The following is a 70,617-nucleotide window of genomic DNA, read 5'->3' on the forward strand; positions in this document are numbered from 1 at the left end:
CTGCAAAATTCAAACTAACACCCAAAGAAAACACTTTCCCATTTTTCTTTATTCGGTTAAAGGAACAGTATCTCGTTACTGCGCATGTACCAAACTTTGAATTTTGGACAGGATGTCGCGAAATCAAAAGATGCGAGGAGAGTAAGAGAACCTTGAAAAATCCGTTTGCATCGCGCTTGACCGGGTTCAATACCACACTAAAACTTCTCAGGATTACAGATCAATGATATATTGTTCCTGTTAAGTTTCGATCTGGGCAAAATCTGGATTTTTTGGCGTTACTTTTATTGCCGTTGGCCGGAGGACCAAAAGATTGGAAGCACTTTGATGCCGATTGAAGGCTTATTTCTTCTGCTAGCTTCCATACAAGCTCAGATAATTGTGAAAGGAATACGGCAACAATAAAGACTGTAAAAAAAGAAACCATTGAGACATTGATGTGACTGAGGATATCTTGTGGAGGGGAGCTTAGTGAAGCAGAATGTTTTGCAACGACGCGTTAGTAAACTTTTTTAAATGAATCTCCCTAACGGCCGACAAAATCAAGCAAACAGGCGCTACACGTTTAGAAAAACTAGTGCCATGAAATCATAATATAATTTTTGACTAACCTTTCTGATGATTCATAGCGTTGAGATTGCATTTTTATTTATGTCTTTCAAACGTTTGAGGCTAGAACGCGAGCAAATCAGGCAGATATTACTAGACTTGGAACAACTGACCTCTGACACGAGTTTCAAATTAGAAAATATGTTTTTAAAGCGAGCGGAACGAGATTTTCGGGTCGCGAGGGGGCCCAGCTAGCGATAAAGTCGCGGTAAGTCTTCGAACCGCGAGCCAAATTTTTGTATAAGACGAAAGACTTCTTTGAAAGTCTAAAATATTACTTGAGAATATAAACAACAAATCTCTGTCGGCGGTGCGGTCCGGAAGGAAATCTTGTCAAGTCAATATGACAGTTCTATTGCCTTTTGAAGAAAAAAACAGATGACGCTCGCGCGTGCGCATAATCGGGACACTGTCCCTTTAATATAGTGATTCAGGTACTGGTCATGGCATGTTGCCCAGTCATTAATATTTTCCTTTGATATTTGCTTTGAGTCAGTCACTGTTTTAAGTGTTCCTCTCTATTGATTTAATTAATCTAGTTTGCACAAAACATCATCTCACATTGCTACTTTCTATGCCTTGTCTAATCTAGAGTTTCATATCTAGAACATGATCAGTAAACTACCAACAAGGAGTAGCACTAAAATAATTTTTCTCAATGAGTGGCCAATGTAACCAGTGAATCTTAAGATTGGACAGGTGAAGACCCATTCTTGACCAGCCATTGTCTGATTGACCCACAGACCCATCCAACAGGCAGCTTGTACTCTGCTGAGTCTGCCCAATATATTTTCACTCACGGCAAAAAATCAAGCTGGCAGCCTCTCAATCTCAACAGTTTTAACAATGAGTATCTTAAAATGATAGTATTGGTACGGTCTATGGTCCTCTTATTCAATCACTCAACTTAAAATGGAATACAGTCCACTCTCTGAGGACTGGCTCAAATAGAGTTCAAAAGTGATGACATCATACAGGGTGCAAAGAAAATCATTTTTAAAAGCTTGCCATTTGGGCGAGCTGAAGCCTGGTGTCATTTCAACTAGCCCTGAAAGCTTTTTGACGAGTAGAATTGATTTCACAGTTCTTCTGTTATTTGAATTCCTCAAAAAACATCACTTGCCCGTCGGGCAAGTTAAGAACAGAATTTACTAGCCCAATAGAAAAATCCACTAGCCCCAGGCTATTGGACACCATTTTCTTTGCACGCTGTCATAGAAATTAAATTTTTGAAATTATGGGATTTGTTGGGATATTTTGAAAGAAAAATATCTGAAAGACCTACTTGCCAAAAGTAGCATTGTGGGGCAAATTGTCTCCGATGACTTTATACATTGCTTATAAATTTGACTTTCTTCCTAATGTTATGAACTGAGCCAAATTTAGAAGGACTTGTATGGAGTCATCAGAGCATAACTGGGCTTATATCTAAAAGACAATTTGCCCTGGAATGCTAATTTTTGGCAAGCAGGCCTTTTGGATTTTGTTATTTCATAATACCCCCCCAAAATCCCATAATTTACAATTAATTTAATTTTTTATAACATCACACTGTATGGTTCCCGGGGTATGGGTACCGAACATTTTGATACAAAAGCATTTTGATGCAAGTTGATTTAGTCAAGGTGTAAATAGTTTCAAGGAATATTCACACCAAATTTTTTTCTTGTGCAAACTGTACTTGAAGTGATCAAAATTCTTGTGCAGTTTCACTGCTTGAGTAATCATACTGAAATGACTTTAAATCAAAACGACCAGCTTCCACTCCAGCTGTCCATCTTAGGGACCAGTGTGTGTCAAAGAGAGTTTATTTAGCGTAACATGCCTGAAAAACAAATCTAGAAATGTGCAAGAAGCGAATAAGGGCCAAACAAATCACTCTAGACTATCAAATGTAATAGAGAATCAGTAAACCTTTGGATAGTTTTCAATTTCCTCTGGAGTATACTCAATCAGTCTCCTTGGAAGAGGAGCAGGAGCTTCCAGCTTGGTAAAAATATTCTCCGCGTAAGGATGTTCATCGTCTTCAAACAAGTATAACCTCTTCATCCAAATAGGCCTGAGATTGTTTTTCGGGAGCATGCCATTAACCGCTCGCCATAAGATTCTAGTCGCGTCTGTTCTATGGAGATTCCTGGCAACAACTTCTTTAAGTCCGCCAGGATAACCTGTGTGATGGCGATAAATCTTCTTGTTCCATTTGTTGCCCGTTAGAGCAATATGTTTAGTGTTGGTTACAACCACAAAGTCTCCCACATCCAAAGAATGGTGGTAAATAGGCTTCGTTTTTCCTTGCAGAATCTGCCCTATGAAACAAGCTAGGCGGCCACAGACCTGGTCTCTTGCATCTACGAGGTACCATAACCGTGCATGGGTTGCAAAACTTTGGTTAGCACGATTTACAAAGGACATTTTCAAACGCAAAAAATTTGCCACGAATGTGCGAATTTTTGACCTCATGCGCACCCACTTTATACTTCAATTATGACTTATTTGAATGTCCTGCGTAGAGAACTCCGCTGACCAATGATTTATAAATAATTTTGTTCAGTGTTCTGGAAAGCAAAATCGCGAGTCAAGCGAGGGAAATTGTGGCAAAATTCATTCAAAGAAACGATCATATTCATCATGGATCACAGTAAGGGGCAGACAGTTAGTTCTTATTATGTTTAGATTTTATTTCCGTGATCCTAAATATCTTCTTTTCCTTATCCAGTGCATGAAAGTCACAGTATGGCCTCACCATCATCCCCTGGTTATTTACCGCAGTATCTTCTTGGCGGCAATTCTCCGGCCGCTTCGGTAAGTTCCAAAAGCGTTGATTTAAGTGTTTCCCTTTGTACGATTTATCTGATTATGATTTGTAAATCGGCTGTAAAGCTTTAGAAATGATCTCATAGGTTTTTTGACGTTTGGCGCCATGATTTGCGTGGACCTGCAGACAAATGTACAAACTTCCGCTCCTTAGACTTAATGTTTTTTCGAGCTACAGGTTAGGTTATGAAGCATTCTGAGTACTAGATATATTATAATGCAGGACATCACGAGGAGGCTGTACTTCTTAAATTCCTTTTTTTTTTTTATCAAAGGGGGTAAATAAAAAATTATCTTATGTTCATCAAGTAACAAGTTTTAGAAGAGGGGGACAATGAAAAAATATTGTTGCAATACTTCGATTTTCAGCCAGTCACTCTAACAATTTGTCTTCGGAAGTCTAATAGATATATTATTAATTTGGTAATTAGATTTTAATAATGGCATTTACCAATGTACAAATGTTAAATCATATTCCCAGGAGAAATTTGAATTGTTTGCATGATTTGTGCACTATGAGAATCCAAACTTCTCCTGATCTTCTTGTTTAACTTTGTTTACGAGTATTAATTATTAATTGATTAATTAATATACATCTTTTCCCTCAGCCCATTCCAAGAGGAAGACCAGTAGGATCTTCCTTAGGGTCTTATAAAGGAAGTCCAGGCCAAACTGGTTCCCTTTCATCACCAAGAAATTACTCCCATCAATTGAGTTCTCCACTCAGGCCGCAAGGATTTGTAACTAAGACTGACAGAACACCTGCAAGGTTAGTCTTATACAAGCTATGAATTATTATTTCTTATAAAATAACTAAGATAGCATGTGCGCTGAGAGGAGTGTTTGCATGAGAGTATGTAAACATGGTTGTGGCGTCAAGATGTTTTGCTTTTCGTGCGCTAAACACGCAAGCACGAATTTGAAAAAGTTTTCGAGTTCAAAACTCGACAAGTTTACTTTATTTACCAATTCCTCCGTCGGCTGAATCGTTACAAAGAAGGTGTGTCAATTTTTTTTCACTTAAGCTGACAGTTTAAGTGAGAAAAATCCGTATTTTGAATAGCATCTTTTTGCAAAACAAGAACTGATTTTCGCGTGCAAGACGTCGTGTACAAGACTTTGCAACTGGTAAGAATATCTCTTTTAATCAGTGCCATAACAAAGAGTTTTGCGTTTTTTTCTCGACAGTTACGTAAACCCTCGACTTCGTCTTGGGTTTGCATAACTGTCTCAAATTCTCCCAACCCCTCTCGTGTTTATATCAGGCTATGCAAACATGGAAAACGTTTTCTATTGCTTAATTGGTTCATACAGGTAGTGCTTGGAGTTTTTTAGAAACGAAGCTAGCCCTTTTTTTGGTTGTTAGATCACTAGACATATTTAAGCTTGTCTGCCATATGGTTTTAAAGTTTGACGTACTGTCACAATGCTTTCCTTTAGATCTTCTATAGGCTGTCCTCCTAAAGATTCCATGAGTGCTCCCCCAGTTGAAGGACTTTATGATGCAAGAGGCTCAGAGTTTGGTAATTCACCCTTCTCCAAAGAACAGGTACGTGGAAAAAGTACTCTTTTTGTAGCAGCTTCGATTTGTTTATAAAACTGGGGTGGGTAATGTCCACACATTTCATCTAAATCAGACTGCTATTCCATGTACAAATTTATGCAAAGTAGAAAGACTTGAAATTGGCACTTTGAGGGCAAGTCTAGCACCCCAACTACATGTACCAAACCATTCCTGCTCTTATTAGTTTATCATTGATTGTAAACTTTCTATAAAGCCGTCCCTGATTGTATACATATTTTGGCAACTAACAATTAACTCTTTTTTTAAAAAAAAAAAAGCCAATGGATGTGACAATGGCTTCTGCTGTTAATACAACAATCCGGAAAAGTGCTGGATACACTACACCAGGAAGTAACATAACCATGGCAGGTGTTGATTCACAGCCATTTAGTCCTCAACGTGGCAGTTCATTTCCCTCTCCCACCCAAATTGATCCATTTTACACCCAGGGGTAAGTGAAACTTGCTTTCAATTGGTAATTCTCATCTTATCAATTCATTTTAAAGCTATAAGTCTTACAAACTCATTTTGGAGAGTTCTATCACTGTTTATTTCTTAATAAATGTAAGAAATTATTATCAACTTCAAACCGATGTTTGCTGTTTGCTATAAGAGGGGGACATGGGGGTTGAATTTGGTAAACTGAGCTTTTTTTCAAGCGGCATTTCAGTTATTTTAATTTTAATGTGTGGTATTGCGGTATCATCTAGCCCTGCGGTATGCAGTTTTTCATCCTTTTAGGTAACAGTATTCAGTAAGAGAAGATCCTTCCCGGTACTGCAGTACCATTTATTTGCACTCTTCTGTCTAATGCGGGTCAATACAATTAAGGCAACAGTAAGCTATACCTAGGTTAATAATAGTTAATATTTTTAAGACTTTAAACTTAATTATGGTAAATGAATACACAATTTCTGACCGTTAATCTATGATGAAATTAGTAGGGCATCTTAAGACCAGGCTTTTGTACCAGTCAATTCAAGGTCTTCCACTCATGTTTTCTTGCAATGTCTGAGTTTAATTCTTTGCGCATATGTTGTAGTAAATTTTTTATCTCAGTTAATTTTTATTTTTCCATAATGTTTTTGGGTATGGTAATGTATGCTAATGAATTTGAAACAAAGGAAAAATAAGGATTAACTGAAATAAAAAATTAACTGCAACACCCTTACATGCTTGAGATAAACAAGCACGCGAGATGGATGTACAACTTTAATAAGCATGGACGATCATAAATGCTGTATAGGTATTTCATTGATTTTCAACACGGTATTTCGGTATTTGCCAATTTTTCTTATACATGTAGTATTACGGTATTGGCAACCCGCAAATGCCCCCCCCCCCCCCCCCCCCTCTATCAGCATGAAACTAAATCTCTCCATTATTAGCCTCAGATAAAGTAATAGAGAGTAGAGTAGTCAGTGTTCTGATATAATAACTCAACTTGTATCACAATTAGTCTAAAACTAATTACCTGTGAAAGGAAAGTTGAGCTAAAGGTTACTTAAATGAAAATTGACAGGTGTATATAAGAACAATTATTGTTCTTATTAATTTTTTTTGTCATGTATTTAATTTTTTTTCCAGTATGGCAATATCTAGTGATGATGTTTTGGATGAATGTTGGGTAACAGTTTTTGGGTAAGAAGGATAAAGCTCTCTATTGACATTAATTTTTCAAACTCATATTGTATTTCCAATGAGCAACTCAAGGCTCCTGCTTTCAGTTATTTGAGAAAACCTAAAAAATATTATTGAGAAGCTTGTCTAAGCTTTGTAAATTTTGTGACTTTTGTTAGCCAAACATAATGCTCAATTTACATTTTTTTTTCCATAGCTACCATATTCATTGTTTATATTTATTGTGTCATGTTGAACTTAAGCTTAATTTATTAATTTTAAATACCGTATTTATTCGAATAAGCGCCCAACCTCGAATTAGCACCCACCTCGAATAAGCACCCATCCTAAAGGCAGAAAAAGTTAATAAGCGCCCACCCTCGAATAAGCGCCCAACCCCTACTCCTCCCAATCAAACTCAAATAAGCGCTCACCCCACCCCACCCACTTGATTGAATAAATTCTAATAAGAGACTTCCCGAGCACGGAGTCTTCTTCAGAGTATTTTACAGAAACCTTACTTTGTTACTTCTTCGTGTTTTGCTATTAGCATTTATTGTTTTGTTACAAAATGAACATACGTCAGTTGCTGAAAATGGTGAAAATTTAATAAGCACCCAGCCTCGAATAAGTGCCCACCTTGAATAAGCGCCCACTCTCAAGGTCCAAAAATTTAATAAGCGCCCAGGGCGGTTAATCGAATAAATACGGTACCAGTAAATGAATAACATGTTTTGATCAGCACTGCTATGTAGAGCTTCAGCATCAAAGAGCTTTTTCTGTTCCGGAGATAAACCCCACAGCTTATAAGTCCTCCTAAGATATCATGCGAAGATATAGAGGATATTACACGGTGGCGTGAAGATATGAATTTTATTTTCGAGTGGCAAAACAATATTTTACGAACGAGCGCAGCCAGTGAGTAAAATATTGTTTTTGCCACGAGAAAACAAAATTCATATCTTCAAGCCTCTGTATAATGTTCTTTTTATTATATAGACAAAATGACATCAACAAAATAATAGAGCAAAATTACGTCATTGATAAACTCACGTGTGAGATTATCGAAAATAAACCACTCGGGTCCCGGATGTAGTTTTTATGAATTTTACGAGTGGTATATTTTCCAGTAAAACACTCATGTCTATAATAGTAAAATTGCATATAACTAAGTGTCAGTTAAAGTAAGGATCTGCATGACCAAAGTCTGGTTCTAGCATTATTTTCAGTTTGCTACATCAGTACCTTGTAGTTCATATTATGTTAAACTTTCTCTAAAATATTTTAAATGCTCTTAGATTTCCTCCAGCTGCATCATCCTTTATTCTACAACAGTTTTCTCAATATGGCAACATAATAAAAAGTGTGGTGAGTTCGCCTAATTATCTGATATAACACTCACTCACTAAAGAGTAGGGAGTTTTAATAAGCAACTACGACAATGACAGCAACGAAAACGGCTAAAAGCAATAGTTTTAGATACCGGTAAGCATTACAACAACTTTGTGTGTGCATCACGCTATTTTGCTCTTTTTCTGCTGTCACTGCACGACTATGACGTGAACAATGATTTTTTGAATTAATGATCATGTTTGTTGCATATATGAAGTTATGTATTGTTCCAAAAATGCTTTATATAGTTTCTTTGTTTTGTTGTGTTATTTTGTTTTTACTGCAGACGTCTAAAGGCAATTGGATGCACCTTCAATATCAATCCAAATTGCAAGCCAAAAAGGTAAGTAAGAAAATACAGAGTTGAAAATTTCACAAAAGTCATTTGCACTTAACGTCATCATATCAGCGTGCAAAGATAGTAGTGTCCGATAGCCTAGGCTAGTGGATTTTACTATCGGGCAAGTGAATTCTGTTTTTACTTGCCCGATGGGCAAGTGATGTTTTTTGAGGAATTTGAATAAAGGAAGAACTGTGAAATCAATTCTGCTCATCATATAGCTTTTGGGGCTAGTTGAAATTTATGACATCTCACTGGGCTGGTAAGTGCTAGCTTCAGCTTGCCCGAATGGCAAGCTGTAAAAATGATTTTCTTTGCATCCTGCATATTTTCTTCCCCTCATTTGGCATATCTTAGTAACTCGGGTGGTTCGAGAGGGTCTGGTTTACATCCCAAGAGTGACAAACACCAATTTTCTCCTTAATAATAACAATACACAATCCAGAGAAAAGGTTGTGAGAGTTAGTAAAATGATCACCTAAGGGAAAATGCATCGGTATTTTATCAAATTTTCTCAACTTATTCTCTATGGAAATGTATAGAGACCAGTTTGGAGAATTTGTACATGGATATTGGGACTTAAAGGGGTTAATGAAGCTGCCCTCATATCCACTTTTCAGTTGTCTTGTTGTTTGTTCTCATCAGGCTCTTAGCAAGAATGGAAAGGTGTATGGTACTGATATCATGGTGGGGGTTGTACTTTGTATTGAAAAGGTAGGTATCAGTCATGTTTACTTTGCCGGAATTTTGTTGAACTTGCATTAAAATGATGGAAATATCAAGGCTGTGCTCTACAATAAACTTAAGGAAGCACAGTGCTCTCAACCTTTGAAATCTAGGGTACTCAACATAGGATTTCTATGAAAGTCTTACCAAGATAGTTTCCCTAGAGCATAAGTAAGGTGGAAGGGGCCAGCGGACACTGCTAGAACACAGACCTGAACATAATTTTTGAAGTGGCACCTTTGGTGTCACTTGCTCCATGGTCATTTACTGGTTGTAATGTCACAAACTTTGATGAAATGAGTAGTCTCTGTACTCATAGCCACTTTGTTAAGGACAAAATAGTTTTCCAAATTCTTCAGTATTTTTTGTCAAGGACTTTCTTTGTATTAAGTGTAATAAAATGCGGGCAGCAAAACCTGAAAAAGGAAGGGGTTTAAAGAGAATGCTGGAAAATAAAAGCCAAGCTTCCACTCCATTGTTTTTGTGTTCAGAGGCTCAAAATGTTTTATTGTCAGTGGATTATTATTCTTCTTTTGGTGAGTCAAGGTAGTTATAGTTGTTAATATGAGTAAAATAAATGTCTTTGAGTGTTTTTTATTGTCTCTTTTTCATAAGATGACTTTAATAATTGCTTTGCTTATTATCAAGGTTAATTTTTGCCACATACAAACATTTTTCGAAAAGCGTAAACTTCATTCTCCTTGTTGGTAACATGTGAACTCCATTCTTTAGAGTGTTATGGACGTTTACGGAAAAGAAAACATACTAAGCACACCTGACAGGACTGAAACCAGCATGCCATCCTCAGCATCTAATAAACCAGCTCCAATGCGGCCACTGACAGCAGCTTACCAAGCAGCACGCAGTGACCATCAGGTACTTGTATCACATAAAATTCATAGTGACTTCCTAAAATGTAATCTCAACCCTAGAGTGACCAACATCAATTTTCTCCAAATACTATCTGAACATCATCAAGAGAAAAAGCTTATGACAATTAATAAAATGATCACCAAAGGAAAAATACTTTGATCTTTTGTCAAATTCATTGAACTAATTTTTTAAGGAAATGTATGGAGAGCAGTCTGGAGAATATCTATATAGATAATGGAGCTTGAAGGGTTAAGAGTTTTTCATACCTGTGTATAATGTGTTGTCTAATATTTTGGCCCAATTAAGGCCAATTGGCCAATGAACCAATGGACCAATATTAAGATGGTCCAATAACATGGACCACTTTCAATGTGAGAATCCCCAGATCACCACTTTGCGATGATTATGAAGAAAACCCATTCTAGTCTGCATGGCTTGTGTTAAAAAGGAAAAGGAATGGGGAACCCAGGTGTGTGAGAGGAGGCACGCGAGGAGGCGTGCGCGTCCCATGTGCTCTCGCATGTTCGAATTTCCCCACCCCTCCCCCTTTTATTATCTGCTATGTAGGCCAGTGTTGCCCTGACTGATCCTGACATTTCTGTTGTCTCTGAAGGAGAAAAGCTTTAAAATTCCCACACCACCGTTTTTCTACCTGGTCAGTCTTCTAAACGTCTGTCTGAAAAATATTTGCAATTAAATTTATCTGCAAGAAAATATATACTTTACTGTATCCGCATTGAATATTTATCCCAGTGTTTGGTGGTCCATTCATGTCATTAATAAGAGAACAACGAATTTCTCTTCTTAGAAATTCCTTTGGGTGATATGTTAACAATGTAGGATTAAGCCCACAATATGTTTTTTGTTGTTGTTGTTTAAACAGGTTGTTCCTGATGGAAGTAGGACCCCGCAGAAAGATTCCAACTTTGTTTCCAAAGCCATGGAATATATGTTTGGCTGGTGAAGAAACTTTCAAGTTTCAATAATTAATTGTAGTAATGGTACAACAGGAAAACGAATTTTGCTAGGTTTCTTTATCGATGTAATTTGAAAGTGTAAGTAATTACATGTACCTTTTCCCAACAAGTTTTTTTTTGGCCTCCGAGATTTTTCTCAAAGAATTAGCGAATTTGTTTATTAGCTAGAGCAGAACTGTGAGTATGCTTTATACATGTAGCATACGTTTGTCGTCCAACAAAACGTACCCCCTCTCAATATGATCAATCTCATCTTTTTCTTTTAAGTTAGTGAGATGACACTTGTTACACGCGAGGCGTGACGGGCAAACCGCGAGATACGAAGGCGTCTTGGGGGCTTTGTAAGGGAACTTTTTTAAAGATATGAGGTATTTTGGTCGAATTGAATCTTCTATTTCAGTTAACATTAGCAAGAGAATGTCCTTTCGCTTCGGTAGAAATAAAATAAAATAAAATGAAGGACGTGCACGTCCTTCTATCAATAAACTTTAAAATTTTTATTACTTGTAGTTAGCTTTACTCTCTGAACCTCGATATCGACATGCATTTTCTCTCCTCAATGTTCTCCACACATTTCCTGAAGCACTGTTGAGGATAATTTGTTAAAACAATCAAGCCATTCTTTACTTGTGGATCATTTTCTTCATTCTCATGACCGTAATATTAATTAAGCAGTGATGTTTCATTGAGAAATGAGATGCTGATCAGCTACTTTCCTGTCAGAGTATTAACCCCGCAACCCATCGTTGCCGTCCAGGTGAAAAAATGGAGTGTGAAGCAACTAAATAATGTTTTTTTTACTTAAAGTGGCATTTCCTTTTCATTTCATTCGCTTATTTTGTTTGAGTAGTTCTTTTGCACTGCTTTTTTGTTTCCGCATTTTTTGGTGCTACGTGTGATCGGTGAATAATCGTGTGGATTATAATAGACACATAGACGAGCCTTAAATATTCGTTTATGCATACTCTTAGTAACCTAACTGTTTGGTCTAAACAAAATTATTGAAGCACACGATGACTCACTAATAGACTTTTGGTCGAGCTCAAATTTTTTCTTGCTTGGGCCTACTGCCGGAATCGGATACGAGAAGCGAAGGACTTTGAGAAAGTCTAGCTCACTGAATACATACCATATTGTGATGTGTCCAATGCGTCATGTCGCGACCATGGGACAAACCCCTTAATCAGAATGGCTAGTGATGCGTCATCAGTATGGAATCTCTGCTCCGTTACTCAGACGTCATTTCGCGGGGAAACCTGTGGTGGTGTCTCGAAACTTTGGCTGTTTCCTCGGCAACGTACACTCTGTCAAAGCGTAGTTAGTAGTCCCCTCTACTATGGTCAAACTGTACCCACAGTCTTGGACAAATTAAACATTGTTAAATGGAAAAGCAAACCCCCTTCCCTGCCTGGCTTGAGAAACAGCCGACATTTCGCGACACCACAACTGTTTCACTATCTTTCCCCCAAAATCATAGCCCTTTCCAGGCTCCGAGATAGTCGGGTCCGCTGAATTAAGAAACACGAACACGAAAATAAAACGGGAGCAAATCCCCTCCCTTTTTCCTTTTTCCCGCCCCGCCAACTTTTCGCGTGTACTTCACTTTCGCGCGTCTTCCCCACTATCTGAGAGCCTGGAACATGCTACCAAAATCAGGGACTGGGTGAAGCAGCGCGAAGACTAAAATGCGCCAGTTTTGGTCCATTTTTGTCCAAGATTGTAGTTTGCTCAAATCACTGGGCGGTCCATGGTGAAATGTCCGGGGACTTTTCTCTTGCTTTTTTCAGTAGGATTTCTTTTATGTGCCGATTAAAATTGAATTTATAAGAAATTGCGTCGACGTCTTGCCAAACCGAAAAATTGAGCAAGTAAATGACCCATCCAAGTTCGATAAAGCCATATGAAATCAGGCATTGTTGTGAAATTTAACTAATCTTAACTGGCTTACGATTCGAGCACTCAGCTCTCTCCGCTCGCTAAGAAACTAGTGAGGTCGACTTGTAGCAAGTCTAGCGCTTGTCAGGTTGTCCGAATTTGTTTCTGAATTGCGCGCTAGGGACGAGTGACAGGAACTGACTGTGGCAAAAAACGGGGAGAAAGCGAATCGAGCTTTCTCCTCCCCAGACTACTTTTCGCCTTTTCGTCCCAGTAACCTAACTGCGGAGTCTGGTCCCAGGCTTCGTGTTCTCGCGTTCAGGAGCATGCGTGTTGCAGAAGCCAGCCTGCGTAGCAGGCGCCGGTATTTTTTAGGGGGAAAAGAGAAAATTCGACGACGCGCGGCCTTTAACTACAGAAGCAACTAACCAGTCTACAGAAGCCTACAGAAGCCTACAGAAGCAACTGACCAGAGTTTAATTTCGTCTGTGGCGCAGCTAACTTCCTCTTTTGCATTAAGGGCTTCGTCAGGTGTCACACGGAAGCTACTCCTCTCTCGGCTACCTTACCTGGGCTCACAAAGCCTCCCCTTTTCCCCTATACCTTTCGACGCATGCCACGCATCCCACTTCTCACTTTCGAAAAGGCCGGTCATTCTGCAGGCTAACACATGTACTTTAACCACTCGGGCGATAGAACGAGAATTTTGTCTTTCACTCGATTGCACAGTTTCTATGAAATTTACCGCTTTGAGTGATTCAGGGACAGCAGAATATTTTTCCGGGAGTGAGAGGCTAGCGGGAAGACTGTAAGTCTTACTTTTTTTCGGAAAAAGTTGTCCACTCCTCCCCCGTGAGGCCACCTTAGAATACAAAAAGAAACTCCCAGAAGATTGGGAACTAAAAGTTAACAATAGGAATGTGACGACATTTGCGGCTTTTTTGTAAATCCAGTTTGATTGGCTAGCATTTCAATGACCAGTTGACATATCGGCGTGAAAGTTCTCCGATATCGGGGGCAGCTGTCAACGAAGCGTGAAACAATAAGGCGTCGTGTATACGAAATATTTCCTTCTCGAAATCGGAGAAATACTTTTCTTTGCCTGAATCTAACGGGGAAAAGTTTTGGTAGAGAAATGGGATGGTTTAGTTCGGGTGACAAACTTGATTCGGAGATAGCCACCAGCGGTTTGAGAGACCTTGGACGTGGGTAAAATAGGAAAATGTTTCTTCGCATGCGCAGGAGATAAGGGGGTATTGTGTCAGCCACAAAAAGACGCATATTCTTTCGCTGGCGTTCTACATCAAGAAAGAGTTTAGCGCCTTAAAATATGGTGATATTCTTCAAGGAACGTCCCAAGAGATCGAACATCGAAAAACGAATTTCAGAAGGTAAGATTTGCGGGATTTTTTTCATGTTGAAAACATTTAATTTATGAGCCAGAGTGGGTTGATTGTTTGCTATTTCGAACCAGCCGGCATTCATAATTAAGCAATCACGCATGGTTGAAATTCAATATGCGACAACAAACATGACCTAGCGTTCATTCGACAATTTTAAAATTTTACCCATGTCGATCGCTAGTTTATGTCATCTATTTTTGTTAATCTTGAAGGTGTTAATTCATATTTGTGCTATAATTTTTTTCTTCATTTGCAGGATTCAGTCGGTCATGAGTTGGCAATTTGATATGCAACTCTTAATGCATTAGCCGCTGAACTTAGCGCTTTGTTGTATCACGATAGGAAATGCTTGTTTGTCTTGATAAAAAACAGAGTCGACTTCTTGGAGACCATCGGCTGGTATGTTTATATATTTTTAATATTTATTTCTGTTTTGTAATCAAACCTTGAAGTAATAATTGAAGTTTAGTGTAGCTGATTATTTCGCTTCGCATTATAAATGAAAGCACACACGAAAGTGCTACAAATATTTCTGGGCCATTCATGAAGATAAATTGAAGGGTATTTATTTTCCGAGTGTTTTGGTCGTCACGTGTTGTTATTGACCTGCTACGAGATGTCGCGATTGACCAATCCAAACACGCCATTCCCGACAGTTCATTGTGACGTATGGCCATGCACGCGCGCTCAGAGTTGTGGGAAACCCTTGGGACGAAGAGATGTGTAGTTCGACAACTACTGCGATCGGTGCTGGAGATACGAATTTTGTAGAGTGTTTCGAAGCTGCAGAGTCTTTTGGGTTTTACAATTTTGAAGCTTTTTTATGGTCCAGTCACAGAAAATGACCTCGGGAACCATGAAAGGTAACAAATTTTCTTTTACCTCGGTTCGTTTCCAAGCATGCAGTGAGATTACGTTGGGAAGGGAAGACCCAACATTGCTCCATGTAAAACCCGAAACTTTACGTTGCATGCTCGCAAGACTGTTTCTTTCACAGCTGGTTTGTTAATTATACGATTCACATTCTTCTTAACAGTTTCTAGGAAGCTTTCCCCTCCGGAACAAGACGGGAAAACGGTAAGTACCTTTGCCTTTCTTCTTTCGAACGCTTCGATTAATGGCTGAGCTGGCTATTGTTGTTCACTTCGGTTAGAAGCCCTGTTTGGCTTCTTGTTTTCAAGTTTGCCTCTTATATGTGCCTAAGTTTGCGTCCACTATAAGCTCACATGTATTTACCTCTTTTGTTTTCTAGATCGCCCCACAAACCAAGAAACGGAGAACCCTGGAAGACTTTAACACGTTTTGTAGCCTCATTCTTGCGTACGAAGCCAGACAAGGGGTGAGATATGTTTTTACTGAATGAGGCAGTATTTTGTGTTCGAGTAGTTTAAAAGTATCAAAACCTGCTTCTTCAGTGGGTTCGATGACTCTTCCACACTGAGTAATCTTTCTTGAGCTACTGAGATGAAACTCTTATTGACGCATTCGTCGATCGTTCAACGTGATGTCTTGTTATATGTTCCTGCTTGAATTAAATATCAGTGCCTCACTAACCTTCTTCTTGTGTTTGTAGGATGTTCGGCAGCGTAACAGAAGTCCAAATTCAATGGAAAGTATTTCGTCGAGTACAGATTCTGCTTACAGCGAGGCAGCATCGTCGCCAGCAAGTTCAAGTGGCGACGAAAGATTGCTTGACGATGTTGACGAAGAATACAGTTCGGGTGAGTATGGTGCGCGTCTTAAGGTTTTCCCTGTGTTCCTCTCATTAGAAATTTCTTTATTTCATAATTCCTCTTCTGTGTTTTAGCACTTATGGTTAAGGTTTTTGTCTGTGAGAGCTTTGCGCGTGCGGTAGTTCAGTTTAACACCGAAATAACCTGTCTGTTTTTTCCCCATAGATGATGAATCATGGAATAAAATAACTTGCTACTGCCAAAAACCATTTGCTGGTAAGAAGCGACTTCTTTATTTCTTATATCCAGTGTTTCTTTGAGTATATCTTTCACCTTGCGACCGGCGTTATAATACGTGACACATCCACGACGGAACTTGTGCTTATCCAGTGTCGAATAGAAAATCGTTCCTAGTAAATCCATTCGCTCAGCTTCTTCAAATTTGAAACTTTCTCTCCCACTCTTTCGATAATTGAAGCTCAGTTCTTTTCACATTCTATCTCAACAAAAAATATGTGTAGCGTTATTTTAAAAACTCAAGGTATCTTGAAATAGCGGGAAAGGTGAATGCAATTTTAGTTGTTTATAAGAAGTGAAAACAGCGAGTTCTGTAGTCGTGTGTGAAGCTTGGTGATTACCTGTCATTAAATTCAGGTCGAAGATTTGGGATTTTGTATGACTTGCTTTATTTAGAATCTTTAGTATCTTTGAAAGGTTTTTTGTGCCTCTCGATGTTGCCTGAAATTAGTTCAAAGTAAAATACGACACGTCGCCATTGCCAATTCGTTGTGTGATAAATGGTCTTGTACAATGTGATCATGGCCTCGGTAACTGCGTATTGATTCGCTTATCCACGCCATTTTAATTGGCCGATATTTTTTCTGTTTTCTTGTTACTAATGCAGGACCAGACTTAAGAAAATCCCTTGTTTGTCGGTCGTTACCATACGAAGTAAAACCCCAGACGATTCGGATGCATGCACTCGAGAGTAAATTTCTCGTATGTTGGTCTGACACACGATATCCCGTTTACTTGCCTTTCTTCGGTCGTTTTGTCCATAAAGTTCGAGAGTGTTTGTCTTTCATTCACGGCAGACCTTCGAAGACGAATATTTCATTCAATCCCTTTTGCTATGATTTTAATAATGGTGTTTGTGAACTTATCATTGAATACAAAGGCACCGAATCGGCCCTTTTAATGCAAATTGCTGTTGCTGTTGCTTTTTGCACGGTTTGTTGTTGACTTTCTCTATGTTTTTATTTTGTAGGGAGACCAATGATCGAATGCTCCGAGTGTCTAACGTGGATACATTTATCCTGTGCAAAGATTAGAAAATCGAACGTCCCCGATGTTTTCATTTGTCAGAAATGTCGCGACGCGAAACACACGATGCGACGTTCGAATCGAGTGCGAACTCAACCCAAGACGAAAGCGATTAATTTAAAACCTTAGTAGTTTTCAGTAGTTAAATGGATGGTGTGGTTTGTAACCTTTTTCAATTCTAGCTCAGTCGTCGCCTTCACCACATATAAATTTGTAATTAATATGATGAAGTACTAATAAGTGGTGGGCGACGAATGAGCTCGAGAAATGGAACAGAAAACAGTTGTTTTCACGGCTTTCTTGTAATGAGAAAACTTATATTGTTCATCACTGGCAGTGGTTGAATTTCACTTGTAAATTTGTTCAGATTTTCAACCAAGCTTAGTTTTTCATGATACCTGTTGTACATAGCGCAGATATGTGGACAAGAGTATATATTTTATGAAATACAAACGACATGTAAATTGTATGCACGCGAGCGTTATATTAACTTTTAAAAACTCTCTCCACCGTGAGGGAAAAGTATCCATTTCTTTCACTAGTGGGAAAGCAATACTCGTTTTGTAGCGCTCTGTAGCTTGTACGTATAATGTTTACAAGTCCGTGTTTGGACCGCGTCGTTATGGTTTGTATAAAAGAATAAAGTATGAACGTTACATTTACAAATTGCTTGATTTCTTATTCTACTGTTTCAGAAGTTAAGGATGATGTAAAAAACAAAAAGGCAAACTCGGGCCTGATTTATCGGTCTGTGTTTACTTGCATAGCAATATTTTGTTATTCTTGAATAGTTTGGTATTAAATCAAGGAACGGACGTACACATTATGGTATTTTAGGGGTTTCTGTTATTTTTGGAAATCGGAAGGCCGAGAGCAGTTTACTTCAATTCATTCACTCTTGCAGTCAAGAAAACTGACTACATAGAGAATAAACTGACGGAAACTACTTTATGATTGCCCCTTTCTTCAAAAGAGAAGATTCCCTCTGAGGGGACAGTGATGACGTCATAAATAGCATACAAACCGGAACAGAATGAGAAACAACGCATGACTTCTGTATGCCATTTCAATTTAGGCCACATATCGTTTCCTGGATGTCTTATTCTAATCTGTTTACTCAAGAGAATCCAAGATTATTCTGTCCGTACTTTGCATTATACGTTATGGCTTGCACATAATGAGGAAGAGAGAATCAAGTGACCTGTTTGCGTTTCCGGTTCGTAAAGAGTACGTGCATTCCGGGGACGCAAAATTAGTGACGTTTTATATAATTGACAATAGAAAATAGAATAGACGAAGATAGGTCACTGCTTGCATGTGAACGTAGGCGTACTTCTGGTTGTCGCTTTTGCAAAACCTGGAAAGGGTGTCCGAGTCGGCGTTCGGTAGCCTGCGTGGCAGGCGTTTGAAAGGGAAGGGACAGGGAGTTTTAGGCGCTAGAGAAACGCGAGGGGCGCGCGAGGAGGGAGGGAAGGAAAAAAAATGAGAAATACAATGGTCTCCTTGCAGGCGTTTCCTTCCCTCTCTCCTCGCGCGCCCCTCGCGTTTCTCTAGCGCCTAAAACTCCCTGTCCCTTCCCTTTCAAACGCCTGCCACGCAGGCTAGCGTTAGGTTACTGCGAATATCTGATTTCATGTTTGTGAGCGTCGTTCCCGGGATCCTAATCTTTAAGGTGGGGAAAACCAGGAAAGAGGAACTTAAGGGAACCATCAACGATAATTTGCACTCAGCACTGACCTGAACGGAGATATAGCCCTTTCTAAATTGCGCATGATTATGCGCTGTTTCAATCTCGTACCCAGATCTCACACTGTCTTACCCTGAGAGAATAACATATCTACGGTATGTACATACTCATGCCCAAGTCCTTGGCCAGGAATGCATGGCCTAGGAGTTGAAGAGCCAAAAGAATGAAGCGAAAAGATTCTGCAATATTTACGAGTAGACTCTCTCCTGCATGGTGCAGTGTCTGCCTCGTCTTTCTACCCCATAATTAGGAAGTTAAAAGTTTCGAGTCTTTTATACGCTTTGAGAGATTGTGCTCGACAGTGGCATAACTACTAGCAGTGCTCGTATATTTAATTTACCAATAATTATTCTAGTTTTTGTAAATTATGCTCAATTTAGGAAAACATGCAGAAATTATTCTTCTACTTTCTACTTCAAATTTGGTAAAAATACCTCAATAACTGTGCAACAAACAATTAAATGGCAAAACATTTACCCTATTTATGTGTAGGAACCTTAAGCTTAAGAGTGCATAATTCACTTACTGAAAACTATGAAAGTTCAAACAAAAAACCAGCACTCGGACGCCATGTTAGATAACCGAGCTAGTCAGTTATGCGCATGCGCTGAGTCCAGTGAAAAGCTCCAAAGTTTCTTCCTTCGGGACCCTGGTCCCATGAATGCCACACCAATCTGATTTGCTAGTAACACTTATTAATTGGTTGCATGATCAATAAATGACAATTCTTTGCAGCAAAACTAGCCGAAAGTGCAAATTATGCTAGCAGTGCTTTTTTCGGGAAATACATTAAAATGCTCGTAATGACGGATTATGCCAAAAATTATGCCAGCACAATCTATCAAAGCATAGTCTCCCTAATTACTTATCCATCTCTTTAAGATAGACACCAGCTGCATCGCCATCGTTTGTGCTCTAAATATTATCTGGTTATGTCTCTCTCTCTCTCTCTGTCTCTCTCTCGAGCAAGTCCTTTTCTCGTTATCACAACAACAGAGAGTGACGTGGGCCTCGAGAAACATTAAACAAACGATATTTTCCGGAAATATTGATGAATGAATGAAGAGTCATGGATGAGAGGACAACAGACGTACCCTTTTACAATACATATTTTAAACATGTGAACAGTAAGCTCTGACGTCAGCTTACAAAGGCGCCACTGGCAGCCGCCTTCAGTCCATTTATGAGCTTACTGTACCCACCCAACCCATAATGTGAATGATGTGATGTGTGAAGGTTGGCCACAACACCGGGGTCTACGTCCCCTACTCTTTTCGAACAGTGGTGTGGGTTCTTTTACGTCCCACAAGAACCAGATAAGTGTAAGTGCTGTGCGACGGGATCTACGGCTTTTCGTCCTTATCCGAGAAGAGCAGAAAGTCTAACCGTTCGCAGATGTTATTCCAGAGGCAGCACTTTCTTCTCAGTTATTTAAAGACCCTGAGTGTTGGACCGGCCGGGGTTCGAACCCGTGACATCCCGCTCAGGAGACCGGCGCTTTCCCAACTGAGCCAACCAGGCGGCGGTTGATCCGTTTATTCTGGCAAACTAAATGAAAATCGACAAGTTGTCTCTTCTCATGATGGAGAATTTGTTGTTAACCTATTATTAACCTGTCTCTTGCCTGCGAGGCATTTGTCGCCTCGCTACTTTTTCAACTGTCCATTTCCTTCCGCATTCCTCAATCTCCATTGAGGCTTTCATGGGAACGAGGGGGCTATTATATTAGTAAACCCGCGCCACATAAAGTGGAGAGAGAGAAAGTAGCATCTTTCCAAAATGACCTCATCTTCCTGGCACCTGTCACGAAACATCATTGAAGCTTAACAAACTTCCACGCCCTTTGAGCATGCATTGTGTCATCTCCAAAATAACCTGTTACCGCTCACTTCAGAATCTCTAGGCCGGTAGAAATGTTGCCTAAAATCAGCTAAGAGCTAGACATTTTGATCGACGCGGTTGCATAACCGAAATTTGTCATTTATCACTCGTTCCGTTTAATTTGTTAGTCTACTGAAACTGAAGTCTTCCGGTATATAGAGGCCTGGCTCAGGATTCGAGAACTCCCCGTGATTGGAAAGCGGATAAACAGTTTATATGGTGGGGTGTGAAATAAAAACGCTTTAAAGGTGGAGGAGATTCAGGTAAGAGGGTGCATTGAATGTCTGCCTCAGCTCTGAAGGTTGCTCTTTATTGTCCGGATTCCATCGATTGCGACTTTCAAACCTTACATATTCAGTGACTTGTATCGTAGCTTATCGTGCTTCCGTAAGGTGTAGGAAATTGTCTTTGGATATTATCAACGTCAGTATTGTAGTCAGTAAAATTTATTTTGATGGCGCCTTAGTAGAACCAGCATGTAATTCCGGAAAATTTAGAATTATGTCGTTTTCTCCTTCGGTGGCCTCTTTTATCTTTGTTTGCTTTTTTAAAGGAACCCACCTGCTTGTATGTGTTAAATAGACAAACTGACCTCACGGGTGTCTTGCACTATGGCAGTGTACAAGTACCCGGTAGAGCAAGTTTGGGAATTTTGAAGTGAGTAAATCCTCAGAAGTTAGTCTAGGAGCAAGGTCTCTCTTCTTGAGGGTGGACTGTTAGGCTCGACTGGACGGAGAAAGCTTTCCCGCAGGTCTTTTAGGCACCTCATTACATAAGTGTTTCTCCGTACAAGGACTTACAACCTGACGTTTACATGTGGACGTTCTAGACTACGGATGAACGTTAAAACCGCGTGCAGTTACCTTGCAGTTAAATGTAAAGTGAATGGAGAGGAGAAGTTCAGTTAGGCACCGGTCATTATTTATTGCCGCGGGGGGAGACGGAGGATTTGGGGCTAAACAAGGTGAAATTTAGCTGCTCCCCCCTCTGAATATTACTTCACTGAAGTGATCCCCCTTAATAACTTTTGGTGACTTTCGCAACCCCCCCTTCGCGTGTCTTCATTTTCCAAGCCAATTTGAGTGATCCCCCTCTGAACCCTTCAAAAAGTTTTCAGCGATCCCCTATTTTGGGTTTCTTAGTTACGACTGATGATCCCTCTTTTGTTCTCGTAAAATCAAAGTGATATCCCCCCTAAAATCCTTCGCTCTCCTCAGGTGATAAATAATGACCGGTCCCTTACGTCACCGTGGTCCTGAAAATATGGCAGAAAAAAAAAAACGAAAAAAAATGACATATATGACTTTCTTCTGTATGATTTCTTTCATGAACAAAACGGTAGCCCATATTCTCCTTTAATCGTTCGACAATGCAAATAGCAGTCTCTGTCTAGAAAGATTTTTGAGATCCAGAAATTTTGTTACCATGGTAACGTGACGTCAGATTTCTCTCTACTACTAATATGGACTGAATTTAAACCCTTCTTTGTAGATTGCACGTCTGGCCCTGACATGGGGTTATGCTCTGATTATAACAATAGCCATCCTAACAACGTGCGATGCAGTTATCACAGAAAAAGGAGTTCTTGGATGTAAGCCGTGTTCAATAGACAACTGCAAAAATGAAACAAAGTGCCTTCTTGGCTCTACAATGGACCTGTGTAACTGCTGTACCAAGTGTTTCAGAATCAACGGTAAAAAGATCTCTGATCGAAAATCTATAATAATTTTGAGTCAAGTAAGACCTTGGCAGTCACAACGGAGTTAAATTTTAAACATTTAAATTAAACTTTTGGTCGGTAAAGATGGAGAGGGGAGGGGCATTGTAGTCATGCTGGATAGGATAAAAGGTGGGTCCATACTGCAATAGCAAAGCTGAATACTAGTAGAGTAGATTCGTTGTAATCTGTATGAAGCACGCCAGAGACTGATCGTAGGTTGAAATAGATTCCTCAGTAGATTGTAAGAACATGATTCCCATTATCATTCTCGACTTTTGTAAAGACCCCTAGAGCCTTTTAGTAATGTTAGAAAACTCAGTGTAACTTTAGTTCTAGTTTGCTCCTGCACGGACATAATTGTTCAGATCCATCGCATAACAAATTCAATACTTGGTTTATTTCCGACGTTTGATTTAACAAACTGTTTGTCCATCCAATTGGAATAGTGATCTAATACGCCAATAACTTCGTCAACGCAAGTATATTAAGGCATGGCTCAATTTTTGGTCTCGACCCCCCGCGAAGATAAAACTGTTTTTCCTTCTACGGTCGTGGATTTTAATTCTAAAAGTTGCTAAAAAAAACTTTCGGGAATTTTCTTTTGAGGCATTGAATTGATTAGGGTTGAACTGATGTGGTCACGAGAAACGTGATGTCATAGTGATATACAAAAGAAAACGCTAAATGGGGTAGGGATGGTTCATTACAACTAACTCTGAACCATGTGTAAGTGTTTGGCTTTTGGTACAAAGTTTTTCCGTGGCCGGAACGGAGAGAATTTTTGATTTCTTCAAAAGATATTAACAGATAAAAAGCGTCACGTGACCTATTTTGCTTAATTGTTGATTAAATAAAAATGGGAGTCAACCATTCCGGCCAGAATGATGCAAGGAATCATGATAGAATAACAAAAATAATGTATTTAATATCTACTGTGTGGCATCTCGCCACCCCATTTTTAGTTAATTTTCTCTTCTTTCCTGGACTTGACCTTAACTGGTCACGTGACACACAAATATGGTTTCTTGCGTAACAGGAAAATTAAGTTTACTGATATCTTTGAGGTTACCAAATTTTGATAGGTTCTGGTCAATTTTCACAAGGTTATGATCATTATGAGATTTTATGCAAATTAGGCTCAGGCTTTGTAGTTAATTTCATCAATTATTATACAGCTTATTGCTGTGAAAATGGTCATGATTCGTACATCTTTGAAGATGTTTATAGTGGCCTGGAATAACTAACAATCATAACATTATCTACGCCATTGACCATGATTCACCTAAGTGCCCCTATCTGCCCACTTTTTTAGATTATTAACTCTAGTACACTGTATATTTTTCTTGCTCCATGCAGGTCAAAAGTGTGGTGGCATTGGCTACATCGTAGGTCGTTGTGGCAAAGGACTAAAATGTAATTTGGCTTATGCTACTTACACGAACCCCGTGGGTTATTGTGTTCCGGTGTTGAATCCTACAACGACTCCGGTTCAAAAACTTTCAACACGGAGACCGTTTTTTGCTACAACCTTACACGACTGGGTGACTTTAGATCAACAGTCGGCGGTTCCAAGGCATGATATTCCCGGTTTTCCAATCAACAGCGTGGCTGAAAATAATCCTAGGATAGAACAAAAGTCGCCTGAAAACAATGACAAATACTTCGTTCATTCAGCTGGCTCGTGGAATATGGAGATTGTTAATGATCATGATACGCCACGAGCACCTTTACGTCCAAAGAATGCGACACAAAACACAACGCAGACTAGCAACCAGAAGCGACAGAGGACAGTCAATAAAGGTAGTAGTGAATATATATTAGCTTTAGTTATAGAACTGATCTAGATGTGGTTTGAATCAAGTTCGAAAGAAGACAAGCGAGTTGTTTGACCTATTCAGGCTTCTTTGGGAATTGCGGGATTTTAGCCAAGTTCTTTCATGCGTTTCTTTTTATACATTCACCGAGTGAAAATTGACGTGCGAGGAGCATAAAGACATAAAAGAAAAGAAAAAAAGAAAGAAAGAAAGAAAGAAAGAAAAAAAAGGCCAATATCTAGCCATCTAGATCAAACGTTCTTGGTCTGTCAATAAGTTTAAGCTTATTACATTATATTTAAACTTGTTATATTGCCAAAGCCGGAAAACGGCTGCGAGAACAAAGAGGGGAATAGCCAGTGGCGACTACAGGATCTACTCCATCTTGGTCGCGCGCAAGGCCAGCCATGTCATAAAGTGGTTGCATGAATAAACTACCAAAAAGACCACTCACAAATCGACTTGGTGATAGAATTCTACCACTCCATCCTCGTTGTACTAGCGCCTTTTAGTTATATCATTTAAGTCCACATATGTTGGACTAAAGATCTTTAAGTTGAAACAGAGGATGTTTGCATGTCATATGGTGCTGATCAGGATGATTCTTATTTTTTTTTCTGCTTTACAGCTTCCGCCGATGACTTTATTTCCGATATATCTCCAGCAGTGATCTTTGTGGCTGTCACAGGAGGAGTATTTTTATGTTTAGTTGGTTTGCTGTTTCTTCCGACGTCTCAAAGAAGCTTACAGAACTAAACATGAACTATCACAGTGTCAGTTACGCCTTCTTTATATACGCCTACAAAGCTGCTACAATCGGAGACAAAACTAGTTGAGACACTTCTCCCTAAAGTGTCTCTCTAACGTTTTGCTAACTTAAAAAGGGAAAATAAAGCTTTTTCTCCCCCATTCCCCTCCATGCAATGTTGTTCCGCTGTTCGAGCCGTAGAAAACAACAAACACACCAACTTTGAATAGAGGGGAGGAGGGAGGGGCGTAGATTGTTTTTTTCTTCGAAGTTACCTCTTTTAAGGAAAATGTTTCAACAATTTTGTCGCCGATTGTGGCCTGCGATCATGCTTCCCTATATTTGATTTTTTTTTTACCAACCCACCGACTCTCGCGCTGTATTAAAACGCGTGATTGCAGGTTAATTATTTAATAAGGCGTGCCTCCCAGCAATATGAACCTGCCATCAGGCGTTCTGGCCGTGAGCGCGAAAGTCTGCGGACATACAAAAGAAAAAGGGAAGAAGGACCTCCTGATCACAGGTCAGCCTCTCATTGAAATGCCTCACTAGGGTTTTGTACCTGACATCGTCTCCCTCTATGAAAATTTCCGCGCAAAGGAAGGCGGGAAGGGGAAAATTGGCGAGACAACGCTTCCCCTCCATTTTTCTCCTTCCCAAAGTTCCTTGCGCTTCGTCACTAGTCATTCCGGCGTGTCACTCGTGTTTCGCACTTGCCTCTGAGCGAAAAAAGAAGCGCCGGAGGAGGAGACAGCACCTGGTGCTATGTCTGACACTCAGGACGTGCACTAGTCCTGAAGAATCGTATATAGATCTGCTTCCCCGAAACTCTCGTGAAAGACACTGAGTTCATGTTAGAAATAAATTATTATAGCACTGAGTCGGGCTATGTTTGCTGCGTTTCATGTCTTTTGATATTTCTTGCCTTAGCAATCGCAACCTTTTACTTTAGCAATTGGATTCTTTCTAATTCCGTTGTTTTTTAATGTTATGGTGTAAACTGTTTTATTCCGGTGTACTCATGCGTTATCTGCATTTGTTTCGACTACTGCGCAGTTGCTGTTCTTCGTTTTAGTTGAAATCAAGTAGGAAAAAAGTTTTAATCTTTATCAGTTTTCATTTGCAAATTATCCATAGTTAAAAAGACTCACACTGTCCGTATGTAAAAATGTATTTGTAATTTGTTGGGACGAAAGTTATAAAGAATACCTGGGAGGATATGTGTTCTGCAAGTAAAATTCTAGTTCTGTTATAATAAACAAAGAATTAGTGTTTCTGTGCTCTACTAATTTGCATGGTTTCTGAGATGCGCTAAGAAGAATCGAAAAGAAGGACGAGAAGACCAAATATAGCCTTTAAACGGGAGGTTTTGAATCGATTTAATTGTTGAAGGGGGTAGTCAAATGACTGAGTAGTTAGCCTGTTCCAGGCTCCGAGATAGCCCCTCGCAGCTCCTTCTCACGCGCGAAACAAACTCCACGCCTCCCACGCGATTCACAACCCCTGTTCGCAGAAGCCTATTCCCCCTGATGTTGAATTGTTGTTCAGTGATGGTTATTAAACCAAAGAATAAGAAGGCCTTCAATGTAACCTTTCCGGATAATCTCTCAGTGATCATTCAGTCATTTCAAGTTACGAGTCCTTCAACGAGTTCAAGTTGATCATTCAGGACCTTTACATAATATATGTTAGGCTTTTGGTGTTACCGCATTCGCATCGCAGACTCAAGTTTGACCCTCCTTTCCTGTCAACTCGGCTGGTCACTGTAACATTCTTGTAGTTTCGTTGAAAAACTACTTACCTTATGGCGGTATCTAGTTAAGTGTATTCTTCAAAGATAAGTAGGAAGTAAATAATCTACATATAGTACAATATGGATCGTGGAGTGTCGATTACGGAGCAAAGATTGGCGGAGAAACTGACCATCTTGAATGAGAGAGGGCTTGGAATGCTCACCAGAATTTACAACATCAAAAAAGTAAGGAAGCTACTGTATTGGAAGTGGAAAACGCGGCCTTATTCTTAACTTAGTCTTAGATGCTTAAATGAACAGTCATTTTCTGTGGTCAGGTGTTCTCAAAACCTACAGTATCGCTTGTGCAAGGCTCTGCTGTGAGGAGTGGCGAATAATGTAGGTCTCTGGAAATTATCGTCCCATCTAAAATATCGAAACAAATTTGATCAGCTTTTACTCTGAGCTGGCGAATAAAGTAAAGGTTGATGCTAGTCTTATATGAGAACAGTTACAGAATCAGGGGTGCTTTGGATGATATTGCACATGGTAAGACAAATTGTCATTCCATAGCTTTGCCCTTGGCAAAGTTGTGTTGTTGTTTTTTTTACAGAGATTTTGCTCTCTGTCACAGCTATTAATCCACCAATGGTAGAGTTGTATTGGCAGCTATAATTTTCTAATGGTGAAGAGATTTTGTAATGTGTGAGTATAGATGGAGCATGATCGTCCAGATGGGTGTAGGCCTGGATAGGACAGGGGCACCCAACGACCGTTTCCTCCTGAATGCATTGAAAACACTTTTTAGGCTATACAGGGTATTTTCAGATCTCTAGAGATGAATTCTAAGCGGCACTATGAAATTTGTATCTGTTCGGTCATCCTAGGGGAACTTGAGTCTTTTCGAAATTACCATGGCCTCAGCTTTGTTTTCTTGAACATTTTAGATGCAGTTTTAAGTTTTACGCAGTTTTGAATCCAAAAATTTTAGGTTTCTTTTTTTCTACGAAAATAGCCTAACCAGGGGAGTGAAATGTGAAGATTTGAAGTTTAGAAAATTGTAAGGAATTTATTAGATTTGCTTTGAAAATTAAACATGAAATTTAAAAAAGATGAAACTTAATTCCGTATGGATAGCAAATACAAGTTGGTGTATGGTGGCCTGTACTAATAGCCACTGGCAATAGTTTATTGGTCATAATAATTGTGACCAATAAACTATTATTGAAAGAATAAGAGAGAGATTTGTTGAAGAGCTTAGAGGGGTCTGTAACTCATCCAACTAGTACATTTGCATGGCACTCTATTCAGTTTCATTGTAAGATGTCATGTGACCTCAATGAAATGTGAGATGTTGACCTCAATGAAGTTTTTCTACTTAATGACAGTTTTTCACTGTTGCAGAAGAAATTCTCATGATGTAACAATTTTTCAGTTTATATTATTTCTATCTTCCTAGGCATGTTCAGATTCCAAGTCAAGACCAGGATTTCTAACTGACAAAGCACTGGATCCTGCCATCAAAGCTATCGTGAAGAAGTTCCCTGTGACAGATACTAAAGTATGTTGTAGAACTGCATGCATTTTAGTCACTCTGTTGACAAAACAATAATTGTTTTTATTATACATTATTTATGGGATATTCTAAGGAATAACATAATGACTAAAAATAACCAAAGGTAAGGGGTTGCGGCCAAGATCAGTTGAGGGTCAAGACTCTAACAAAACACTCTTTCTCTAACGCTGTGCTTTGTAAAGAAAAAAAATGAAAATTAAAAATAAATTAAAAGAGTAGATTCACCTAGCAACCTTTGTGGCATTACAGGTGTTAGTGTGGAATCCCTACCAAAAGGTTGACCCAAGTCTACACTAAAATAGTGTTTAAGGTGAAAGGAGGGAGGGTGTGTGTTAATGGGAGTGTTGTAGGCATACAAAAAAAATGAAAAATTTTAATGGTTACAGTTAATTGTTAGAAAAAGCACTGATATTGAGTGACCAACAAACTGCAATGCAGCCACATCAAGTTCACTAACATACAGTGCAAAATAAAATGTTAAAAGTTAAAAACACTGATATTGAGCAACCAAAAAACTGAAATGCAGCCATGTCCAGCAGAATATACATTACAACATAAAATAAAAGGAACTGAGGGGTTAGTATATCATGTTATCTGGTTATAACTTAGTTCTTACTTTGAAGGAAAACAATGCGTGACAAAGTATAGCAGGCAAGATCGATTGAGTGTCAAGACTCTCACAAAACATTTTTTCTCTAACACTGTGCGTTGCATAAATGTAAGTTTCACGTGATGGAGGGTCAAAACACGTGTGATCAGATTATAATTGATAGAAGGTCCAAATGGGCGTGATCAGATTGTGTCCCCTTTATTTCATTCATTCTTAGTGGAAGTCCAAATAAATGCTGGCTACATAATGTGCTGCGCATACTTAATAGCAACCTGGAGATAAGACGTACTGCAGTCTCCTCTATTTGCCCACAAGTATTGTATAATTTTATTTCCAGTGCTTTGAACCCTTTGCTTTGATTTTCAGAGCGTTCAGCTTCAGCCAGTTCATAGCATCCAAAATGAAGTTATCAAAGGACTATCTAACTATTATTACACATTTGTGGATGTCATGGAATTCAGGGTAAGCAGTAAGCAATAAATAATCGTATTTTTAGCAAATGAATTTGTTTTCTCTGTCCATATTTGTCAATAATCACTTATTCTTTTCTTGTAAACTGTCTTATCACAGGATAATACAAGTGAGCTTCTGACCTTAATCGATGCCAGTTTTGTTCATTTTGACATTGTGAGTAGATGAAAACAATTTTAAAAATAAATTTGACTGTGTGTTCAGGGTTGGTTTGACAAAGTTGTGTCAACTAAAAAGGTTCTTGCAAGCTTTCTTTCTTGAAGAAAATGACCACAACCATTGCATCTTATTAATGTACCATGTGTTAAAATGTTTAAACTTTTATTGCATAGTCACTAAATTGAAGCATTCACTAAAGGTTTTCAGAGTTGAGCCTTCCTATGGGTACCCTCACACAAATTTTTCATTGCGCCTTCTTCATCAAATTATTTGTTTTTTGTCGAAATTGTTACATATCAAGAATTTTTGTGTGTGATAACACCACTAGTAAGCTTGAGCAACCTTAATAATGACGAAGAAATGAGAAATGAAAGAAAGCAACAGGCTTAACAAGCGGAAAAAAAAACCTGAATGCTGAATGTGAAGAACTCTTTTTGACAGACTGTTTTACCATCATTGCATGCCTACCAGTAGCATTGTTGAGCTTTGATCAATTATGGCAATATGTTGTTTCATTGTGATTGTTTGAAATGCCCATAGAGAGGCTCAGAATTTAGTATGCAGGGACCAATTAAATAAATCCTGGTGTTACTCAATTTAATTGCTTAATGGCTGGTTTTGAACTTAGGACCGTTTGACTGTGGGGAGCATTAGAGCTGCCTGTTAGCTAAATCCCGGCCTCCAAATGTTTAAAATTGTTTTGGGGTTAACTTTATAATCGCTGTGCAGAGAAGTACATTTTACAAGTTAGTTGTAAATCTTTTTACTTCAGACGCTAAACTATGACTTGACCAAGGCATATTTAGATCTCATTGTGACCTATGCCTCTCTCATGATGCTTGTATCACGAGTGGATGATCGAAAAGCTGTACTGGGCCTGTACAATCATGCATTTGAGATGAAGAATGGAAGAGGGTAAGTCCGGCACCGCATGGAGATCATTTCAGTGTTTCTTAATAATAAATTTTTATTAGGCACAGTTCAGATGCCGAACTTTTCATGAGCTGAACCTAATAAATTATGTTGAGTTACGTCTGCATCAATTAGGAACACCTATTTCAATTTGGAATGGCTCAACCATTCTTCCTGCCTAACCTGGGTGGGAATTTCGACTTTGGAATAAATTTGATTCAGATGCCAAATTTTTCATGTGCTGAACCTAATGCATAAAATAATATTAGAAAAGTTATTAACTGAAGCCAATAAGGCTCCATATTTATTAAGAAATCACCGACACTTTGCACTTCCAAAGTGGAAGACGGACTGTTTTAAGAACACTTTTATTGTTTCATCATGCCTAAAGTACAATTAAATGATTCTGTTTTTTATATGTTTTTTATGTTATATGTATGAATGTTTAATATTTTGAATATTGATGTATTGTAAATTATTCTATTTTTAGCTTAGTTTTATTTGTAAATACGCAATTCAGCCTCTGGCTGCCCATGTATTTATTTGAACTAATCTGATCATAAAATATTAATGTTATCTGTACCTTAATCTGTATTTTTTAGTGAAGACTCTTTTCCAAGACTTGGATCTATGATTGTTGAGTATGAAACTCCTCTAAAGAAAGTAGCTGAACAATTTGTGCCACATCAACAGGTAAACCTTTTTTTGTTATGATTAGATCAAAATGCTTGTAGTCTTTAGTGCATGCCTGAGTTATAAAAATTGTCTACAGTTAAGTGTATACTGTGCAGTGTACCTACATGTACATGCAAGGTACTGCACATGCTCTCTCAGTACACTAATGATACGTTTTTTATAGCGGTAACTGATTTTGTTACTTGTAGTTATGAAAGCAATAAATCATAACTCAATAGTTCACATTATTTATGTTACAGGTCAAAATTAAATTCAGGTAAAAATATTTTTAACCTAGTAGGTTGATTCTCAGTTTTCATGTCTGCTAGCCCTAAAATTTTATATTTATTCAGGGTTAGCAGGCAAAGGAAAGGTTGAGAACTTTCAATACATGTAGTTTTTGTAAACTCAAAGTTTTTTTACCTTATTAAACCTTTCTTATTATTTGTGAATTCAGAGAGTCTCAACTGCACTGCACTCAGTTCATGAAGTTTACATCAGAAGAAATTCAACAGGGGAGCAGGTAATAAGCTTATTACATGCCTGTTTATAAGCAATAAATGTCTGCCAGGTGTTATCTATACTGGCAGTTTTAAACAATTAACTACAGAAAGAGCAGGGATTTCTTATTAGTGAGATCACTTTGCTCTAGATTCTCTGGTTTCCCCTCTTAACAAAATCCAACATTTCCAAATTCCATTCCGTCTAGAAAGTGTCTTAAATCAGTCAGGGACACTTAAGAGGGACACAGGTGCAGTCATGTCACCACTTACACAAGACTTTTTTTTGTCAGGGGTTGGGGCTTGATATTTAATTGTTAGTTCGTCAGACTTGGAGCTATATATTAGACAGTGGAGGCCAAGTTAAAGAAATGGATATTTTCCCAGTTGGAATGGCGGGGACAGTATTTTACATTATATCTACCATTTTCCGTCCTCAGTGGCGTCAGTCTCAGATTGTCAGCATAATCAGTGCACCATTGCAAATGCTGAACCCAGCTACCAGTGATGTGGTAAGGGAATTGTCTGATTATTATTTTTGTTAAGTTGTGGACAATGATTCCATGAGTGAGTGATCCAGTAATGTCTAGCCTGCAAGCAAGCTATGCATTTGGGATGTCGCGAGAAGTCATGTGACAGCAGCATGTGAAAGGAGATGCGGGTTCGTGGGGCAGGGAAGGAAAGGGAGATTTTTCAGCCAATGGTACATCTGTATTTCTCTTCATCTGGGCGAAGTAGAAATGAAAATTATGACAGATCGTTGCAAGCTCTCCTTTCCTCTGCCCCTGTCACTCGTGCATTCTCTGGTGACTTGCTTCACTCACCATGAATGGAGAGCTTGCTAGTGGGCTAAGTAATGTCTGACTGCCCAAAATTGAAAAAAAGGTTGTTTTGTGAAACGGGTCAATGAGTCATGAATCATGTTTTTAGTCAGGTCACCATTGAACACTGAAAAAAATAATGATCAAGGCTAAGCCTGACTATAGTTATTACGGGTAAAGTCTGATTTGAAATGTTTAGCATTTATTCACTTTAATATTATTATACTTGACTTTATGACTCATTGACTCATGACTCGAGAATTGACTTGTTGACTCATTGACTCATTTACATATAATTCTCCCCAAAACTGCAACCTACAAGTAACAATACAGTTATACAGATCATTTTTACTGTATACAAGCCAGTGACACATTTCTTTCATCTGTATGTTTTACCCTATCACAGCTTGTTTTGTTGAACAACGTGTTTAAGAAAATAACTCTTTAGAGAGCAGGTGTTTACAATTTTTGTTATGTCTATTGTGCAGTTATGATTTTATTGCTTACTATGTCATATAAGCATGAAACGTAGCCTGTTTTTGTTTTAAGAAAATAAGCATAAATTGTGGCACGGAAGAAAAAATTGTGACTCACAAGGTGACGCTTATTAATCTGACACATTAAGTTACACTTCAACTTTATGTCATATAGCATGCCGATGACAAGCGTCGAAGAGAAAATGAAGCATGACTTCTTACATCAAGAAAAATAATTTTTTTTGACGCAACAAGTCTCACTTATTTTTTTTGACACAACAGGTCACATTATTTCACCTTCATGTTATGTAGCATGCTAATTACCACTATTACCATTACTATTACTATTACCATTTTTGGCAAAAATTTCTTTTTGACTAGAAAAAAGTTAAATTGGTAAAATGACAAGCAATGACTAGAGCGTAATAGACTCTCGCTGTTTGCAAACTGAATCATACAGTATTTTGTATCTGGCCTGTAGAATATTATTGCTTTTCTTACAAACCAACATTACGGACATTATTGACATGACATGGCTGCATAGTGTAACAGTTTGTTTGGAAACTGTAAGCACAAAAAGCAGCCTTCTGTACTTTTTAACTTCTTATACATGAATTAAGCCACTTGACAACTTGCTAGTGCTGTGCTTTTCTCTTTTCAGCCCCCAGTGGAATATTTATCAATGGAAACTATGCAGAAATGGATATTGTGTAAGTTTTCAAAGTGCTGCTCATAAAATACACTGTAGTTAATAAAAATTAATATTAATTTTATTGTACGTAACGTATAATATCATCTAATTGAAAATAAATTGTTGCTTATTAATAATAGTAATGTTTGTTATAAATAATAAAAAAGTCTTTATGCAATACTAATAAAAAAGACCTATGTACAGTGCTTCACTTAAAAAAAATTAAAACGAAATTTGTGCCTTAGTTAACATCTTTTAGAAAGAAAAGAAAAGATCATAATGTCTCAATATCTCTTGAAATATAATCCACGACAATGTTTCTCTACTAAAATAATATTATTACTGTTACTATTAGCAATCACTACCAATATTTACGATCTTTTCACTAATTCCTTTTTAAAATCTGATGATTTCAAGATGAACCAACAACGATAAGAGTATTAAATAGTAGTAATAATTGAATATGCGATATTCAATATTATATTTTGTTTATTATACGTATCAATATTATTGTTTATTATACATATCAATATTATTGCTTTTTATACATGTTTGAGTTGTTTTAGTTTGAATTTATCCCTTTCCTTTACCTTAAAATGTATATTACCTATATGTAGATTGAATACTCCTTAAAATAAAATTCCCTACTGGAAAGTGCTATTTTGATCTGTAATAAATCTAAGAAGAAATGTTTGATGTTTTGAACATCATGATCAAGAAAAAAAAACATCAAGTGTCAAAGTGGTTAAGAGAGTTGTCAATTTGAATACCGTAAAATTCCGAAAATAAGCCCCGGGGCTTATATTTTTCAAAGGCCCTTTTTGAGGGGCTTATTTTTGGAGGGGCTTATCTACGGAGGGAAATTTGGGTTTCAAAATCGATTGTGCTAGCTTTATATTTGGAATAAATTAACCGTTTTTGCTTTGTTTTCCTTTGTATTTGAGGGCAATTTTCCAAGTACAAGCCCCCGGGGGGCTTATATTTGGAGGGACGATTTAACGGAGGGTTTTTTGTGTTACCGGTTTTGGGGCCTTATATTTGGACGGGCTTATACATGGAGGGGCTTTTTTTCGGAATTTTTTGGTAATTTTATTAGATGACATTCATAAGTTGATGTGCTAATAGAAATACCTCAGCATGCAAAGAAAGTCATGTCCGATAGCCCAGGGCTAGTGGATTTTGCTATCGAGTTTGTGATTTTTGTTCTTAATTTGCCCGATGGGCAATCAAAAAGGGTTCTTGGACTAACTGAAATGACTTGTGGGCTAGTATATGCTAGCTACAGCTTGCCTGAATGCTAGGCTGTAAAACTGACTTTCTTTGCACCCTGTGCCTCGTGTGATTCTAGTCTGATTACACATTTAGCGATGGTTTTAAAATATACAGCATTTCATAAACAAAGCACTCAAGTTTATCATGGCACTTTTTGAGGATCAAAAAGGTATGCCATAAGAGTGATCAGCCTCGTGTTGTTTTATTTCATGTGATTTGAAATAATAAAAAGAAAACCTATAAATTGCCTTAAGCCAATTTTTTCACCCCATTTGGCATTAAATGGCCAGATTATAATAATTCCGTTATTTACCCTTGGCAGTATTTATAGCACTAATATTAGTGTGGCCGAGCAAGTGCCTGAAACAAATAATTCAAAATATTGAACCTAACAGGGTTAAGAATTCCAACAATGAAACCTGGTACTTTGCTTAATCAAAATCCTCCTAAATCGCCTTTTGCCAATTTTTTCACCCGATTTGGTATTAAATGGCCAGATTTGGTTCTTTTATACTGAAAAGTGGATTTTCTTAAAAAGATTTGGTTGTTTTATGGTGAACTCTGGGTGAAAAGTGGACTTCTCAAAAACCTGGTACTTTGCTTAATCAAATTCTCTCTATTAAGTTAGCATGTTGGGGCAGATAGTTTGTCTAATAGTCGTCGTAAGTCAACGTTATTGACCAAAGTTTATTGTTTTTTCTCCTTAGTTGGATATACACTTTGTCATCAGCAGCTTGCCATGCCTGGCGTGACAGATATATGGAAGGTTGCGTTACAGGATGGCTATTGTGTTCAGTTATTCCGAGATGAAGTCATTATGTTTCATAAAGAATTCCAAAACTTACTTGATGGAATGAAAGGGTGAGTCAGTGAAAGGAGAAAAGTGCATTCATGGTTCTGCATTCTCTCAAGAGAGTCCCAAGAGTCAGACCAAAATCAATTTTCTCCTAACGTTATTATTGTCAATACTTACTATCTGGCTGAATCCGTGAGCGGGCAAAATGAAGTGAATCCTGTGTTGTGATTGGCTAGCTGAACGTCAATGTCTTGCCCGCTTCAGATTTCCCGCATTGGTCCCGCAAAAAATGTTGTCTTTTTGTCCATTTGATAAATCCTTTATTGCCCTAGCTTGTACGATCATGATGGCTGTATATTGGCCTCGTTCGTTTTTGCATTTTTATTGACCAAGACGAAAACGCAAAAAAGAACTAGGGCAATATCCAGCCATCTTGACCTCCCGCTGGGTCAATAACACTTATATAATCCAGAGAAAAGGTTAGGAGAATTAATAAAACGATCAACTCAGGGAAACAGGGATATTTTCTGACTACTATGTTGATGACAGTCGGCTACTTTTGTAGGAAGTAAAATTGAGGTAAAACCCAAAAAACTTCCCAGCTGGTAAATTCCCCACTTACTAATTGGATACACGCGGCAACTTGAATCTTAGTCACAGTCCTGCAATAGGCATGTTAATAGTTTTTTTTGCCACAAATCACCACATGAAGCAAAATAGGTATGCTGGTGAGCAAACAGTGGTGTATACATTTTTGTATACGTTTTGTTGCCAAAGGCCCATTAAACAAAGAGCTGCAAAGATCATATCCTCGTTTAAACTCTTTATTGTCGTTATTGGTTTTAGATACAATAAGCGTGTTAAGGACATTCAAGATGCTGCTGCACATGCGCTAACAACAAGGTATGCCACTAAGGTCAACTCACTTTTTGCCAAATCACAAATTTACACGACTACTGAGATGGGTAGCATTCAGCCATGCATTACGGAATAGAAAACATGACACGTGCTAGACTTATAGTCTTTTGGACAAGCCATCTTCTTTACCTTTTAAAACATAATTTTTCAAGCTGTGAGAAGTTTTACCACCAAACTAAAGAACTGATGAAATTTGTAGACTTTACCATTGAAGTCTGAAGGTATTTAGCTTGGGGTCAATTTAATGAAAGTCTTACTAGTGTACAGTCAAACCCCGCTTTACGGATACCGGCTTAATACGGACACCTCACTATTACAGACAGTTTGCTTTGTCCCTGGGGAAAGAAAGCCCTTACATTTTCTCTAAATTCAACCCGTGTATTACGCTTTTTTGTGCATTTCTTTGGCGTCAGTGCACGACTGCGACGTTAAAATACCTAATTTCACGTTTTGTGGAGGACGTGAATACAAGGTAACGACTTTCGTTTTCTTTTCCTAAACTTCGATGCAGTCTTTTAGAATTCAACTCCAGAAATAATTGCCAACATTTGACGAATTGAACGAGAGGGAATAAGCAGGACTTCACTTTTTAAGTGATGTTTTCGTAGCTGTCGCTGTCGTTGTTGTTTGAGCTCCCCAATGTAGAGACGACACGTCTGTTGTGCTCCCATTCATAACATTTCATTTCACTGATTTTTTCATTCACAGAGGCCCAATTCATAGAGAGAGACGTAACTACCTTCGGACAGCGTTAAAGGAAATGTCTTTGATTCTTTCAGATCAACCAGGTCTACTAGGACCGAAGGTAGGTTTGTCTGTACTTAGTAACAAAACGCTAGCGTTCATTTGACGAGCCAGCACATGGTGCGTTGACAAAAACCTGAAGATAATTGATATATTTTCTAAAACAATTTATTGCCATATATTAAGTGCGCTGACTTCTCCTCATAAGTGTCTGCCTTTACGTCAGTATGAATCGACAGTTTGTTTTTTCTTTGCAATTTGTCTAAACTCTCCTGTTGTTTTGTAATGACGGGGTTTTGCACAAGCTAAAATAAAGATCTTCCCTTAGTAATAATTTTCTTTGCGCGTCACGGCTGTCCACTTCATTTTGTCAATATTCCCAATTACATGTCCTTATTCACTATGGAACTCAGCTTAACTCTACAACTGACCAGTTATATTAAAGTCCTTGAGACTGTGTCGTATTTTGGCTTAAATGGCTTGTCCGTGGTCTTGTGCTTGTGATCCCCCCTCCACCCCTATCAAAGTTGCTAGCCATACAAGACCATGCTCAAAACTTGGAGGAACAACTTTGAATGGAAAGGAGGAGGGAGGTCAGAATTATATCTCACAGACCTGTGACTAGCTGCGATTTGAAGGAAGAAAGGTCGTTGTTTCGTCGGAGTGTCATCTCAACATTTTTGCAACTATTTGTAGGAAAGAATCACTGGTAAATTACAAAATCTCAGCTTCTTATGGAACAAATGTACCTTCTAAACATTATGTCAAACCACAGTTAGTATAAGCAACAAAAATAAACTTTTGAAAACTGTTAGGCAAGTTTTCAAAATCCACAATTACAACCTGTTTTAATCTCCTTCAAGTTTGTCCATCCGTGACTTCTTTGTATTTGCCTTGTTATTTATACCTTTTTTAGTGTTCTGAGCGGTTATTTTTATGTTTCACTCAATTTTTTGGTATTTCTAACTGTCTGAATTTGGATACATTTCTTGACACTACTCCTTTAACGATTTCACCAAGCAAAACACTTAGGGCCGGTTATTTAAACCGAGTTTAACCAGTGTTTAACAAACCGCGTTATAAGTCATTTTCAGTTTGCACAACGCTTTTACCTAAACACCATTTGTGGTGAACAGTTTCATTATAAGCATATGGTGTAGACGAGAAAAGCGTTTATTCTCTTAAATTGACCCACTGAGGAAGAGATCTGGAGGTTCAAAGAATTCTTAAACCGCGGTCTAAGTTAGACTTGGTTTAAATAACCCACCCTTAGGGTCGGGAAATTATTGGACCTTCAGATATCTCCCTAAGTGGGTTATTTTAAGACTGAGATAAATGTCATGAAACTGCTCACAATAACCGGCGTTTAAAGCGTTAAGCAAACTGAAAATGGCTTAGAGCACGGTTTTGTTAAACACTGGCTAAACTCCGTTTACTGAAATAACAGGCCCTTAACTTTCAGTAGCTAAACAAAGTTGATGCAATTTCTGTAATCAGATCCTCGTAGTACTACAAGCGTTAAACATGGCCCGAGATGAAATCATTTGGCTGGTGAGACATGCTTGCACTCCACCACCCAAGGGGAAAAAACTCAACCAGGAAGATTTTCTAGACAGGTAAGGATACTGGGATTTGGTCTAATTTTGATTAATGTTTACAGCTAAAACTTCAGTCTCTGTATTGGTGGAGTTCAGAAACATTCCTTTCTCTTGTTTCAAAGACAAATAACCTTGAAGGTTTCTTAGATAACTGAACAAGCCGTGTTCAAGCAAAAACTCTCTATACAAAGTTTGAATTCCATCTTGCCATTCGAACGAAGGTCGTTGGTATAACTGTACCCATTTGAGAGTAGGCCTGCATATAATCTGGCCAAGCCTGTACATTAAAGAGTATTATGACGGTATTTTACGGAAAAACCTTTAGTTTGTGCACATGATCCTCTTTTGTTTGCGCTTTGCTTCACCTTATACTCCGTGCAGACTGGTTAGTTATATTTGATATCATGATCCCACACAATTCTTTTTCAATAAGTGACTTAGTTTTAAATTGAAACGCTTTAATTCGTCTCTTTTTTCCTTTGTCCTTTTTGTCAGCAAACTGCCTCAGTTGCTGTTATTTGTGGAAGAAATTCGGGGTAAGTTTCTTTCGTCTAACATTTTGAAAGATCAAGTTCACTTTAGTGTTTTTTCTTCATCCCCTCAGTTGTTTTAGTGGGACGTGAGCATGCATGATACAAATAAGAAGAAAAAGCTTGTATTGTTCTATATTCAAGATTTCTGATGGCCATGTAAAATAAAATGCCGTTTAAAGTGCTGCTTTTCTTTTAGATACCTGTTAATCTAGTGTAGTGTATCAAAAATGAAAGGAAAAAATAAAAACAAACAAACAAACATCAACAAGAAAACCTTGAAAGTAATCCTAAGGTCAAAATACCCCAAAGAGATGATTACTTCGTAGCGTCTCCGGCGAATTTGCTCCTAAGAATCTTTTATTCTGTCCGGTTCTAGGTATGATTCAGAAGTATATATCAGTGTTGCAAAGATATTTTGTCCAGTACTTATGTGGCTTCGACGTCGCTGTTCTGAAGGAAGTTGTCCAGGTTTGTAATCAAGTTGTATGGTGACTTTTCGGTCAGTCGTGTACCTTTCTGTTACAGTAAACATCAGCGTATAAGAACATAGTGGATTAAGAACCTACTGGCAGAAATGTGCCACTTTAATACCCAATAGAACAAGAACCTGTTTAGCAAAGTAGATCAAGCAGGTTCTTATCTGTGGGATAAAGTTAAATTATTGTAAACATTTTAACTAACGGGTTGACTTTGAGATTGCATATTTATATTACAAGGAAATACTGTAACAAACTCTCATTACTAATAAAAGTGTTACTGTAATTCCTGCAACAAAAACAAGTTTATGTAAACCACCGACTGTAACTGTCTTCATGGGCCTTGTATAACTGAGGTTTGCAATTTACATGTGTGAATAAATATTGTATATTTAAGGACCAAACTCAAGTTTACACAAAATTGACGGCATACATCCTTAAATTGAGATTACCGGGAAATTTTAGAAGTGAGCTACAATTTAGGAAACTGTCTTGTAACTTGTTTCAAGTGGTTTACTCTTGTGATTTTTGTTTAAACACAATGAAGGAGTCATGCGTATCTCACAAGCCATGAAGCCTCAAGATGCTAGAAACAAAGTTCTTAAGCACTCTTTATGTTTTGCCTTGCAGAAAATTTCAGTTTGTTCAGATGACATTTCCATAATCATGACATCATTTATCGAGGATCTGTCGCAGCTGAATGTTAAACAAGGTAACACACATTAGACAGTCTTATGTGGCGTTGAAATTTCCCGCCAGTTTTTGACTCAATAACATCTCATGCGTGTGCACCCTGAATGACAGAGACTTGGAATTAACACAATTAGAAAACGTTTCCAAGCGCAAAAGCTTATTCAAAGAACATATTTCCATAGTATTTTCGTAATAATTAACTCACTTTTTTCTTTTTATTGAACGGTCTCTGCACGAGTCATTAGAGATAGCAGGAACTGCACTTCGTTTGGCATTCAATTATCGCGCCAAAATTTCCAATGTCTAGTGGTTTGCTTGCGCGTTAGTGCCCTTCAAATTTCGCAACAAACTCGAATATTCTAATATTCGAGTCTAAAGACAGTGAGTGAGTCGTAAGGGATATCCTCTAAAGTTATGCTCTGGAGGCTTATTTGAATTTTCTTGTATATAACAGTTGAGGCTGGAGATACATTTGATTTTGAAAGCCTCAGATTGGACTGGATGCGACTTCAGGTAAAACCTTATATTGTTATAGACTACTCAGTAATTCAAGGAAAGCATTTTCGTTTTCTTACGTCTCAGGGGATTTGGAAAAGCTGGTGTTTTTGTTGTTTCGCAAGTACAATGAGAATCTAGGTTTTTATAGGGGTGAAGTCTTTTCAATGGTTTGCTTACTTCCGTTAACTGCGTGCTTTAAACTACAGCTTGGTGAAAGAAACGCCTTTTTTTTGTAAATCACAACCTCATTACGTTGCGAATGGGACAATCTCATTTGCGTCGGGAATATATTCTCCAGGCGTCCGAGACATCATAAAGAAATGTTCCCATTTGTTTTGACGACGGCAGACATTTCCACGTTTGTTTGACTTGATTTTGCGCGAAACTGGCTTAAAATGATAAGTGACACGCTTATATGCTGCAGATATGATCATTCCAGACAAACGTTTCCATTGCTCGGCAGCGCTGTATGGTCAGGAAAGTAGAACCAGATTCAACTAGATCGTGTGTCTAAGACCACCTCAGACGCTGGGGATTAGTGGAATATACGGTGCCAGGGTGCGGCATGCAGCCTTTTAAAAAGCGACGGACCTCGTGTTTTCCAGACTCCGACACCCCCTGTTTTCCACAGACTTAGCTGTCTTCTTATTATTTCAGGCTTACACAAGTGTCCGTGGAGCATCGCCAGAGTTAAAGGAGAACAAAGACCTGGCAGTGCTCATGAACAATGTATCGTTCCACTCTAAACTGGTCGATGCACCTGAAAGACTTTTAAACGAAATTTCGGACTTATCGATCTTCTGGTAAGTCTCCAAGGTTACGTACCAATCTTGCTTTGTTAACCGTTCTCTTCGAACAGAAGTTAATCCTGTTGTTTATTAATTGTAGGATTATGAATTGCCGTGGGAATGATAAACAATTAACATGAATATCAATCCGATATAAACTGCAGCAATAAATACCATTTTCGGCACTCCAGCCCTTGTTGCTGCCCCCTTAACGAGTGTCAATTTTCTTTTTGTAGCTTTTATCCCAGTTTTTTCGAGGAATCATTCTTGAAATGTGTAGAGGACCCTAACTATTCAAGGTAACGTTAAACTTGTCTTTAGTCTTATATACATTACCCGTGAAAAAACAAACTACCTACAATTGATTACAGTACAACCAAAAACATTGGGCCCTTTGCAGCTAATTTTTCATATGGTATAGTCCAAAAACACCTTGACAGAAGGCAAATAACCTTGAAAAGAAAGGAAATTAGCTATTTAATTCATTTAAACTCTTTGTAACTGCGTCTCATGCTCTCCAGCAACTTGTTTTTGTCGCATGTGACTGTTAAGCTGGAAAGGGTCCATTTCGCTGGTGGCCAATCACAACACCAGCTAAAAAACACGTGAAGCGATCAGAACTCGAAGCAATGATGTAATCGGCGCCAGCGTGGGAAGATGCCTTGCGATCAAGAAAAAATTGGTTTTGATTTCTTCCCTGATTGGTAGAGAAAGTGACACAAAATTTCCAGTAGATCATAAGCAATAGCAGTGCAAAAAGCAAAGCAGCTACAAAGTAGCTTCTGACACCGATTTAAAACCCATTTCATTTTACTAAAGATGTTTATTTTCCACAATGTAAATAAGGACCTACATATGGACCAACCCATGCGTCTGATCTATTTTCAGATATTCCATTGCATTTCCGCTGATATGTGGTCACTTCATGACTTGTACCAGTGAATTTTGCCCTGAGGAGGTACTTTTTTTAAACTTTGGAGATTTTAAATTCATCGATCTTTGTCGTAATTAGACTGAACGGGAAGTCAAAAATTTGTGGAACAACAGTTTTAATTGTTGCGAATAAATGTCTTCCTGTGCTTCAACTCGCGAATGCGTAGGCTGGGTTCATTAGCCATCGGACAAAATTTCGACCTGTTGAAAATTCTTACATCAAGGTGTTTCACGGAACCACGCTAGAGCGATTTTCGTATGACCTTGAAAAATGGTTTCGGTAAGTGTTCGTTATTTGTTTCATAAGCCAATGGATGAAAAGATCAAAACATGGACTCTTCGTTTTCCAGCCTACGAAAACCCAAATGTGGAGAAGGCATTGTTCGATTGGCCAATCGTGTTGCAGTATGACGTCAAAGCGAAGTATCGATTGATTTCTATAAAGTTTTCTTCGAGCATGAAGTTTTTTTCAGCCGAGCGTTCGCTTACCAACCAAAAGCCTGGCGCCTTTGTATCCGTTAGTTCCATAAACCAATCAAATCGCTCTAGTTCGTTTGTTGTTTCTGTTTTGTTCGCGCGTTTTCATCTCAAGGTCATACGAGAATCGCTCTAACCGTACAAAAATTTAGACTCCTAGCCCCTCAAAGCTCCGTGTAAACAGGACGAAAGTAATGAATGGTCCCGTGTGAACTAAGTGTCCAATCAAATTTTTCAGCCGGTCAAAATTCGTCCGGTGCCGTGTGAACCGCGTAGTTCAAGACATTAACGTTTGGCTTAGAAAACCCGACGAAAATGGCCCAAGCACGAACGTGAACTTAAACATTTTAAACACCTTTTTCTCTGTTGGGAGACTGATCAGTTGGTTAGTACGTAGCTGAGGTTACCGGTAGCCAGAAATTTGTAGCCTGTTCCAGGCTCCGAGACAGTCGTCTCCTTTTCACAGATAACGCAGTCATATTTTAGCGTGCCATTCAAATACGCGTAATTCTCACTATCTGAGAGCCTGGAACGGGCTAGAAAATGTAACCTCTGGGCGTCCCTGCTACTGTCAGATCGCTGGTCAAATCGATTAAGTAGGCAGAGTAGGAATCAGCGTCAGGACCTATGGCTTGTAACTCCAGCGGTTCACCAGCTAGTCTCGTCGCCTCATAACGCATGAGCCTCACCGTATTTCCTTTAATGTTTTTTTGTGTTCATTATTATGATTGCTTAACTCTTTAGCGTCATCCCATTGGAGATCGCAGCCTGTCTGCTGTTAACCTGTTTCTGGACTCCATGGCAAAAGAGGCCCGAAATATCCTCAGTCAGCTGTGCCCTGATCATATCCAACTCAACCAGCAGGTTAGTGAATATCCCTTTCAGCCTCAAATCTGATCCACATACAAATTCTCCAGACTGATCTCATACATTTTCTTAAAGAATTAGTTGAGAGAATTGGAAAAAGAGATCAAAGCAATTTCCCATGTTGATCAGTTTAATAGTTCTCGAAACCTTATACATTGATTATAGACTGATTTTGTCAGGAGAAACCTGATGTTGGTCACTCTTTGTAAGTAAAGGATTGAGACAATTTTCCTCCTTTTTTGTACTCTGTCTTTTGGCATTTGCCTTTTGTTAGGGCTCTATAACATAATCTTTCTTGCAACTTGTCTCGCATTTCTGTTGCGACATCTAGTCGACAATGACTTGCTTAAAACTATTGTCAATTCCTGCTCTTCCTTTTTAAGCTTAAGCTGTACATTGGTATTCAGTTTCATCGCCAAACCTAGATTTAGCTGTACTAGTAGTAAGCTTATGCATAGTTAAATAATTAAGATGTTGTTTTTTGTTGTTGTTGTGTGTAGCTGTGGCAGTTACAAGCAGTTCGTTTGATGACGGAGATCTCAGGAGACAGGAAGAAAGACAAGAATAAAAAGAACATTCACAGTGAGTTTGTTCCACCCGGCAGTGAGAGCTTCCGAAAAAGCAGGGAATCCCTGACAACGTGAGTATACTTTGCTTAAAGGAGAGACCTTCACGAACGGCACCAGACAGAGTGAAGCACGAAGCATTGATTAAGGACACTGTTATTGCATGGCTTACGGCGAGCCATTTTCATCCTAACCACATGAAGGACTAGCCGGTTGCAGAACAAAGGCTGTGCTTTCGTCCTCAGTTATTTAGAGGCCATAAATGTTGTCTTGCGTGGTGTAGCTCTCACTCTTTCCTGCTCAGTACCTTAGCAGTAGACCGAAGGAGCCATCCCTTTCCCAACGTTGTCTTGTCTATCAAGAAAAGGTTTAAAAAGGTTTAAAGGCTTGTTTATAGTGGAAAGTGCACCTAGCTTATCCAGCTAGTTTACAGGCACTCCACTCAAATACTGGCTTAGAAACAAATAATTCAATTACAACATAACAGGATTAAAAACCCCAACTGGCAGGTGACAGTTGGCTATTTACAAGTGTGGCCGAGGATTTGAACTCAGGACGACCAAGAACAAATCCTGCAAGTCACCAGAGCGGGACTCGAACCCAGGACCACTGGATCGCCCTGACCGCTCGGCCACGCTGCTGTCATTAAAGTTCATGATGTTTATGATGCTATTGTTGTTGAATAAGTAAATGAAGGAAGGAATGTTTATTTATATGATTGAATGTCCTTACTTTTCCCAGGCTGGATCGGAAGCTGATTGCTTTGACAGAAATCTGCCGCGGAATCACGTACACAGAGGCGATTCCTGTTTGGGAACACATCTTTGCTCCCCGCGAATACTTAAGCTCTCAGCTGGAGGAGTTCTTCACAAAGTGAGAGAAATTAAGAATGTGTAGAAAATTCACCGATTTGCCTAGTTCAGTAATTTATTACTTTTGACAGATAACATTAAAGTTAGTTCTCTGATAACACGTTTTATCAAGTTATGAATGCCTCTGTAACGCCTCTTTTCTCGTAGCGTTTTTATGCCAGAAATGAACCCTGGTTAACTAACTGTGTGGTTTAACTTATTTTCATTGTCACTGGTTAGTCCGTGGTAAGTTAATTTATAAGACCTTCTTTGGTAGGTCTGTGGTCACTATGGTCCAGTTTGATGCTGATAACTTGAGGATTGCTCGTCCGTCCGAGGTCCTTGGAAATATTAAGGTATAGTTTTCAGTGCTTATTTTATTAACCTAGTAAATGGCCTAGATCACTTTGAGTTTGTTAATCACTCAGTGGATAGAGCGCCCCCTAACCGGTATTCATTAGTGACCTTACGAAACCTCGTCGGCGAGTGAAACGGGAATGCCAAAACGCAATATGTCGGTCATTTAAACGAAGCCCAACTTAGACCACGGTTTAACAAATCTTTGGACCTCCAGATCTTTTCCTTAGTGGATTATTTTGAGAAGATAAATGCTTTTTTAGTCTGCACTATATGCTTTTATGAAGCTGTTCACTACAAATTGAGTTTAGATAAAAGCTTTAGGCAAACTGAAAATGATTTAGAACGCAGTTTTGTTAAACACTGGTTAAACTCAAACCAATAGCTGCCCCAATAGGTTCAGAAAACAAAACAACTCTGCACATGTATCACGCTTTTTGTGTAAATTCATTCGCCGTCACTGCACAGCTACGACGTTAAATTACTGAATTTAAAAGTTTACTTTAGAACGGGAACGGCAAGATGATAAAATCTACTATCTCTGTCTGAATTCCGACAAGGTCCCTCCCTTCAGCTCCAACCAAATTTTCCTTCTCTTAAGTAACTGGGCGACTTGGAATAATCGCGAAAAATGGTTTAGAGGATGCGAAGTCTATTTTTCTGCGTTGTTTTCATTGGCGTCGCCGTGGTCGGATCGTAAGCTTCCTAATGTCCTGGGCTCGCCGAATCCCACCCTTTTCTGTCCTGTGTCTATAATCATGACTTTGGGAATATAACATCTTTCCGCAATCTTGATCCCAGGGTGCTGCCCTACTCGTCCCCTAGAGCAAGGTAGGACCCTGGGAAAAGGTTTCCTTTTTTTCACGCTCAGTTTAATCTTTTAGGATGAAAGTGATTATCCCCTGGTTAAATTTTTAATAAAGTTTAATTTTCCTTTCGCAGGCAATGATGGCTACTTTGAGAGGAATAGAAAACTTCAGTGAGTGTTCACCATGTTAACTCTTATTTTGTACTTTTTTGAAGTTGCTTTATCATTACCGACTATTATTTGCAGCATTTGGTCCGTAAAAAAGACGTGATGGTTGCTAAGATTGCGCGGCCAACACAGGGTTAAAATTTTAACCCTCATTAAGAGTTTCTCTTTTTGACTGTGAAAGGTTATCACTGCGTTTAACGCGTCTCTGTGTAAGGGCCCTGTAATACGTCATAAGCTCTACATTTCTAGATGAACAAAGGCTTTCTTCAAAGCTTGGCTTAAACCTGGATTCAAGTTAATAATTTTTCGAGTAACCCAGGCTTGGACTTTGAGGGAATAGTACGGTTTACCACAGTTTGGTCAAATATACAGTCTCACAGACGTTGGGAAAACCGGAGTGGTGCAAACTTATAATGGTTGTTTTGTTTCTTTTGTGTGATTACAGCTGGTGTAGACATGGCTCGTTTGTTTAATCATGTGTTACTTCAACAAACTCAGCCCGAAGACAGCCAGGGTGCTATCACAATCACCAACATGTACACGACATGGTCAGTCATGATTATTGCCATACTCACTTGTGAGACTATGTGCCTTTGTATCATATTTGCCAGCTGGTTGTCTTGGCAATTTCTATCCTATCCTTATGATTTTTGGCTTGCATTACTAAGTTGGTGCAGTTAGGAAATTGAAAATCAAAATATACATTTCCAACCCGAATTACATAGTGAATTAAAATGACGTTGCAGTTTTAGTATAGAGTCTGAAAACAACAAGGTAACTACACTTGTGAGCGTTATATTGAATTTAGCCCAGCTCTTACAAGTTAAAATTGCGAGCACTCATTAATATAGTAATGGTCGGCTTTGCTAGTGATTCACTTTGGTCGACCAGTTTTGCTGGGTTTTAGCTTTTAGAAAACTTGCATAGAAAAGCCCTTCAGCCTTGCAGAAGGAGCTTGAGTGAAATAGTGAGTCGCATTAGATGTAAGTCACCTACTCTTAACTAACTTTGTGAATAAAACCACTCTTAAAATGTGAATTTAGATTGAAGGCAAGGCAATGACGATAATGAAAACTAAGGTGTACACACTTGTGTACAGTTTACTAAAACTGGATCAAGAACACTTATCTAGAGTCTTATCGATCTGTTTTCAGGTATCTGGATGTTTTCTTGCGACGCGTTATGACAGAAAATATCGTATTTTCTCCTCGCCGCTGTGCGTTTGTCAACAAACCAGGGCAGGCATTTAGAGCCGAGGAGTATACCGATGTTAATGGTGAGTAGGTCATTAGAGACATTTAGATTCTAAGACGAGAACGATGACTTTTTGCAATACTAAGTAGTGCTCACGCGTGAACCAGTGTCATTTTGGCGGGAAAACGTGATAGCCGTCGTCATTCTACTGAGAGTTTTAGCGAGAATGTCGTAGTGGTGGAAACAAGTTTTATCATTTTGAGATCGGCGCAAGGCTAAATCTCCTTCAATAAAGATAGCAGTGCTAAGTTTGCTGGTCAATCAAAAGTACAGTGAAGCTTTCTGGGGTGTCTATGTTTGAAGGATACGCGAAAAAACTTTAAGTCGAATCTCGTCCCCGAATCTAGTTTATCCTTTAGGCTGTTGAATTTTAGGCCAAGTACATGCACTCCAATAAGTCTGACCAGTCTAGTTCCTGAAGGAACATCAGTTCTGAAGCTCGAACATCATTGATAAACTTACAATAACCCACTCAAAAAAATGTCGCGTTGTAAGAATAAATAGAGGCGGCCTCTAGATTCTGTAACTGAAACTTATTTCGCGTATTCTCCAAAACTAGACACTCCGGAAAGCTTCATTGCTCTCAGTTTTTTTTCCACCAGAAAAGTTAGCGCGGCTTTTTTGAAGGCGGTTTAGCCCTGCCCCGATCGCAAAATGATAAAACGTCTAAACCCTTGATAACTGGTTTCCGCCACTACAACATTTTCGCTAAAACCCGGAGAAGAATGACGACCACGTTTACCGCCAAAATGACGCTGGTTCACGCGCATGCAATACTTAGTATCGAGAAAATCTCGTACTCGTAGTCATCCTCGTTTCTAAAGGTCTCTAATAACCGGACATTAATTTCGTCCCAAAGACTAGAGGCATCTGTACATTGTAGTTTTGACTTTGGGTAGTTTTTTGTTTGGATAAACTCCTGAAGTTTTGCCCAGAACTTTTCGTAGTAATTAGACTGGACCTCACTTTCGTAAAAGAGCAGCAAGGCCGGCGTACCTTGTTGTTTTGGCTTTGGTTGCTTTTTAGTCTGGAAAAACGTTTGCAATGTTTCAACTTATCATTCAAACGGTAGCTAGTGAGCAGAATTTTTCTGTGGTTAATTTAGAAAGTTGTATAAAGTGGCTCTTACTTTTCGTTTCCTTAACTCCGTGACGTATACTCGTGATTAATAGCTACTAACTATAAGTAGTAGAACTGATGTTTGTTTATTTCTTACTTTTAGAACTGCAAGCTCTATCCGAAATTCTTGGAGCCTATGGGATTAAACATTTAGGGCAGAAAATGATGCAGCAAATTGCTAGCCAAGTCGGCGAAATCAAGGTAGGGCTTTGTAGCACCCGGTGATGTAACAGATTTCCCTTTTCAACTTAGCTGAATTCCAAACCGTGTGCTTCGTGAATTGTTGAATTTGAATTTGAGCTGGCGTTATCTAAGAGGTAATAGAATAGTTGTAGTCAACTTTCGCTATCCTTTATATCTTGTCCCTCTCCCCACTTCCCATTCCAAAGAGCTTGCTCGCCGAGTATATCCTGAACGACTTAATTCTCAAGCGAACGTGAATTGAACTTCTCAACCCAAGGCAAAAAAAAATCAAACAAACAAGCAACCAAAAGAAAAAGAAACTAAACACTAAACGGGGAGCATGTGTATGAGCATACGAACACAGAAACCTCATTTAAGAGTTCTCTGCTTCTTGTCGTCCACCCTGGTTGATGAACCCAGCAGAGTATTGGCATACACATGTGTTGAGTATGCTGATCCCTCTTGCCTGCAGTGTTAAACTGTTCAGAAGTTAACATATTAATAGATTGACTTTATCTGTTTCGAGTTAAGAACAAACGACACTGCAGCACCACTCAGTCACTTGTATTATTATATGCATAGCATTTTAACGAATTATATGTGACATTTTTCAGCGGTCAAACGTGAATTTGTTCGGACAGTTGATTTTTGTTCTTTTCTTTGCTCGGAACAGAAACTCATCATTCAAAACAAAGATGTGTTGATGAGCCTGCGGACGAGTTTTGACAAACCAGAGCAGTGTTTGGAGCTTATTAGAAGACTGAAAAGTAAGCATAAGAGTCGTAGCCATTTACACTGAAGATAAATTAATGTTCACTTGGGACGTTTTTCAAAATATTAATTATTAATCATGATTTGATTCTTAGATATCGAAGATGTGGTGATGCGAATCATTATCGTTGGAGTGATTCTAACCTTCCGCACTCTCACTCAAGAAGCTCTGGAAGTGGTAAGTTCGGTCACTCAATTTAGCGCTAGTGCGGTTCTGTTTCTTGAATGTTAAGATTTTGCTATTCATTTCATCATTCGTTTTCTGTGATCGGTGAGTCGGTTGTCTGGATGTTTGCCTGGCCGATGGCCATGCAAGCACTGTAGTCTGTTTAGGCTCTCGGTCATTACGGACGAGAGAAGAATGCGAGCGAGCAGTGAAATAGCGAACGAGCGAAAAATGGCAGGAAGAGAGAAGGAGAGAGTCTATAGCTTTTTTTTAAATTCCATTACCGCGTCCACTTCCTGAAAAAAGGTTTCTTTTGTAAAAATGTCATCAAATATAAAAACGTCGAAAGGGTGCAGGAGGGTTTCACATGCGCGACATGTTCGACTCTGCGCGATAACTGACTTTAAGTGTTACAGTAAACAGTGACAGTTGACCAGTCATAGGGTATACCAGCAGCTGGTGTACCGGAATGAGGTATACAGGCTCCACTACTCCGTCTCTCCCCAGCCCCCAAGCCGTTTTCGCGCACCTTTTCTCGATCCGCTTTTCCAACTATCTTGAAGCTTGGAACAGGCTAGTTTAGATGATGATAAATTCCATGTTTTTCTACTCTTGTAATTCTTACAAAAATGTTGCGTAACTTTTTTGTGTCCTTTTTAATGGTTATGTTCATTATGGAGAATGAAACTGATAACTTTTATTGTGATTAGGTTCTAAACAAGAGGGTACCATTCCTGATGAACTCTATAGTGGACTTCAAAGAGCATTTTCCACAAGGAAACAACGATCGACCGGTCAGTAATTGTCTCCTTTTGCATGTGGAGTTAACTTGAATTTAGATCGGAAAGGAAACAACAAAAATTGTCAATTTACTATCTAATACCGTCCTTTCGTTATGGGATTTTCTTGTAACTCATTGAGTTTCCTCACGAAAAGAATCCACCACATAGAAGCTTAAATAGGTGCTTTCCATTCTAATTCATTTCGTTGAGCTTACTGAAAACGTTACACAGAAGCCATGAGGGCTCCCTTTGCGTGAATATTTTGTTTTTCGCTTTCTAATGATTATCGACGCTTCGAATTGCTTTTTTTATTTGTTGTATATTTTGCAAGTTATCCCGATCGGCTGTCGAGTCACTCATTTAATAGCGTTATTGTTTTTCCGTTTAGCTTGTTGACGAAATGGCCACATCTGCAGGCTTACAGTGCGAGGTGGACCCAGTTCTTTGTCAGGCGCTTTGTGTTCATAAAGGTGAGTGCTTGATCAAGCGTGTAGTGTTCATTCACTGATTGATATCTCCAGAAGGTCCTTATTTTAAACTAAAGCGGAGGGATTGTGAAAGAAAACGCACAAAAGTACGTCTAGAGTTCAATGTACAAGGGATCCCTTCGTTTAACGTTTGTGGAACTTCTTATTAGATCAGGTAGTTATAATTACAGCTTTGTTTTAGCTTGGAGGGAGCTGTGTAGTGTACCCCTCGCTCCCAAGCCGAAACGTGGGTATTAAAGTCTGGCCTAACTTTGTTCCCAGCGAGGATTCGCACAAAGAGGGAGTCCACGGGAACTACTTTCAGTGTGCTGAAATATTTTTCGTCAGTTTTATAGCAAAAAAAGTGGTAGGGTCATTGCAAAACACTTAAACAGTTCATGAAAATTCAATATGACATTTTTAAGAATCCCAACTGTTTGAAGACAAAACAGTTAGGTATAGACAACCGTGGTCAAGGAGTTGAACTTGGGACTACCGAACATGAAAATCCAACCATTGGTCGGAGCGAGACTTTAACCTGCGATGGCGGATTAAGGGTCCAGCATATCGACCACTCGGTTACGCGCTGGCTGCACTAAAAGTTATCATCGTTATTACTTTTTTTCAATTCAGAGAAGAGGCCCGAAGAAGATTCGCTGATTTGGTCCTTATTCTTGGTGAGTGTTATGTATCACTGTGCTAATCTAAAAACTGTTGAAGGTAGGGTGTGTCAATGCTAAGCTATTTCTCCAGGGTAATAAGATGATACTTCAAATACATCGGTCGCTTTTTCTGATCGCTCAAACGGTTTGACAGAACAATATTCTGGGCACAGTGGTATACAGCCAATGCAGCTCACTTGCGTCTTGCCCGACCCACTTCAGTCCTATGTGGAACAGTAGTGAATTCAATTGTTAGGATAAGTTCAAAACAACAAGAACTTACAACTTTTGTGTCTAATTAGCCTCAATGAATCAGCTTTTCGCTTTAAAGGTAGCTTCTTTCTGCTGTTGTATGGCTATGCCTATTTTGTTGTATGGCCATTTCCCATTTTGCATGGTCTCGAAAATTTGGAGCAGTCGCACTCTGCTGTTTCCAGCATCAAAAGAGACGTCTCTAGTCTTGTTGTACTTAACATCATTCGCGTAAGAGCGCCGTCATTGACTTGGGATTAATTTACCGACAGCTAACCTTGTATTTGTATTGTGCAGGTGTTTGTAGCCGTGGCTCTTCCATCTCTTGCCTACAGAGAAGCCTCTGATTACAACGCAGACTTGGAAGGTACAACGTTTTCATCGCTAGTTTTAGTTGTCTATTTCCATTGCATTGAATTTGCTTCAATACCGTTTGTTTTTTGTTTGCTGAGGAACGAAAGAAGCGGAAAACGTGTTTGTCGCACACAGTTGAGAGTATATGTTCGTTTGTGCCGGGGTCTTTAGGCTACATGGTTTAACCTGCCCCGCCCTCCCACCCTTCTTGTGTTTTTTGGGTGTGTCTTAAGATTTTAAGTATAGTGCCATAGTTTCTGGTTGTTCCCAGTTTTGTGTGAGAAATTTCTCACGTTATTCAGGTTTGTTGAATATGGATGGATTCGACTGTGACGTAGGCAATCGTAGCAGTCTCCACAATTATCTGTTTTCTGTAGCGACCTTGGTTGACTTATATGATGTAACTTTGCAGCGCATGAAAACAACGCCCATTGTATGGCAGCGGCCATCAATCGCATTACAGGAGCGCTTTGCTTTAACAATGGAGACAGTGCTGAGGAAAGGCTTAGAGAATTCTTAGCGGTATGTGGGCAAGATTTTCAAATGTTTTATACATTTTCTAAAGCTAGTTCATCCCGGTGAGGTTTTACGTAATAGAGGCATATAATGGGCCTTTTCTGAGTAGCCCCAAGCCTCTGTTTCAAAGCGAGGCTAAGTGCTCAGCCTTTGATATGAAAGTGATTTACTATTCTCATGCAAATAAAACTCACTTTCACAAGAAAGGTTTTGCACTTAGCCTGGCCTATTTATCTTGCATGTAGTAATTCAATTCAATTCAATTCAATTAGTAGAAAGGTACAATAAATTTTTACTAGAGAAAAAAAAAAGGGACCAACGCAAAAGCTTGTTTAGTTTGCTTAATTCGAAGTACTTCCTTACGCGATTTATTTTGTTTGCATTCTTTTGTTTGGAAATTAAATCTGGTTGCTTTTCATTGATTTCTATCGTTTCAGCCACTTTAACTGTTCCAGAATTCTTTACATGTTGACGTTAACTAATATATTTTGACTGTACAGATTGCATCCTCCAGTTTGCTCAAACTGGGCATTGAAACAGAAAAAGACGTTAAGGCTCGAGAATCAACCTATCTTCTGTTAGACCTGGTAAGAAATTGTAGTTCACATTTGTAATTAGCTGTTGTTACGCCCTTTCCCCCCAAACAAGACCACAACCAAAATACCAACCAATCAAACAAACAAACAAACAAACACACGCAGTCGAGTCTTCTACGAGTTTAATAGGCCCAAGCCGTCAGAGACCTTGAAGGTCTCCTTATACTGATGTGAAGACTGCTCTCCCTGCTGAGTTTTGCATCCGTTTGTATGACGAAAGTTGTGAGCTTAAAAAAGGCGAAATGAGTGAGCAGGGTATTATTGTACGGCTGTAGTAGTAAACCTCCTTTACTGCTTGGAGAATACATCGGTCCCTGATGTACAACCTCTTTGTCTGGGCTTTTTGCCATTTTCGATTGTTTGTTTGTTTGTTTGCTTTTTTGTGCGGTGCAGGGGTGAGAGTACTCGTTCCACTCGTTGGTTCACCAAGAGATTATTCTCCGGCCGCTCCCGTTTACCCCCTCCCCCCGCTTCCCGCGGAAACACTTCCGAAAATACATGAAAACTTAGTACAGAGTTTTTAGGGGCTCAGTCTTGTGTACTTTCTTGAAGGAGGTCGTTGATGTATTTACGGTATTTTAATATTTTTTCATAGTAACTCTAATTTCTGTAGGAGCACATACGCTTCTAGCACCAGGTGCATAAATCTTAACGACGGAAGTAAACGCTACCGTCGGGCGTTAAGCTTAGCCAGGAGAGAATAATGGAACAGAGGGACCCGCGCCCACTCTCGCCCTTCGGATATGTGTATTTTACCTAGGTTATTTTTATACCAATTAAACGCTTGAAATCAATCGAAAGTTGGTTTCCGCAGAGCCGGGCACTCGACTTTTTTATTCATTGTTGTCAAGAGAGAGAGTAATGAGATATTGTGTACTCTTGGTATGTCGTCATTACAATATTCTGCATTGTTTGCTTGGACAGAGTCGCGCGTTGACTTGATGACGTTTCAAACAATCGATTAAAATATGTGGACGTACCAGGAATTCGCATCCCTAAGATTCCCTCTCTTTTTACGCCAGAATCTACTACATGTACTTACGCCTTACAGGTGGTTTTATGCAACTTTGAGTTTATTCATGTTGATTTTGTCCTGATCTCTTTTTGGGTAGATCGTGAATGAATCTCCATACCTTACAATGGACGTACTGGAGTCGTGTTTTCCTTACGCCCTTCTGAGAAACGCCTACCATGAAGTGTATAAGGTGAGATAAATTCCATCATTTGCAAAGCGGCCTATATTATAACTAGAAAATACCTTGTTCACCCATTTAATGGATAACATTCCTAAAAACTACCTGTCTTATAGATTTCTGCTTATCCCATAGACAGGAGGAAAAGACTAGATTGATTCGCAAGTTGCTTGGAACTCATTCTACAGAACGATATTTTCTTGAAAAACAAATAAGCTTTCAGAAGTTGATTTAAGTTTTGACTGATAATGGTGGTGGTGGCGGCGGCGGTGAGAGATTATGCAAAGAATTGAGGAGGCCTATTGTTGACTTTCCTTGTCTAAAGAAACAGTGGGATCAGAACATTTCGAACCTCTTATGGGAAACGAAGTTGGTTTCGGACGCTTCAAAAATCGGGCATCCATTTGTCTTGAGTTTAGTTTTCTGCATGAATATAAAGAAACAGCGGAAACTAAGCAACTCTTCGCTATAGCCAGGTCTCGATAATTCTGTGGATAAAATTCCCTTAAAATAGGCCATTTGCACGATGGCGTCATTTTACTACTACGACCAGAATTCTTTTTGTTTTTCCTTTCACATTTAAATTTGGTCATCCCAGCGAGGTTTAAATAACAGAAGCCCTAATTTAGACAAGAAAGCATAAACGCGAAGGATTCTGGTCGTAGTAGTAAAATGACGCCATCATGCAAATGGCCTATTGAGTCAAAGGGAAAGCAAAATCCTAATTTGAGTTTACCCTGGGAACAGGCTCCCAGGCGGACTTGGTTTGACGGGACAGGGGAGACATGGGAGCCTCTTCTACTCCCCTCCCCCTGCCTCCTTAATTCCCTTTCCCTTCTCCTCGTTCTCTCCCCGTTCATTGTCGCTTTCTCGGCTTTTCTTAGCTCCGCATGTCCCATGTTAGAGAAATTGTTCAGCATAAGTGGGTTGGGTATGATCGTGCAATGTGTTTATGTCGTAGTTTAAATTTACTCGTGGTTTGGTTTTTGTTTTCTCTTGTTTCAAATTCAAAAGAACAAACAAAAACAAGACTAAAACAGACTATTTCTTTGCCTTCTTCTGAACAGAGAAAGCCTGAAGTCTGGCTGTAAATCTCAAGAATCAAGGTTTTACAGTTTTATCACTCTGGATGTTGTCAAATGTAGTACAAAGTTAAGATTTCTACCAATCTAGATATGTAATAAAGCAATTACCTTAATCACGTAGAGGTAACTAAAGGTTCTTTTTATTGAACATGGTACGTGTACATTTTGACGAAGAAGTTTTGTTACCGCAAAACTTTCCGGAATTTCTCCTTAAAATAATGGTACAATAGCTGTTGTCATAATTAGCCTGCTGGGTAAATAGCTCAGCCATAACGGTTTTAACGACCGGTTATAGCCCTTAACATAAACCCTGATTGGGACTTGAATTATAGCTGTTTTTATTACTTTTTTGTATGCGTATTATAACTGCAGTGTTTTCAATAAAAGAGGAATACTTTCGACTGACAAACTGTTTCGTAAGAACTTCTTTACCGTCTGCTCCGATAAATGCCTATCTTAGGGTACCTACTAAATACAAATTCTCTTTTGCCAAATATCAAACCGGTCAAGTTGAGAATGAAAGATCAGTCTTTTCTCGAAATTTTCACTAAAACCCATCAATGCTGTGCAAACCATTTAGGAATAAACTGCACGATCTGACTGGATAGACCTGATTACCGTAAATGACGTAATAAACGCCCGGGGCGTCTATTTATTTTAGAGGTCCAAGCTGGGGCGTTAGGCGTTTATTCTCGTAACTTTAACGAACTCAACAAAACTTACAAAGAATGCTTTCGGCGAAAATTCAGTCCATCTAATGATATTTCCAGGCCGTCGTTGACGCTCGTTTTCATTGCTGAAGCTTTTTTAAAACAAGATTACTGTATAGTTAATATGCTTATAAGTGGTGTATATAGGTAGATCTGTAGTAGTGGTGTATATAGTAGGTTTGGCAAAAGGTAAGCGCCCCTAGGTCTGTTTCAACCGTCCTGCTACTTCCGTGCTATGCTGTCTTGACTTTACCAAGACTTGAATCCCAGACGTTGTGATAGTGGGGAGGGCGCAAAAACAAAAAACAAAACAAAACAAACAAACAAACAAAAAAACAGAACAGGTAAACTATCCGGACGTTTGGCACTCAGTAAAGTAAACCTCTATGTCGCGGCAAAAAACACAGACATAAAAAACAGGTTAGTCGATTTTTAAAATGTTTTCAACCTAGAATACATGAATTGAGTTGCTTCGCCGTTCCATACGGCAGTATCACTATTTGGTTTTAGACGTTCCGCTAATGCCGTGCTGAAGTCGACAGTAGCACGTCGTTTGAAACGCGGCTTAGATTGCTACCTTAGCTCGTGCAAAGTTAGTGTTCAAAAGATAGAACAGTTTGTCAAGCCTTCGCCTCCTGTGGCGTCTGTGTTTAAAAGTTCATAAAAGTCAAAGCGATCAAAAACAACATTCCACATAGTGTGGTTGTTTGTGGCATCTTCACCGACGCCTTGGAGGGATCATTGCACAGATCCCCCTGGCAACATTTGACATCACAGTTTTTAACTTGGATTTGAGGCATAGCTTCAAACGCTGTCTGCAGCGCCCCGCAGGTTTGATCCTTTAGAAAGCTGCATAAAGACATCACGGAGCAGTTGAGGACAAACATTTGGATACCCGTAAGGGGGGCGCCTGGGATCGTTGTGTTTACGGATATCCTGACATCTGCGGTGTAACAGGAATCGGCCAAGCTTCCTATATTTGGATCTCTGCTGCAATCTAAGCTTTCAGTGGGTTTGGAGCAAAAGGTCAAGGTTCCCGAGTTGGCATTAACATTTGCGATGTTGCTGAAGTCTGGCTTACACTGGCGGCATTTTATGCCCCAGGCTGAAAAAGAATGAAAATTAAAAATTTGTAAAGGCACAGCTCAGTATTTACTCGATTAAACGCCGCACTCGAATGAACGCCTCACCCGATCAAAAGAAAGCGGCGTTTATCGAAGATTACATTCGAACCCCGTGCTTAATACGGACACCTCGTTAAAAGGGACACTGAGGGGGGCCATAGAAAGTGTCCGTGTCAACGGCGTATTCGTATTAAGCGGGTTGAATTTAGAGAAAATGTGACGGCTGGCTTTCCCCAAGGACGGATTTAAGCACTGAAGCACACGTACCAACTTCGCGGCCAGTACCTTACGCATGCGCAAAACCATTTCACCCCGGCAGTGGCAGCCATGGACAGTTGTTTCGCCCTTATTGGGAAAACTGTCCGAGATAACGAGGTGTTTAAGCTGTTGTCCGTAAAGAGGGGTTCGATTGTTAGCGGTAATGTTTAAAAAATCATGATTAACTTATCTCCGCGATGTTGTGCGCTGAATTCCCATAAGTGCAGTACATCTATTCAAGTTAGTGAGTTCATGTTTTGGAAACCGCCGCTATCGTGACTTGTGAACACTTAAACTTATCAACGATTTTTGTGGTCAGTGTCTTTTGAGGGTTAAGCTGTCCTTTGAATGGAGATTAAACCCAGGTTTCGGGACCCAGAAAAAGTGTCCCTTTCCCCTACAATAGAGTTAACAACTACAAAGATTATGCGAACATTTTTCCGGGACCAAATTTTGTGTCCGCTGAATGGAGATGTCCCTTGAACAGAACTGTCCCAAAGGAGAGGTTCCACTGTATCTATCTTTCTATCATGTGGAAAAAAAGAATGGTTTCACTTAGGTGTTCAGGACAGGAAACAAAAATTCGTAATGAAAAATATATAATGCAATATATAAAGTAGAACCTCTATTCAACGAGCTGTAATACTATTTATTATATGGAGGAGAGTGTTTTACTGGGAACTAAACCACTCGCAGATTCCATACGTCACTTCATCCGGGACCCGAGTGGCGTATTTTCCGTATGTCACCTTTGTGAGTGTCGTATCGTTCAATGACGTCACGATTCCCGCCTTTTGCTTTTGTTGAATTGGTTTCTCCATATAATAAAAAGAACATTACACGTTAGCTCGAAGATATGAATTTTATGTTCTCGTGGCAAGAACAATATCTCACTCGTTCGCTTCGCTCACTCGTGAGATATTGTTCTTGCCACTCGAACATAAAATTCATATCTTCTCGCCACCGTGTAATATCCTCAATGTATAACGAAGTCCTCCTTATAACGAATGATATCCTTGGCCCCTTCAAAAGTAAAATCGTGGAAATCGGAACCTGTTTATAACGAAATCTCGTTTTAGCGAACATGTTGATCTTACTGCCAAAAACACTGAGATTTTGAGAAAATAATGGCCCATACGCCCACGAAACGTTTGGGAGCAATATTGGGTGCCATCTCCTCTAACAAGTTGTCAGACGGCTTCGCATCACGGGTTGACGCCCTCTCAGACCTCTCCTTACGTCCTGCTTTGCATTCGTCGAACGCTTCAATGGCTCGCTTGCATGGGATCTTCACATCGGCTGCAAACAGGCTTCCGCGTAGAGAACCTTCCACGAATTGCTGTGCTAGGAAACGATAAATTATTGAGCTCGAAGGCAGATAAGCGACAAGGAACACAACATGGAGAAATGGAAAGGTTATTTTTCGCCATAAATTAACGGTATTTGTACTTTTGGTAGTAAAATTAAAACTACTCTAAGAGTAAAATAGGCACAAAAACGTGCAAATTGTTTTGCAACATTGCTGCAAAACGAGATGAATAGTGATGTTGCGCGTAATCAAACCTGTCTTGCACCAAATCAGGTTGTTTCAAGGTTGTTTCAAGTTGCGTTGATGCTGGCTTCTGATTGGATAAAATTACGCAGGAGTCACGCCATACACGGGAGTTTTGTCACTTGCTGCAAAACAAGTTTGCCCTTAAGCCGGTGAAACGGGCAACATGTACAGATTCTGTTGTAAAAATTGAACTATTTTCTACCTTCTGCAACAAACTTCTTTAGTTCACAACCTGCAACAACCTGAATTGTTCTCAGACAGGTTTGAACGTGGCTGGTAAAAAGCGCTACATCGCTATTCAACTCGTTTTGCAGCAATGTTGCAAAACAAGTTGCACGTTTTTGCCTGTTGCCCGTTTTATCGTTGCGTATAAAATCTCGTCTGTTCCGATCCGATGCAAACCTTTATGATATCTTCGATCAGACCGTTACATACGCGGCAACTACTAGTTATGTTTATAATCGTCCATTGTACGCTCAATTGAGCTTTGACCGCCTGTTGCTTGATAAGACCTGGAGAAACAGAGAAAAGGCTAAGGACAGTGTGGTTACCCAAAAAAAACGTGGGTAGCGTCGTTGCTGCTAGTCTGCAAAAACACCTTGCCATATATATCCCTCCAACCAACGCAACGGCTATATAGTCTGGTGGAGGCATGGTAAAATATGGACGTGACTAATGGACATTTGGACTGTTGGACTATTTTTTGGACCATTTTTTTGGACCAGTTTAAGGAAGGGGCGATTGACTACTTTTCTTTATCAGTGGGGGAGGGGAGCGTGGTAATTATAACAATATTCTTGGGGAGAGTTAGGAACGTTGCTTTAGGGGAGGGTGGGTTGAAGTGGGGGTGAGTTTGATTAGCTAAGATGTTACAATTTAGGTAGGTAGCTTTCTTCATTTTCAGGGTTAGATATGTTTATTATCCGTGGGGTTCGGTAGTTAGGTAGTTTTTAAATCTGCGTGGGAGTGGGAGTGGGAGTGGGAGTGAGAAGGTGAGATTCCTAACACGTCTTTCTATCCATCGTCATGCGAATGCGAAACTACGTTGGTTGTCTTTACACTAGGCTGTTAATTAAGACTTAAGACCTGCTAAGTTTTACTTGACCAAAAATGCGCGTGTGAATGCCTAAGTAAAATCTCAAGTAACTTTACTTTGCATCTCATTAAAGTCGGAAAGTGGAAACGATTCAAGAAAGTTTTAAGTGACTTGAAAACCATCCTTAAAACCAACTTTGCGAACTTGCGGTTTCTAAGCTTTGAAAAAGGCGAAGCATGTCAGTCAATCTTAATTATGTTTCGTGGGAAAATAGGCTTAAGTAAACCTGAAGAAAAAAAAATAGGTTGTGTGTGAAGCTTTTTTTACTTGAAGTAATTAAAATTTATTTGTCTTGAAATATTTTTTAGCTCATTTAGGCTCTTCACTAGATCCTAAATAAGCTAAGAAATATTTCAAGACAAATAAATTTTAACTACTTCAAGTAAAATAAAAAACTTCACACATAACTGATTCTTTTTTACTCGCAACACAATTAAGATTATTGACGTGTTTCGCCGTTGTCAAAGCTCAAAAAACCTCAAGTCAGCTAAGTCGGTCATAAGGATGGTTTACTTAGATGAGATGCAAAGTAAATACTTAACACTTCTAATGTAAAGACAACTGTTGTCTCTAACATGACAAAATTACAGTGTAAAGCGACTTGTCAGAATGAATACTGGGATTCTTGGTGGTGGTTTACCACCCCGTTCTCCAAATTCTGACCCTATTCTATTTCTATAGCCCAAAATGTTATTTTTCTTAACTATTGCTCAACAATATGCTCTGCTCAGCAGTAGGAGTAAGCAGTTCAGTTCAATAAAGTATGAAGCCCAACAGATTTCTTTGTTTTATGTTGTTGACGCCTTTTTTGACTTAGTGATCCGTCACGTTAGAAAAATAGAACTCCTGTCGTTAATCATGCAGCCCCCTCTCACAATCTCAGGAACCAAACGTTAGTGGCCAACTCGAAAACTTTGCTCCTTTGGCCTCTACACACAGTTGTATAAAACTGGCTTTTTTCTCATTGTTATTGCATGAATAAGAGTAAATAAACGAACGTGAACTCAATTGATTTAGATCTTGAACTAACTGACCCACAGATACGTCAAATTCGTTTATTCAGTCCACTTTGTGAACCAGTTGGCCTAAAGCATAATCCCGGCCTAATATATACTAGTGCTGTGCCATTATGCTAATTTACACGTCAGTAAAACAACCAAAGTTGATAACAGCGAGAATATTCCTATCATTTTGATCTTACAAACCAACAAAAACTTCGCATTAATTTATTTCGACACACCTTGAGCACGAAATGAAAACAAAGGATAGTGCACCGTCACGGAGCTTCCAACATAAACTGTAATACTGTTGTTGCGTGTGTTGTTGTTGTTGTCTATTATTATATATTTTTTTCATAACCAGTCTCCTCTACTCATAGCTATGTAGGAACTGAATACCTCAGATGATCCTAAAAGACCCAAGTGTTATGCATAGCCAGAATATTTTGACCTGCAGTGTACAGGTTGAGTCAGGTTGGGAGCCACTTGACCCTCCATACATGCACAATCTTTTGTTTCAGCTGGTTTAGTATTACGCTGAAAATTATGCCGCCATATCAGCTATAATCCGTCCGGCAGCGGAACTACTTTCACTGTGGAACTAACCAAACTTCGTTTACCTGTCGACAGGCTTCCACTTGAGCGTTACAAATCCGTTCCTCATGCTCGAAAAGAAGCCCAAGTAATCATTCATCATGCTTGCACTCGCGAACAACAACAATAGCGTGCATTTATTTTGAACTCGAAATAATAATACACCGTTTGTGAAGACCTTTCGGGCCGTGGACCCCGAAATATCGGCTTTTCGGCGTTCTCTTGAAGCGGACTAAAACCTGATGTTTATCTGTCCATAATAAGTTTCTGAAAGCACTGGATCTGCTCTTTTTGTAATAGCTGGTTGTACGAACTGCTTGAATTGCGTGATTCTAAAAGGTTTAAGTTGAAGAGGCGATAAATAATCGAAAGAAACAAAAAATAGTGCGTAAATAGGAACTGCAGAAATTCTTGTACAAGGTACGCAAAAAACATTTCACTTATTTACATTCCTGTGTCCTGTCGTAAAAACGAAGGAAGAATATTTGTTTTTACAATCAGGTCAATTGCGTGAACATTACGCCAAGAGAGAGTAGTGAAGAACAAAAATTGAGCGAAATAGAGATTCATATATTAATCATTTGTCCGCTTACCTCCATGAATGCCTGCCATAATTATCAAAAAATAAGAGGGAAAGTTCATCTTGAGCACAACTTTAGCTACCACAGATTTCGATATGTGGCTTCTTGTCAGCTGCTGCTAAACAGGTTCACCGGCGAAAAATGTCTGATTGGTCGACGCACGACCACGTGACATTGCCAAATTCGAAATGGCGGAAATACCTCCATCGTTTGTTTATTCCAGTGGAAAGAAGATTAATTGCGGCTTAATATGGGTTGTAAATGCATATACGGATATTTTTAGAATAGCGTAGACTTCTTATTATCCTTTTTCGCCTATTCCTGTGGGATTCGTTCCCTGCGATTCTCGCGTTTTGGCCGGTTAAAAGGATTCAACTTTAGACTTGTTTATTGCCATCGCTCTTCACGATCACGAAGGACAACCATATTTCTGATGAAAGCGGGACCACTAGAAAGAACGGCCTTTCTTCACAGCTCAATGCAGCGGAGAAATAAGACACTACGGGTCCTTTGAAATTGCTTAGATACCTGGAAGTTATTTTATTGTTATTTTTTTTTACCGAAAAGATAAAGCAAAATTATGTTTTCTGCAGCAAGACTTTCTATATTTATAAAAAAAAGCTTGAACATGAGCTAAATGAACTGTAGTGTCTGCATTCATGTTCTTTTCATTGTGAATGGGTGCCATTTTAATATCAAAACTTTGAAGCCGTCTATGACCGAGCAGGTTTTTTTTTTCTTTTTTCTTTTCAATGGTTACTGTGCTTGATCTGAATAAGATAATGAAATTTTAAAAAATTAGGGGATATATGAAAGAAGAGAACTTTGACTGCAATACGGTTAGTAGGAAAAAATACTGATTATTTCTTTTTAGTACATAGGTTAGAAAAGTGATGCGTAGTCAAAACTGCTACAAAGGATTGAAAACCCAGATCTTCCCATTAATAAATTTTATTGACACTGTCAGGGACATATGCTTTGCTTGAGTACACATTTGTTCGTCAAAAATCTTGTTTGTGAGGCTGCACTTTGTTTGATTCAGGATCAATCAATCTTTTCTGAAGAGAAATGGACAATAAAGTATGTTAACATGTCAGATACTTCAACATGGAGCCTTAGTCAACAACTAAGAAGAAACTCAACTTCATATCAAAACAACAAAGTGAAAACTACTTCACTGTGAAACAAGAAACCCTTCAAATATATATCACATATTTGAATTCATGCAAAATGTAGACCTGATGAGAAGTTTACAGGAATAGAAACAACGATAATTACAATGAAACTATAAAGTTTAAATGAGATCTGTATTTGAGTATTCCCTCATAATTCTGGCCGAAGATCAATATTGGAAACTGCATATCCTATACAACTGCATTCATCAATATGGTCCAACTAAAATTTCATTAAGACTCAAAGTTTACTCCAAACTTTAAACTCCTGTAAGTTCAATTTGCGATTTTTTTTTTCTTGAAAAAGAAATTTTGAATACATAACTTTTCATAACTTTGCTCCGAAAAAAAATAAACCGGAAACGATGGACAGAAAAACAGAAGCATTCACAGGAAAATTACCCTGTTCATCTTCTTCCAGGATCCAATTTTCAAGCAAAGAAACACCCCCCAAAGAAAGCCTTGTGTGCAAAAATTTAGTACCAAAAAATTGTACACGGAGGAAATCATGTCCGTAACTGCGGTTCCTAAAGTAACAAGTAACTCGTTGTGTGGATAATCCCAAACCAAATTTATGAGCAAAATAATCTAACCTTCTATCCTTCGATTATAAAATTGCAAGCCTAAATGTACAGCAGCTGTGCACATTGTAAACAAATTTTTTTTTACAAATCAGAATGTTGCTGCATGGACCTATCGAACTGTAGCTCCAAGACGGTCTAACAGTTTTAATGAAAACACTCTCACATTTTCTTATTCGACAGTTCGGATAAAACTCAAATTTCTGTAGCATACAAAGCTGTAATAATGTACAACAACAATGAAGTGTGCATCGATCGACACGTTTCGAACTACGCACTTTAGAAAACTGCCGCAACCCGGCCGCTTTCGATTCACTCACTAGCCACAATACAGTATACACAGCAAGACAATGGCTAAAAATATTTCTTTACCTTTTTAAAATTTCCTTTTGTACCGAGTGACACGGGATTAAGTTGAACCAAGCGTAAGCTTATTTTTCTGCCACAAACAGTGTAAACACACGGAGATTTAGCATCTACATGCAGTTTTTCCAGCAACAAAGTACAAGCTAAGTCATATTAACAAAACAAAGCCCAACGATGTCTGTCCCTCTACTTTCTTTTTGTTGAATCCGTGATAAGAAACTTGAACTAAACAACAAAAGCATTTTGGATAGCGTTGTAATACGCTCTTCGATCAACAGTCGAATGCTGTCGAATGTTAGATTCACAATCAAAGTCGAATTTTGACACAAAAACGGAATACACATTTAACAAAACTGTCGCTTCCGTGCAACTCGGTACAAGCTAATTTATATACCAAAACAAATCCCAATAATTTTTCTTCCACTACTTTATAATTTCTTTTTGTACTGAGTTGCACGGAACATGCAGTAAACAAAAAGAGTAAAAATTACCCACCTTTTAATTTCGGCATGTCTTCCACACCCAAACCACCGTCAATAACACTGAATCAGACCATGCCAATGCAATTTTTCGCCAGTTTCAGGGTGCTATATTCTCTAGAGAACACACTTCCGTCAAAACTTTGACCAAAATAATTTTTGATCTCTTACAGTGGCAAGAAATTGCAACCCGTCATTGCCAAACAAAGCTGCCATCGCTTCTCTCATCTTAACAACATTTCGCGGGCATTTTCGCCTCGGAGCCAATGACATTACCCGAAATAGATCACGCGATCTCCGCGCTGTTGTGTGCTGAATTCCCATAAGTGTAGTACATCTATTCAAGTTAGTGAGTTCATGTTTTAAAAACCGCCGCTATCGTGACTTGTGAACACTTAAACTTATCAACGATTTTTGTGCACGTGGTCAGTGTCTTTTGAGGGTTAAGCTGTCCTTTGAATGGAAATTAAACCCAGGTTTCGGGACCCAGAAAAAGTGTCCCTTTCCCCTACAATAGAGTTAACAACTACAAAGATTATGCGAACATTTTTCCGGGACCAAATTTTGTGTCCCCTGAATGGAGATGTCCCCTGAACAGAACTGTCCCAAAGGGGAGGTTCCACTGTATCTATATATCTTTCTATCATGTGGAAAAAAAGAATGGTTTCACTTAGGTGTTCAGGACAGGAAACTAAAATTCTTAATGAAAAATATATAATGCAATATATAAAGTAGAACCTCTACTATACATACTATGTATAACAAAAACCTCCTTATAACGAATGATATCCTTGGCCCCTTCAAAAGTAAAATCGTGGAAATGGGAACCTGTTTATAACGAAATCTCGTTTTAGCGAACATATTGGTCTTATTGCCAAAAACACTGAGATTTTGAGAAAATAATGGCCGATACGCCCACGAAACTTTTGGGCGCAATATTGGGTGCCATCTCCTCTAACAAGTTGTCAGACGGCTTCGCATCAAGGGTTGAGGCCCTCTCAGACCTCTCCTTAGGGAAAGTTCATTTAATATGACAAGGGGGGGGGATGAAGATATTGAGGGGGGGCTCCGAAAATTTTTAGACACCCGAAGGGGGGGCTCTGAAAAAATTGTTGCGCTAGGAGGGGGGGCTCCGAAAATTTGTATACTTCAAAACCAACACATGACATCATCATACAGATCGGATGGTTTTCAACTCAACAATTTAATGACCTGTGCAACTCAGCTATATCACGTGGCTTACAGAAATAACAAATGTAGTCTCAGTAATTATTACACTCTTGTTCATCCCAAAAATGCTTTAGAAAATTGTATCACAACTGTATCTCAAGTTTGTCATAGTATAAACCATTGAAGACAATAACGGTAAATATATTTAATACAGTCTAGCGATCTTTTTTCAGGGGAGCAAAGGAAATGAAGGAGGAGGGGGGGGGGGGGCTCTGAAATTTTTTCGACTACCAAGGAGGGGGCTCCTAAAAAATTGAACAGCTAGCGAGGGGGGCTGCCAAAATTTCAAGCTTCGAGTTTCAATATCTTCATCCCCCCCCCCCCTTGTCATATTAAATGAACTTTCCCTTACGTCCTGCTTTGCATTCGTCGAACGCTTCAATGGCTCGCTTGCATGGGAAACAGTCTTCCGCGTAGAGAACCTTCCACGAATTGCCATTGCTAGGAAACGATAAATTATCGAGCTCAAAAGGCAGATAAACGACAAGGAACACAACATGGAGAAATGGAAAGGTTATTTTTCGCCATAAATTAACGGTATTTGTACTTTTGGTAGTAAAATTAAAACTACTCTGAGAGTAAAATAGGCACAAAAACGTGCAAATTGTTTTGCAACATTGCTGCAAAACGAGATGAATAGTGATGTTGCGCGTAATCAAACCTGTCTTGTGCACACCAAATCAGGTTGTTTCAAGGTTGTTGCAAGTTGCGCGAATGCTGACTTCTGATTGGATAAAATTACGCGGGAGTCAAGCCATACACGGGAGTTTGGTCACTTGCTGCAAAACAAGTTTGCCCTTAAGCCGTTGAAACGGTAGTCTGCTACACAGCCATTTTTAGTGTCGTCACGCAACGCTCCTCCCCACTAACTATTAGTGGGGAGGAGCGTTGCGTGACGACACTAAAAACGGCTATGTAGCAGACTAGTGAAACGGTCAACATGTACAGATTCTGTTGTTAAAAGTGAACTATTTTCTACCTTCTGCAACAAACTTCTTTAGTTCACAACCTGCAACAACCTGAATTATTGTCAGACAGGTTTGATGTGGCTGGTAAAATGCGCAACATCGCTATTCAACTCGTTTTGCAGCAATGTTGCAAGACAAGTTGCGGGTTTTTGCCTGTTGCCCGTTTTATCGTTGCTTATAAAATCTCGTCTGTTCCGATCAGATGTAAACCTTGATGATATGTTCGATCAGACCGTTGCATACGCGGCAACTACGGGGGGGGGGGGGGGGGGGGGTTGAGGTGGGGAGGTGGGCTTGATTGACTAAGATGTTACGTAGCTTTTTTCATTTTCAGGGTTAGATGAGGGGGCAGTTATAACACTGTGTTTCTCATCCGTGGGGTTGGGTAGTTAGCTAGTTTTTAATTCTGCTTGGGAGTGGGAGTGAGAAGGTGGAATTTTTAACACGTGTTTCTATCCATCGTCATACGAACCTACATTGTCAGGTTGTTGAATGTATTGCCCCAACCGTAAACCAGATGAGAGAAAACTACTCACACAAGACTTTAATTTTCACGATGTTGTCTCTCCAACATGACAGACTTAAAGCGACTTGTCAGAATGACTACTGGGATCCTTGGTAGCCTCCCGGTGCTGCAAATCCTGACCCTATTCTATTTCTATACCCCAAAATGTTATTTTTCTTAACTATTGCACAACAATATGCTCTGCTCAGCAGGAGTAAGCAGTTCAGTTCAATAAAGTGTGAAGGGCGATAGATTTCTTTGTTTTATGTTGTTGACGCCTTTTTTGACTTAGTGATGCACCACGTTGAAAAAATAGAACTCCTGTCGTTAAGCATGCAACCCCCTCTGGCCAATATCGTTTGGTTCCTGAGCTTGTGAACTCGAAAACTTTGCTCCTTTGGCCTCTACACGCGGTTTGTATAAATCTGGCTTTTTTTTCACTGTTATTGGATAAGTGTAAATAAACGAACGTGAACTCAATTGATTTAGATTATTAAGTCCAATTTGTGAACCAATTGGCATAAAGCATAATCCCGGCCTAATACTAGTGCTGTGCCATTATGCTAATTTTCACTTCAGTAGAACAACCAAAGTTAATAAAAGCGAGAATATTCCTATCATTTTGATCTTACAAACCAACCAAAACTTCGCATTAATTTATTTCAACACACCTTGAGCACGAAATGAAAACAAAGGATTGTGCCCCTTCACAGAGCTTCCAACGTAAACTGTAATACTGTTGTTGCGTGTGTTGTCACGGTTGTTGTCTCTTATTACACATATTTTTTTCATAACCAGTCTCCTCTACTCATAGCTATGTAGGAACTGAATACCTCAGATGATCCTATAAGCCAGTATGTTTTGACCTGCAGTGAACAGGTTGAGTCAGGTTGGGAGCTGCTTGACCCGCCATGCATGCACAATCTTTTGTTTCAGCTGATTTAGTATTACGCTGAAAATTATGCCGCCATATCAGCTATAATCCGTCCAGCAGTGGAACTACTTTCACTGTGGAACTAACCAAACTTTGTTTACCTGTCGACAGGCTTCCACTTGAGCGTTTCAAAACCGTTCCTCATGCTCGAAAAGAAGCCCAAGTAATCAATCATCATGCTTGCACTCGCGAACAACAACAATAGGGCGCATTTATTTTGGCGGTCCCGAATGAACTCGAAATATACCTTTTGTGAAGACCTTTCGGGCCTTGGTGGACCCCGAAAGCTCGGCTTTCCGGCATTCTCTTGAAGAGGACTCAAACCTGTTTGTCTGTCCATAATAAGTTTCTGAAAGCACTGGATCTGCTCTTTTTGTAATGGTTGGTTGTATGAAATGCTTGAATCGCGTGATTCTAAAAGGTTTTGAAGTCCGAAGAGGCGATAAATAATCGAAAGAAACAAAAAATAGTGCGTGAATAGGAACTGCAGAAATTCTTGTACAAGGTACGCAAAGAACATTTCACTCATTTACATTCCTGTGTCCTGTCCTAAAACGAAGGAAGAATATTTTGTTTACAATCAGGTCAATCGCGTGAACATTACGCCAAGAGAGAGCAGTCCTAAGCCCCATCCGAAGAGCAAAAATTGAGCGAGATAGAGATTCATATAATAACCATTTGTCCGCTTACCTCTATGAATGCCAGCCAAAGTTAACAACAAATAAGAGGGAAAGTTCATCTTGAGCACAACTTTAGCTACCACAGTTTCCGATGTGTGGGTTCTTGTCAGCTGCAGCTGGAGTGAATGATTAAAAACTTCAAAAAATCTCATAAATATTCAGTGGGCATATTGTCCAATTAACTGCACAAAATTTAATCACATGAGGTAAAAATTGAATTCAGCTCTTAGTTTGCTCATAGTTGTAAAGAACAAGGTTATGACCACAGTCAGACGTATTTGATAAATAGTTCTTCTTCTTTTCTTTTTCTTTTCTTTTTTT

At 39.0% G+C, this 70,617-nt stretch overlaps 5 protein-coding genes across 5 annotated transcripts; 4 read left to right on the plus strand and 1 right to left on the minus strand.

The window, feature by feature from the left end:
* Window positions 1-2,447: 2,447 nt before the first annotated feature.
* On the minus strand, window positions 2,448-3,073 carry LOC140927132 (large ribosomal subunit protein uL13m-like). Its single transcript, XM_073376784.1, has one exon. The coding sequence runs from the start codon at window positions 3,067-3,069 to the stop codon at window positions 2,515-2,517; it is 555 nt and encodes a 184-aa protein (XP_073232885.1). The 5' UTR covers window positions 3,070-3,073; the 3' UTR covers window positions 2,448-2,514.
* A 67-nt stretch (window positions 3,074-3,140) lies between these two features.
* LOC140927133 (nucleoporin NUP35-like) lies at window positions 3,141-11,415 on the plus strand. Its single transcript, XM_073376785.1, has 11 exons — window positions 3,141-3,247; window positions 3,326-3,411; window positions 4,032-4,192; window positions 4,864-4,972; window positions 5,266-5,438; window positions 6,575-6,628; window positions 7,906-7,975; window positions 8,286-8,342; window positions 8,985-9,053; window positions 9,798-9,941; window positions 10,822-11,415. Exons 1-11 carry the CDS (start codon window positions 3,238-3,240, stop codon window positions 10,900-10,902), a joined length of 1,014 nt encoding a protein of 337 aa, XP_073232886.1. The 5' UTR covers window positions 3,141-3,237; the 3' UTR covers window positions 10,903-11,415.
* A 3,502-nt stretch (window positions 11,416-14,917) lies between these two features.
* LOC140928904 (PHD finger protein 23-like) lies at window positions 14,918-17,855 on the plus strand. The gene is made up of 6 exons (XM_073378705.1): window positions 14,918-15,056; window positions 15,230-15,270; window positions 15,446-15,532; window positions 15,767-15,914; window positions 16,092-16,142; window positions 17,134-17,855. Exons 1-6 carry the CDS (start codon window positions 15,017-15,019, stop codon window positions 17,316-17,318), a joined length of 552 nt encoding a protein of 183 aa, XP_073234806.1. The 5' UTR covers window positions 14,918-15,016; the 3' UTR covers window positions 17,319-17,855.
* A 4,457-nt stretch (window positions 17,856-22,312) lies between these two features.
* LOC140927134 (uncharacterized) lies at window positions 22,313-25,154 on the plus strand. Its single transcript, XM_073376786.1, has 3 exons — window positions 22,313-22,510; window positions 23,894-24,337; window positions 24,980-25,154. Exons 1-3 carry the CDS (start codon window positions 22,468-22,470, stop codon window positions 25,105-25,107), a joined length of 615 nt encoding a protein of 204 aa, XP_073232887.1. The 5' UTR covers window positions 22,313-22,467; the 3' UTR covers window positions 25,108-25,154.
* Window positions 25,155-26,840: 1,686 nt separating this feature from the next.
* Window positions 26,841-56,874, plus strand: LOC140928905 (nck-associated protein 1 homolog). Its single transcript, XM_073378706.1, has 38 exons — window positions 26,841-27,077; window positions 28,291-28,392; window positions 29,384-29,479; window positions 29,588-29,644; window positions 30,420-30,562; window positions 31,162-31,252; window positions 31,692-31,757; window positions 32,175-32,246; window positions 33,693-33,741; window positions 35,702-35,855; window positions 36,637-36,693; window positions 37,417-37,513; window positions 38,950-39,068; window positions 39,546-39,586; window positions 39,960-40,051; window positions 40,690-40,771; window positions 41,207-41,265; window positions 41,908-42,053; window positions 42,275-42,337; window positions 42,927-42,996; window positions 44,193-44,312; window positions 44,816-44,955; window positions 45,623-45,754; window positions 46,010-46,088; window positions 47,032-47,068; window positions 47,511-47,613; window positions 48,220-48,341; window positions 49,542-49,639; window positions 50,295-50,388; window positions 50,488-50,570; window positions 51,269-51,352; window positions 51,729-51,810; window positions 52,441-52,484; window positions 53,019-53,088; window positions 53,488-53,597; window positions 54,092-54,178; window positions 55,300-55,392; window positions 56,448-56,874. The coding sequence occupies exons 1-38, from the start codon at window positions 26,973-26,975 to the stop codon at window positions 56,469-56,471; spliced, it is 3,363 nt and encodes a 1,120-aa protein (XP_073234807.1). The 5' UTR covers window positions 26,841-26,972; the 3' UTR covers window positions 56,472-56,874.
* Window positions 56,875-70,617: the final 13,743 nt, after the last annotated feature.

This window comes from Porites lutea, chromosome 2, assembly GCF_958299795.1.
Source record: "Porites lutea chromosome 2, jaPorLute2.1, whole genome shotgun sequence".
NCBI lineage: Eukaryota > Metazoa > Cnidaria > Anthozoa > Scleractinia > Poritidae > Porites > Porites lutea.

What these genes read in the sequence shown, in the direction of transcription:
- LOC140927133 (XM_073376785.1), top strand. An exon ending in GATCCATTTTACACCCAGGG is followed by an intron (nt 5,439 to 6,574) that starts GTAAGTGAAACT and finishes TTTTTTTTCCAG; the next exon opens with TATGGCAATATCTAGTGATG. An exon ending in GCAACATAATAAAAAGTGTG is followed by an intron (nt 7,976 to 8,285) that starts GTGAGTTCGCCT and finishes TTTTTACTGCAG; the next exon opens with ACGTCTAAAGGCAATTGGAT.
- LOC140928905 (XM_073378706.1), top strand. Translation starts at nt 26,973, where the DNA reads ATGGATCGTGGAGTGTCGATTACGGAGCAAAGATTGGCGGAGAAACTG. An exon ending in TTACAACGCAGACTTGGAAG is followed by an intron (nt 53,089 to 53,487) that starts GTACAACGTTTT and finishes GTAACTTTGCAG; the next exon opens with CGCATGAAAACAACGCCCAT. An exon ending in CCTATCTTCTGTTAGACCTG is followed by an intron (nt 54,179 to 55,299) that starts GTAAGAAATTGT and finishes CTTTTTGGGTAG; the next exon opens with ATCGTGAATGAATCTCCATA.
- LOC140928904 (XM_073378705.1), top strand. Translation starts at nt 15,017, where the DNA reads ATGGTCCAGTCACAGAAAATGACCTCGGGAACCATGAAAG. An exon ending in CGGAACAAGACGGGAAAACG is followed by an intron (nt 15,271 to 15,445) that starts GTAAGTACCTTT and finishes TTTGTTTTCTAG; the next exon opens with ATCGCCCCACAAACCAAGAA. An exon ending in CGTACGAAGCCAGACAAGGG is followed by an intron (nt 15,533 to 15,766) that starts GTGAGATATGTT and finishes TTGTGTTTGTAG; the next exon opens with GATGTTCGGCAGCGTAACAG.
- LOC140927132 (XM_073376784.1), bottom strand. Translation starts at nt 3,069, where the DNA reads ATGAGGTCAAAAATTCGCACATTCGTGGCAAATTTTTTGCGTTTGAAA.
- LOC140927134 (XM_073376786.1), top strand. Translation starts at nt 22,468, where the DNA reads ATGGACCTGTGTAACTGCTGTACCAAGTGTTTCAGAATCAACG. An exon ending in CAAGTGTTTCAGAATCAACG is followed by an intron (nt 22,511 to 23,893) that starts GTAAAAAGATCT and finishes TGCTCCATGCAG; the next exon opens with GTCAAAAGTGTGGTGGCATT. An exon ending in ACAGAGGACAGTCAATAAAG is followed by an intron (nt 24,338 to 24,979) that starts GTAGTAGTGAAT and finishes TCTGCTTTACAG; the next exon opens with CTTCCGCCGATGACTTTATT.